Source organism: Vicia villosa, unplaced genomic scaffold (assembly GCF_029867415.1).
Source record: "Vicia villosa cultivar HV-30 ecotype Madison, WI unplaced genomic scaffold, Vvil1.0 ctg.005138F_1_1, whole genome shotgun sequence".
NCBI classification, from domain to species: Eukaryota; Viridiplantae; Streptophyta; class Magnoliopsida; order Fabales; family Fabaceae; genus Vicia; species Vicia villosa.
Window position 1 is genome coordinate 22,611 of NW_026706581.1, and position 72,089 is coordinate 94,699.

At 37.7% G+C, this 72,089-nt stretch overlaps 3 protein-coding genes and 1 non-coding gene across 4 annotated transcripts; 2 read left to right on the forward strand and 2 right to left on the reverse strand.

The window, feature by feature from the left end:
- Positions 1 to 25,919: 25,919 nt before the first annotated feature.
- LOC131642501 (uncharacterized) lies at positions 25,920 to 26,822 on the reverse strand. Its single transcript, XM_058912743.1, has one exon. The coding sequence runs from the start codon at positions 26,820 to 26,822 to the stop codon at positions 25,920 to 25,922; it is 903 nt and encodes a 300-aa protein (XP_058768726.1).
- An 871-nt stretch (positions 26,823 to 27,693) lies between these two features.
- LOC131642505 (small nucleolar RNA R71) lies at positions 27,694 to 27,800 on the forward strand. Its single transcript, XR_009295922.1, has one exon. It is a non-coding gene; the product is annotated as a small nucleolar RNA R71 (small nucleolar RNA).
- Positions 27,801 to 40,785: 12,985 nt separating this feature from the next.
- On the reverse strand, positions 40,786 to 41,643 carry LOC131642503 (uncharacterized). The gene has a single exon (XM_058912744.1). The coding sequence runs from the start codon at positions 41,641 to 41,643 to the stop codon at positions 40,786 to 40,788; it is 858 nt and encodes a 285-aa protein (XP_058768727.1).
- Positions 41,644 to 56,771: 15,128 nt separating this feature from the next.
- Positions 56,772 to 57,926, forward strand: LOC131642504 (uncharacterized). The gene is made up of 2 exons (XM_058912745.1): positions 56,772 to 57,327; positions 57,538 to 57,926. Exons 1-2 carry the CDS (start codon positions 56,772 to 56,774, stop codon positions 57,924 to 57,926), a joined length of 945 nt encoding a protein of 314 aa, XP_058768728.1.
- The last annotated feature ends 14,163 nt before the right edge of the window (positions 57,927 to 72,089 follow it).

A 72,089-nucleotide genomic window follows, 5' to 3' on the forward strand; every position in this document is an offset into this window, starting at 1 on the left:
TTCCATCTTTCACAAATTTCAACTTTTGGTGGAGAGTCGAAGTAACTGCCCCAGCCTCATGGATCCATGGGCGTCCCAATAAGCAACTATATGCAGGGAAAATGTCCATCACTTGAAAAGTAATCTTGAAGACAAACGGTCCAATACCAATAGGCAAATCAACCTCTCCAACCACTGATTTCTTCGATCCATCAAAAGCCTTGACAATCACATTACTAAATCTCATTGGTGTGCCACCATAAGACAGCTTAGACAGAGTGGATTTCGGCATGACATTCAGCAATGAACCAGTATCGATCAACACATTGGACATTGAGTCCTCTTTGCAACTGACAGAGATGTGGAAAGCCAAATTATGATTTCTCCCTTCCTCAGGCAAATCTTCATCACTGAAGCTCAGATTGTTACATGCAGTGATATTACTCACAACCCCATTAAACTGATCCAGCGTCACATCATGATCCACAAAGGATTGATCAAGTATCTTCATCAAAGAATCCCTATGAGCAGGAGAACTTGTCAGCAGCTCCATTATAGAGATCTTGTACGGAGTGCGATGCAACTAATCCATAATCTTATAATCACTCATCTTGATAAGCTTCAAAATCTCATCCATTTCCTTTTCTGAAGACGACCCATCATTAACTTTTGTCGCATCATGATTGCTCACGGGCACTTGAGTAGGATTCCTCTGGACATCCACAACTGTTTGGGGCTGAGTAAAAACTCGTCCGCTTCTAGTCACTCTACTAACATCTGCTATATTCTCAACAGAAGACAGGGGCTTAATCTCAACTTCTTTTCCAGCTTCCAACATGGTGGCATTGTATCTGTATGGCACAGCCTTGTCAGAACTATAAGGTACAGATCCAGGCAAACATATCACAAGAGGTTCTACAGCAGCTTTGCCATAATAACCAATCTCTACACATTTTGAGATTTCAAAGCATGGTTCAATCACATTGACATCATTTTCATCTCTATCCCTCAGAATCTCGATGAGCCTTTGATCTACCATCTCTTGTAAATCTCTTCTCACAATATAACACCCTCGAGGATTAAATGAACAAATCCTACAAGCAACATGATTATGCTCATAATGACTGTATTCACACAGAGTGGCATGCATCTCTACCAATGATCCTCTGATGTGTTCCACACGATAGATCTTATACTTCCCAGGGCACCCATACACCATATTCACAGCAGACGCTTCATGAGTCGGCAATGGATTGTTCTTCACATTAGGGCCAATATCACGGAAAGAAAGCATTCCAGAACGGACCAATCTTTGAACTTCATTCTTCAAAGGCCAGCAATTCTCTAAGTCATGCGCAGGAGCATTCTGATGAAAAGCACAAGTGGCATCAGCTTTGTACCACCAAGGGAGTTTCACTGGAACAGGAGGTGGTGACCTTGGTTGAACCAACTTCTTATGAATTAGAGCAGGATACAGTTCAGTGTACGTCATAGGGATAGGATCGATATTAACTCGAGGATACGGATTCCGCCTTGCTGGTTGTTGACTAACAGGAGCTACAGGCACTGAATTCACAACAGGAGTTACTGACGCCACTTGTTGGGATTGATTTCTGAATCGACTATTCCTCCCATGAGAAACAGCATTAGCATCTGATTCTTTCTTCTTTTGAAATGAAGAACCATACTTCTTCGCACCACCAGACGAATTGTCATTCCGAACCAGACGACCTTCTCGCACAACTTCTTCCAACCTGACACCCATACCCACCATTTCGGTGAAGTCTACAGGAGCACTTGCAATCATCTTCTCATAGTAAAATGGACCAAGAGTCTTAAGGAAAATCTTAGTCATCTCTTTTTCTTCCATCGGAGGAATCACTTGGGTGGCAACCTCACGCCATCTCTGAGCATATTCCTTGAAGGATTCCTTCTCTTTTTGCATCATAGCTCGCAATTGATCCCTATCAGGAGCCATGTCCACATTATACTTGTATTGCTTCACAAACGCCTCAGCTAAGTCATTGAAAGTGCGAATATGAGTGCTATCAAGGCCCATATACCACTTAGAAGCAGCTCCAGTCAAACTGTCTTGGAAATAATGGATCAACAGACGTTGATCATCAGTGTGAGTGGACATCTTCCTTACATACATCACCAGATGTGCATGAGGACAGGAATTTCCTTTATATTTCTCAAATTCAGGCAACTTGAACTTAGCAGGTACTTTCACGTTGGGAACAAGGCAAAGATCATGCACGTTCCTTCCAAACAGTTCTTTCCCACGCAAGGCTTTCATTTCTTTCTGCAATTCTTCAAACTGATCTTGGAAACCATCCATTATGTCTTGAACTTCACTTGGAGCAGCATCATAAATGGGCTCTGGGACAAAAGGACCAGTATGAACAATAGGAGATGTGTTGACCATAACAGGAGTTAACGGACGAGTCATCTCAGGAGCAGACAGATAACCTTCAGGCATGCCCCAGGGATATCCATTAGGCATACGTTGCTGAGTAGCACCAACAGGAACAGCAGGAATTGTTGTAGCAGCAATTTCAGAAATCACAATGGTCTGACCCTGAGCTTGGGCATTGGGAGGAGGAACCTGATTCTGATTCTGAGCAGCCATCAATGTCTCAACCAGAGCAGTGAGACGATCCACACCAGATCTCAAAGTAACAACCTCTTCACGTAGCTCACGATTCTCTTGTTCAAGACCTTCCATCTTCTTCTTGCAGTTAGCTCGAATGTTATACCGGTGAGACAGCTTGATTCTGTATGAAGAGCACTGAATAAGACCTCGGGAATACTCTCGGAAGCAAGACCAAAATGCAGAATGATGCATGAAATGCAATGCAAATGATTTTTATTTTTATTGGTTTTCAAGGAACTTTAAGACATTGATTGTAAACATTAGCAAAAAAACATAAAACATAACAACATTCTTCATTAATAATAGAAAAACTTACAAAAGGATTCAAAGATCCAAAATTACAAAACAAAGGAAAAGCTAAAAACTGGAAGGGAACACTTCTGATGAAGATCCAACTCCTCTCTGCAGCTTCCTACGGAGCTTCTCCAACTCATCTTCATAAAAGGCCTTCAAATGAGCATTCTCGACCATCAGCTTATCAGCAACTTCCTTCCATGCAACTGAATCTTCATGTTGTCTCTTTCGCTTTTCTCCATGTTGTTGAAGCAACTCTTCTTGATGACGGATTTGATCATCCTTTTCCATCAACCAACCATCTTGGATATCAAGCATTTCATCCTTTTCTTTCAAGTGTATCTTCAACTCTTTATTCTCCATTTCCGAAGCATGAAACTTCTTCTCCCAAGCATCTCTTTCCATTCTCATCTTAGCCACGAGCTCTAGATGCTCCTCATTACTTTCAACAGGAGTAGTGAAAGACAAAGGTGGAGTGGTGAGTAGAGAAGGCTCCTCAAGTAAATAAGGCATCTGAAAAGTGTGAGCTCTAGCTTGAACCCAATCAGTATAGTCTTTGAGAGCAACACATTGTTTCGTTCCCAAATGTCTCTTCCTATCAACATGGTTCCAAGCACGCACAAACCAATTTCTCATATCCGAATTTCCATATTGATTAAGATAGAAGATTCCTGACACAAGAATACTAGCGGGTCGCTCCTTCATGGGATAGCAAAATTGACGCCTTGCAAGAATGGGGTTGTAGGTAATTCCTCCTTGTATACCAAGAAGAGGTACATTAGGGAATTTTCCACAATGATCAATAATCTCACCAATGTCATAAGCAGGATTGTACCAATGGATATTCCCATTAGTAAGAGGCATGATCTTCTGAGACCATGAGAGACCATCAGGATTGTTCAAGAAACTCTTAGCTTGAGGTAAGTGCGAAATAAACCACTTATAGAGCAAAGGAGTGCAACAGTTGATAAGTCCACCTTTCTTATCATTCCTATGGTGAATGGAATGATAAGTGTCCCCAAGCAAAGTAGGTACAGGATTCCCAATCATGAAGATCCGAATAGCATTAACATCGACTAAATTGTCAATGTTGGGAAAGAGTATCAAACCATAGATGAGCAAGGCCAAAAATGTCTCAAAAGCAATCATACTTCCTTTACTAGCCAACATAGAAGCCTTTCCAATCAAGAACTTAGAAGTCAACCCCCAAATTCCTCCTTTTTTTGGTCATGTTTGCTTTCACATCTGATATCTTCAACTGAAGGAGTTCTGCTATCTCATCAACCTGAGGCTCTTTCTCCAGACCACTAAACGGTATGTCATTCGTAACCGGCAAACCAATCCAATAAGAATACTCCTCCAAAGTGGGCATAAGTTGGTAATCCGGAAAGGTGAAACAATGATAAACTGGGTCATAAAACTGCACAAGAGTCTCAAGAATCCCTTTTTCCACTTTGTGTTAGAACAAGATTTGTTCTGATCAATTATCTTAGTTTTGATGATAACAATAATATGAATTTTGCTTAAGATAATATGGTACTCTAATCCAATGCAATTTCCTTTTCAGGAAATATATAAAGAGTACGCATAATTCAGCGCTCAGAAGCTTTGTCTTAAAGGGTTTAGCATGCAACATCAGAACATGGTCTGGCAAGACATCAGAAGATGGTCGAAGCAGAATCAGAACATGGGTCTATGGAAGCATCAGAAGAACAAGAGAACAGAAGCACTGAAGTTCTGATGGTATCACGCTCAGAAGCACTTCAAGGTCAGAAGATCAGAAGATGCTATGCACCAAGCTGTTTGACTCTGATGATATTCAAACGTTGTATTCACAAACATCAGATCAGAAGGAAGTACAAGTGGCAAGCTACGCTGACTGACAAAAGGAACGTTAAAAGCTACTAAAGGCTACGTCAGTAGACACAGCGTGAACAAGGCTCGAGGTAGTTGACAAAAGCGTATAACATTAAATGCGATGCTGTACGGAACACGCAAAGCATTAAATGCACTCAACGGTCATCTTCTCCAACGCCTATAAATATGAAGTTCTGATGAGAAGCAAGGTTAACGATTCTGCACCAAAACAACTCATATTAACTTGCTTAAACTCTGTTCAAATTCAAAGCTCAGAATCTTCATCTTCATCAAAGCTCACTACATTGCTGTTGTAATATATTAGTGAGATTAAGCTTAAACGTTAAGAGAAATATCACAGTTTGTGATTATCGCTTTTAAGAAGCATTTGTAATACTCTTAGAATTGATTACATTAAGTTGTAAGGAACTAGAGTGATCGTGTGGATCAGAATACTCTAGGAAGTCTTAGAGGTTATCTAAGCAGGTTGTAACTAGAGTGATCGTGTGGATCAGTATACTCTAGAAAAGTCTTAGAGGGTATCTAAGCAGTTGTTCCTGGAGTGATCAGTGTGTGATCAGAAGACTCTGGAAGACTTAGTTGCTGACTAAGTGGAGAACCATTGTAATCCGTGCGATTAGTGGATTAAATCCTCAGTTGAGGTAAATCATCTCTGCGGAGGTGGACTGGAGTAGTTTAGTTAACAACGAACCAGGATAAAAATAACTGTGCAATTTATTTTTATCTGTCAAGTTTTTAAAGCTACACTTATTCAAACCCCCCCTTTCTAAGTGTTTTTCTATCCTTCACTTTGGTCTTCAAGATAGAGATCAATTTCCCATAACGATTTTTGAAGTTGTCAAGATTAGGAACCAAAGTTGCTAGCTATTTCAATTCCTTTGCGCTTGAATTCCTGAAAGTGTACTTCTTGATGCTTCTCTTTTGATCCATGGTACCTGTGATGTTTACAAAAAATGTCTCTAAGTTCCTTGAAAACCATTTGTGAATGTCATTTTTATGAATGCATGAATGCATGGTTTACGCATCAACCACAATCAAGAGCACACAAGATCACAACAAATCACACAAAATCACACAGTCCAGGTTCTTAGGTTCGACATCACGAGCATGGAGCCATGGGTCTACCCATCCCACAAGGCGTGATCTAAGGAGTTTTGTACCTGCCGATCGGGTTCTACAAAGGTTCCCAGAGTTTTCAATCTTCTATCGGATATTACCGGCACGCACAATTGCTCATGGGCGCCAATAATATGCCTAAAAAGACCTCGTCTGAGCGTAGTATCGCATGACAACAAGCTCAAATTGGTACTTGATCTTGTTTCTGCACTACATCCTAAAAAGGCTTAGATGGGTTAAAAAGGTTCTAGGCCATTCAGCTTCTACGGACACTCACTATTGAAAGTAATAGCGTTATCACGATGGTTCGTAACAACCTCTACTACCTTCCATGAGGCCTCCACTGATTGGGGTTCCACCATATGACGCTCATGGTAAGGATTGCTCCTGACATGCGACTATTGGTCTTACCACCTCCTATCTCAAGTTACTCACCAAAGTTCGAGTTAGAACTTTATCTCATCACAGAGGAACCATTGAGCACCAAAAAAGAAAAAAAGAAAGTAAACACATAAAGCACACAACAATATATACAGATAAAGCACACAGATAAACAAAAATAGGCTTAACACACTTAAAACTGGTTCCCCAGTGAAGTCGCCATTTTTCTGTAGCGGGGAAAATCTGAGATCGAAGCCATAGGATTGACTCGACTCAATATTTCGTTTGAAGTCGCCACCGCGCTTTATTTTTTCAAAGGAAAAGGGAAAAGAACGTAAAACCCAAATTTGTTTTAAAAAACAAAAAGAGAACTCAGGTTCGGGTGTTGATTATACAAGGGGAAGGTTTTAAGCACCCCTCATATCTGTGGTACTCCACAGGAACCTTTTTGAAAATTTGTGTCGTGTGTGCTAAAAAAGGGTTTGTTTTATTTTTAAAATAAGCTCGGCAAAGCGTTAAGCTTTGTGCCTACATACCTCCTCGGTGCAATGGAGAAGTCAGAGCTAATGTAGTTCCGCTTAAAAGGGAAAAAAGTTTTAAAATACGAATAAACACTTTATCGTCGTCGGAGAGAAATACTCAGCCATTGATCTTGAGCATGAGAACAAATGAGTTCTTTGCATCGCAAATGAAAGAAGGGCTCCAACTCGGATAAAATCAACGAGTATGCCACTAGCTCTCTCACAAGGAAAAGATCTCATTATATCAATCAATTTCAAAATCGTGGGGTATAACCACTCGTTTCGACAATTAACAGTGTCTAAGCTTTTGAAAAAGAGGAAAAGGCCACTAAGGGCAAAAGATATTTTAAAGAAAACATTTTGAAAATGATTGCAAACATAAGAAGGTTTTTGAAAAAGGGAGAAGATTTTGAAAATTTAAGAATGGGAGGAGATGAAAAGGCTATCCTATTGCGTAAAATAAAAGCTAAGGAAAGAAACGATCTAACCGAAAAAGAAGCCAACACTTGACATTGTGAGTCAAGGTAGATTTCCCATCCTTTAGACTTATCAATACCAAACCAACACATTATCCCTTGGGGATCCAGATGAACTTATTATCTTAGCACCACTTTGCATTAAGCACATTAAAATTCTGACAAAAATCGGGCAGAGTAACGGCTGTTTTCGGGTAAAATCCTTATATCAATGCCTTGGAATTAACCATCAAGGGCTTTCAAGGAAATATCTGCACACACAAACAGACAACAATCCAATGCCAGACAGACAGAATAACAGCAGAGTAACAACAGAATAAGGGTCCAAAGGCACTAAGTCCATAAGTCCGAATCTCCAAAATGCTAGGGATAGTAACCAATAGTCCGAAAGAGAGACTTATGTGTTTTTTAGATTATTAGTGTTTTAGCATAAAAGTAAAGTATGGTCCAAGTGGACAAAGAGAAAATAGCGGAAACATAAACATAGGTCCAAATGGACAAAGGAAAAATAGCGGAATGTAAATATGATGAAATGATAAAATAAAGCAATAAAGCGAGAAATATAAAGAGCGGTATAATAAGGTGCGGAAATTAAAGTTAGTTGTTAGATGTTAAAGATAACCATCTTGAAACTTGTCAAGTATGTTATCAAAGTTAGTAAGAAAGATCGATGGTGAGTGAAGGATGTTCTCGGATTTAAATTCGATGGACATTTATCAGAAGCTTGATAAAATCATAGCGACTACACGATAAATTTCCATAAGTCTTAAATCAACCGCATACAATTCTTTTCCATATTTGATCTTTTTTATTCGGGACACGAAATATTGCGCTATGTTAAGCAGATCGCCAAGTGATTTATGTAGAAATCACCCTACAACGAGGCTGGTCAAAACTTTATGTGCTAATGCATGCGAGAGAAATGATATGTAGATCATTCTCCGAAAGCAATACCGCACGAAAAGAAAATAGGTAACGATCTAGTCTTTACTAAGAATCCATAAGAATTCTCAAAGTATTAAGACTTTCTTCGATCAAAAGAAAAAAAAGGAGAAGAAGAATAAAATCATAAAAGATAATCAACTCACATTATCATTAATATCATTCATCTAATATTATGGATTTGGTCATTTCAAACCTATCAACATCCTAGATCCAATGATATTAATGAAGTGGAGGAAGAAGAATAAATGCATAAAAGATAATCAACTCACACTATCATTAATATCATTCATCTAATATTATGGATTTGGTCATTTCAAACCTATCAACATCCTAGATCCAATGATATTAATGAAGTGGACGAAGAAGGAAGCCAAAACAAGCATAAAAAAGGCAAAAATCCACATTCTGCCAGCAGGAAATCGATTTCATGCAGGGGGAAATCGATTTCCATAGTGCAGTTTTTCAAATCAAGCGCAGAAACAGAGTGGAAATCGATTTCTGCAAGGAGGAAATCGATTTCCTCTGTTCAATTTTCAAAAAAAACAGCATTAGAAGGTATAAAACTCAACTCAAGCAAACATACAAACACCTTATGATCACATATCCATTGGAGCACGAATTTTCCATCAAATCACTATCAAATAGTACCAATATAGCATCAAAGATGCATCACATACAAGCACAAAAGAATCACATTATGGTAGATGAAAAAGGATGATGAAAATTACCAATTCTTGAACAAAACTTAGATCCACTTCAATAATCACCAACACAAATCTTGATCTCTCAACAATTGAAGAAAAAAGAGTGAAATGAAAGGTGGCTTAGCTCAAAGTTTGTGAGGTTCAAGGTGTGACTCACAAACTTTATGAAAGAACAAAGAGCTTTGGTGAATTTGGTAGGGATGAGAAGAGAAATTGCAAGGGGTTTTTTGGCTCTCAAAGCTTGAGAAATGAGAGAGTAGAGGTCTCTATTTATAGAATTGGAGCAAGAGTAGTGGCAAATTGGTCTTTTTGTGTTTGGTAATTAATTTGTGGTTAATTGGTAATTAAAGTGGCATTTAAATGGTAGAAATGGTAAAATGAGGTTTAAGTGGGTTTAATGAATGGGTTAATTTTGATGAGGTGGAAAATTGGTAAAATGATCAAATAAAAAGGTGCCAAAATGATGTCAAGCTTCCCTCCTTATATTTTTTTGAATTTCGCCTTAAGGAAATCGATTTCCCCAGGAGTGAAATCGATTTCACACTGTTCCAGAAGAGAATTTGGCGCAAAATACACTAGGGAAATCAATTTACCCAGGAGGGAAATCGATTTCATGCTGTCCAGAATGTTATTTTGTTGAAGATTGCTGCAGGGAAATCGATTTACCCAGTAGGGAAATCGATTTCATCAGTCCAAAATATGAAAAATGCCTTGTTTATTGCATGTCTTGGCTTGGTACCTACAAAACAAAAGCCTACAAAGAAACAAAGCAATATTTTTGGTATTTGGGTTAGTACAATATGCATACAAGATACACAATCATTGGTGCTTGATGGTCCCTCTTATTGATGAGGTGAGTGCAACACCACAAACAAAACTTCCAAGTGAAGCTCTTGATTAATGATTGGGGTATGAATGATATAGGATCTTAGGGTCAAAAATTGGGGTATGACACTTTGCATTTTACTATTTCTTAGGAAAATGTCCCTCTTTGCTTCGCCCAAAGCAATAGAGTTTTGTTTTATAGGGTCTTTGTTTCAAGAAATGATTGTCGATAAATAAAAATGTTATTTTGTTCCTTCGTTAGTTTTTCCCTTTTCTTTTTTTGGAAAATGGTAATCCTAAAAAACACCCTTAAAAAACATCAAAACATTCCATTAACTGCATACACCGAGTCTTCCCTTGTTGTCTAAATAAAACTTATCACACATATGCAGATTAATCATAAAACACCCCATTGAAACGTGAGATCGTATGACTTCTCCAAGCTTTGGGTTTCCTGTATTCGAGGCAGAGGAAGAAGAAGACGAAGAAATATCAAAGGAAATTTCACGGTTACTTCAACAAAAGGAAGAGGCCATTCAGCCATACATTGAGCCTCTAGAGATCATTAACCTTGGTTCCGATGGAAACAGAAAAGAGGTTAAGATTGGAGCTTCGCTCAGTTCAGAGATCAGAGAGAGTTTGATACAGCTGCTCAAAGAATTCTCAGATGTCTTCGCTTGGTCTTATCAGGATATGCCAGGGTTGGATACCAGTATAGTGGAGCATTACTTACCATTAAAAGCAGAGTTCCCTCCGGTCAAGCAAAAATTGAGAAGAACTCATCCGGAGATGGCCATGAAAATCAAAGAGGAAGTCCAAAAGCAAATCAACGCTGGTTTCCTCGTCACTTCAGAATACCCTCAGTGGTTACCTAACATTGTTCCCGTTCCTAAGAAATACAGAAAGGTCCGCATGTGCGTCGACTATAGAGATTTGAACAAAGCTAGCCGTAAGGATGATTTTCCTTTACCACATATTGATATGTTGGTGGACAGTACAACAAAATCCAAAATTTTCTCATTCATGGATGGATTTTCAGGATACAACCAAATCAAGATGGCACCTGAAGACATGGAGAAAACGGCTTTCATCACCCCCTGGGGAACGTTTTGCTACTGCGTTATGCCTTTTCGACTAAAGAACGCAGGGGCAACATATCAAAGAGCCATGACTACACTTTTCCACGACATGATGAATAAGGAAGTGGAAGTCTATGTGGATGACAAAGTTATTTCAACGCTTACGGAAGTTTCAGCTTCGCCTGAATCCCAACAAGTGTACCTTTGGTGTCTACTCAGGAAAACTCCTTGGTTTCATCGTCAGCAAACGAGGAATTGAAGTGGATCCAGACAAAGTCAAGGCAATTCAAGAAATGCCTTCGCCCAGAACTGAGAAACAAGTTAGAGGATTTCTTGGACGTCTCAATTACATCTCGAGATTCATATATCTCATGACTGCAACTTGTGCTCCAATTTTCTAACTTCTATGGAAAAATCAAAGTTGCGTCTGGACATACGATTGTCAGAAAGCGTTCGACAGCATTAAGGAATATCTGCTCGAACCGCCCATCTTGTCTCCTCCAGTGGAAGGAAGACCTTTGATAATGTACTTAACCGTCTTAGAAGATTCCATGGGTTGTGTCCTTGGACAGCAAGTCGAGACAAAGAGAAAAGAGCATGCCATCTACTACCTGAGCAAGAAATTCACTGACTATGAATCCCGCTACTCCATGCTCGAGAAGACCTGTTGTGCTTTGGCCTGGGCTGCCAAGCGTCTTCGCCAGTACATGATTCGACATACTACTTGGTTGATCTCCCATATGGATCCAATCAAGTACATCTTTGAGAAGCCTGCCTTAAATGGGAGAATTGCCCGTTGGCAGATGTTGTTATCAGAATATGACATTGAATATCAAGCACAGAAAGCCGTGAAAGGAAGCATTCTAGCTTAGCACCTGGCTCACCTTCCACTCAATGGTCATGAATCAACTAGTTTTGACTTTTCGGACGAGGACGTCATGTACCTCAAGATGAAAGATTACGACGAGCCACTACTAGACGAAGGACCTGAGATAGGATCCCAGTGGGGCTTAATCTTTGACGGAACTGTCAACTCTTATGGACGAGGAATTGGGGCAATCATTGTTACCCCTCGAGGTACCCATATTCCATTTACCACCAGATTAACTTTCAAATGCACAAACAATGAGACCGAATATGAAGCTTGCATCATGGGTCTCGAAGAAGCTGTGGATCTAAGATTCAAACACTTGGATGTATACGGAGATTCTGCTTTGGTCATCAATCAAATCAAAGGAGAATGGGAAACACGCCAATCAGGGCTATTCCCTTACAAAGACTATGCGAGAAGATTATTACCATTCTTCGAGAGGGTAGATTTTCATGATATTCCTCGTGAAGAAAATAACTTGGCTGATGCATTAGCCACACTCTCTTCCATGATTAGGATAAATCATTGGAATGACATTCCTCAGATCAATGTCATGCGCCTAGATAGGCCCGCTCATGTTTTCACAATATCAAAAACTTTCTTCAAAGGCAAGAGTACCCTCTAGGGCCATCAAAGAAAGATAGAAAAACTTTGAGAAAGTTATCCGGCAGATTCTTCCTGGATGAAGATGGTTCTGCTCAGATGCGTTGACAGAAAAGAAGCAGAAACACTCATGAGAGAAATACATGAAGGTTCCTTTGGTACTCACACCAATGGACACACCATGACAAGGAAAATACTGAGAGCAGGATATTATTGGCTGACAATGGAGTCAGATTGCTACCAGTATGCAAAGAGGTGTCAGAAATGTCAAATCTACGCCGATAAAATTCACGTGCCACCATCTCTTCTCAACATACTCTCTTCCCCTTGTCCTTTCTCCATGTGGGGAATCGACATGATCGGGATGATCAAGCCAAAAGCATCCAACGGACATCGCTTCATCTTGGTAGATATAGACTATTTCACCAAGTGGGTTGAAGCAGCTTCATATGCAAATGTCACAAGACAAGTTGTCGTCAGATTTATCAAGAATCACATTATCTGTCGCTACGGCGTTCCTAGAAGGATAATCACTGACAATGGGTCAAATTTGAATAACAAAATGATGAAGGAACTTTGTGAAGAATTCAAGATTGAACATCACAACTCATCTCCTTACAGACCAAAGATGAATGGGGCTGTAGAAGCGGCTAACCAAAACATCAAGAAAATCATTCAGAAAACGGTTGTCACTTACAAATATTGGCATGAAATGCTCCCGTTTTCTCTTCACGGTTACCGTACATCTGTACGTACTTCCATTGGAGCAACTCCTTTCTCCCTTGTATATGGCATGGAGGCAGTCCTACCCATAGAGGTTGAGATCCCATCAATGAGAGTCTTGATGGAGGCAAAATTAACAGAAGCCGAGTGGTGTCAAAGCAGATTCGATGAGTTGAACTTAGTCGAAGAAAAGCGCATGACAGCTTTGTGCCACGGACAGTTATATCAACAAAGAATGAAGAAAGCTTTCGACAAAAAGGTTCGACCTTGCACAATCAAAGAAGGCGAGATTCAATCTTTTCTCACAGATTCGAGAGGAAAATGGACTCCCAATTATGACGGCCCATATGTGGTCAAGAGAGCTTTCTCGGGAGGAGTCTTAATACTCACGACTATGGATGGAGAAGAATTCACTCGTCCTGTGAACATCGACGCAGTCAAGAAATACTCCACCTAAATAATTAAAAGAACGGCTCGCTAAGTTAAAAACTCGCAAAGAACGACTTAGGCAAAAAAGGAGCGTCTCGGTGAATTGAAAACCCGAAAGGGCGATTCATTCAAAAGTTAGAGACATAAAAAATATATATTCAATCCCGGTAGACTTAAAACCCGAAAGGGGTAGTTTATGCAAAAGTTAGGGATATATGGCAATTAACTGTGTTCAGGACAAACTTGATCACCAGAAAATCCATAGCGGAGTATTCATCATCAGTAGGTCATCTTCTACGAAGCACAAATACAGCGCAACTCAGAGTGGAAGGTAAAGATAACGGTCGTCACGTTTCAACATAGTCCTTTTCCAAAAAATTACCAATTTCCAACTTTGTAAATACTCCATGGAATCAAGCATTTGGCTGATTACCATTCCATAAATAATAATTTGAGCCTTATGCCTTTTCTTTGCTATCGAGTCTCATTCAGTTTCTTAAAATGCATTTTTAGGGTCTGACAGTCATTTTCTTGAAACAAATGTTTTCATAAAATAAAATGAATTTACTTGCAAAATAAAGGTGAAATTTCTTTCTAAGGTTTACAAACGATAGGAAGAATACAAACAGTTGCTCCGAGAACGGTTGAGACTCCGGGAACCAAAAAATTCCCATGAGGTCGCTTTGCGAACATCTCCTGATAACGGATCTTCACTTCAAATCATTTCACTCACTTCTAACAGCGGACGACCAGTAACCCGTTATCCCCAATGGAGTGCAAATTCACTAGAAGAAGACATCTTCTGATCAATAAAATTCAAGTCGTATCACAGGATTTCACATCCGCGACAATTCTATTCACATTCACTTTACATTTTATAATCTTCATAACATTCATACATTCTTTACGGATCATATCACATGACTGCACAGTTAGCATAGTCTAGTTAGGCTTTAATCCTATTATTGCTCGAGTCACTTTGACATCTACTCAAGTTTCCCCTGCGAGCCGTGTAAGAACACTCTTCTTCATGATGACGGTTCATACACCAGGATCCCCCAGCAAGTCGACAAGCAGTAATCTCCCTCAAAGAGATAGTTTGTTCACTACTGTTGTTATTCTCGAGCAAGGTCGACAAATGGTAGTCTTCCTCATGAAGATAGTTTGTCCACTTTTGGGATTCACCAACCAGGATTCTCCAACAGGTCGATAGTTGGCAATCTTCTCCAGAAGATAATTTGTCCACTTTCGAATTTCCTTATTTAAAGTCAGCAAATGGCAGTCTCTTTCAGCAGAAGACAGTTTGCTCACTTTCTCCCGAGCGGAGATAACAGATGGCAGTCTTCTTCACGAAGACAGTTTGTTTAAGGATTCCTTATTTAAAGTCATCAAATGGTCGTCTATTTCAGCAGAAGACAGTTTGCTCACTTTCTCCCAAGCGGATATAACAGATGGCAGTCTTCTTCACGAAGACAGTTCGTTTAAGGATTTCTTATTTAAAGTCAGCAAATGGCCGTCTCTTTCAGCAGAAGACAGTTTGCTCACTTTCTCCCAAGCGGAGATAACGGATGGCAGTCATCTTCACAAAGATAGTTCATTTTAGGATTCCTTATTTAAAGTCAGCAAATGGCAGTCTCTCTCAGCAGAAGACAGTTTGCTCACTTTCTCCCAAGCGGAGATAACGGATGGCAGTCTTCTTCACGAAGATAGTTCGTTTAAGGATTCCTTATTTAAAGTCAGCAAATGGCAGTCTCTTTCAGTAGAAGACAGTTTGCTCACTTTCTACCAAGTGGAGATAACGGATGGCAGTCTTCTTCACGAAGACAGTTCGTTTAAGGATTCCTTATTTAAAGTCAACAAATGGCAGTCTCTTTCAGCAGAAGACAGTTTGCTCACTTTCTCCCAAGCGGAGATAACGGATGGCAGTCTTCTTCACGAAGACAGTTCGTTTAATGATTCCTTATTTAAAGTCAGCAAATGGCAGTCTCTTTCAGTAGAAGACAGTTTGCTCACTTTCTCCCAAGCGGAGATAACGGATGGCAGTCTTCTTCACGAAGACAATTCGTTTTAGGATTCCTTATTTAAAGTCAGCAAATGGCAGTCTCTTTCAGCAGAAGACAGTTTGCTCACTTTCTCTCAAGCGGAGATAACGGATGGCAGTCTTCTTCACGAAGACAGTTCGTTTAAGGATTCCATATTTAAAGTCAGCAAATGGCAGTCTCTTTCAGTAGAAGATAATTTGCTCACTTTTTTCCTAAGCCGGGTCAAAGAATGGCAGTCTCTTTCACAGAAGACAGTTTATTCCGCTAAAGGATCCCACAGCAGGGTTGACAAATGGTAGTCTCTTTCAGCAGAAGACAGTTTGTTCCCCTAGAGATTGACAAATGGCAGTCTTTCCTAGGAAAGACAGTTTGTCTGTTTAATACCCAAGGAATCGACAAATGGCAGTTTCTTTGCAAGAAACAGTTTGTCTGCTTCTGAGATGTTTCATCCCCATTAGGGTCGACAAATGGCAGTTTTCCTCCTAGGAAAATAGTTTGTTAATTTCCCAGCGGAGTCAATTAATGGCAGTCTTCTTCAAAAAGATAGTTCAGATTCCTCAGCAGAATCGACAAATGGCAGTTTTCCTACTAGAAAGCAGTTTGTTAATTCCCCCAGCATAAGTCGATGAATGGCAGTTTTCGTCCCAAAAACAGTTCGTCCACTTTCAAGCAAAGTCATTAGCCCCTCAAAAGGATGCACGATCATATGGAATCCCTTCGAAGACGTCACATTGAAGAAAAGTATGATAAAGTTTCTTATCATCCATCAAATGGCATCTCTCCAACGGACGCTGGTGAGAAGTTTGATGAGGAAACAAACCCTTGGAGATTTTTCTCTTTATCTGAGATATCGTCCAAAATCACAACTAAGACCAGTTTCGCAATCGGACATCCGAAACAAGGGGAGTGGTTTACCTTTTTCTAAGTATCAACACTTAGTCAAAGAAGATGGGTTGCGCATTCTATATTGCCATCCATTCACCAGAATTCGCATAAGCACATTTCTACAAGAGTTTGTCTCCCTATCCCCCGCAGAATGCGACAACGGGATCAAGTCATGCACAAGGATTTTATTATCAATGCAACATCTCAAGGACGCCCAAAATTCAGGCATTCTTTGGTATTTAAGTCTCTTTCACACCGGAGAGATCAAGATGTCAATCTTCCTCCCTCCAAATGAAAGAAACTTAAAAAGGGGCATCTGTCATACCCTAATTTTGACCCCCTTGAGATGTCATACCTCCAAATACCTTATCAAACTTAAGATAGGTATTTAGAGCAGTCACTTGTTTGTCTGATACCCCCATCGAGGATGCTCGAGGACAAAGGAGTTCAGGCAAAGGATCAATCAATATGAGATTAAACTCTAATACAATCATAAGACTCAAATGATTCATTCATTCACCTTTGATTGATTAAACACCAGACACCTAGACTCAGGTTTGCTCAGTTAGGGCTTTGAACCCATCAAGGACTAAAATCAGGGACCACATTTGGGAAACCCTAGAAAGCCCTAGGGCATCACTCAAAGGCTTCAATCATCTTCAAATTATCCATATGAAAATATCCATAAGGCATTACACTTCAATTCAAGATCTACAGTCATCAATTTCATTTGGTAGACAATTAGGGTTTTTGACCTAATTCACCAAGATAGTAGACTTTTAATCAGGACATGGATCCAAAACTCAAAACATGACTCAAGAAATTCTATTACCTCAATATAATCCATTCACATCATTCATGTGAGAAGGAGAGTTTGATTCATCACAAAAGTCCAAGATTTCACTTCATCTGGAAAAAGTCAACTATGCAAGATCACCTTTGACTTTTAGGATTTCTGGTCAAACCAGGACTTTTAAAGATTAATATCATCAATATATAAAGTCATTTGGCAAAAGAAATTCAAGAAGATTCATCATGGATCAAAAAGTCAGGAATTAGGGTTTTTAAGGGTATTTTGGGAACTCAAAATTTTGCTTACACACTCAAAAAACTACCAAAATGAAAGTTGTAGATCTTGAAAAATAAAACAACATCTTACAATGCAAATTTTTTCAAGAAATCAATCATTTAAGAGATTTGGGATTTTGAAGTTTTAGGTCATAAAAACTTAGAAAAAATTCTAAGTGTTTTTAACCTAGTTTTCTTCAAATTTTGGGCCTGTTTTTCATAATTTTCCCAAGAGATTTTGAAGAAACTCCAAACTAATGAATTGAAGTACATGTTAAGGGCTTTCCAAATTGTGCTCAACCTTCTCCAAATTCATTTTGAGCTAGGAGTTATGCTTGTTCAAAGTTGGCCTCATGAAGAGAAATTATAGGTCATGTACAATTTGAAACTTTGCAAATTTGTGCAAATGGCTCTACTAATTGATGCTACATGACCTATAATACATCATTAGAGATACCATACATCCATTTCCACCATGGCATGAGGATTGAAGAATATTCCCAAAAACAAGAACATGTGATTATGTAATGATTGCATTTTGAGAATTTATGGCAAATGGATGAATCATCAAAGGAATCTTCTCACTAACCAATTGGAACACTCCTTTGCATCAGAAATGTTCCCCAAGACCAGATAAGATCAATGGATAGGGAGCTATCTCGATTTTACCATCATTGCATTTTGGAGATTCTTTGAATTTCTTCATGGCCAAGAAACCAAAACTACCTCACTAAGCAAGCTCACTCTCCTCAATCTGTACAGAGATCTTTGCCTATAAATACAAGTTCATTCCTCAGTATTAGACACACAAAAGCAACCATAACTTCTTTCTTTCTCCATTTCTCCCGCTTGCTTATAGTTTTCAAAAGTTCTTTGGCAAGAAGAATCGCATTCTTCAAACCAAGGCTCTTCTTTTGAAAGTAAGCATTCCAACATCTTAAGGAGGTTCATTGGAGTTGATCCAAGCATCTGGATCACTTCTGTAAGTGGGAGAACACCATTGTTGCTTCCATCTTGAGGCTCGTGCAGTTGGAGGTCCATAGAGCAATTCAGAAGGTATCAAGCTAGTCCAAGCATCCAGACACATTCCTTAGGTTGTAGTGAAGCTATCCAGATGCCTGCAGCACATCTGTAACCACAGAATCACCAACCTCCATGATCACTTGAAGCTCAAATAGAAGGTGTCGAGTAGAGAATTTCCAAGGCATTCAATTCATAATAAGCATTCAGATAGCATCATTGAGTCACCAGGAAGCTTTTAGGATCATCCATACAAACCCAGGGGTTCTCCATCAAGCTCACGACCTCCATTTTCAGAGGTAAGTTTCTCAGCTCCCTCTCTTTAATTTGTGTACTCTTTTTGTTAAAACTCGATACCATTTCATTCAGCATCATCAGAGGATTAAAAACCCTCTATCATCAGTCATTTATACTTCAACATAGCCATTTAATTTAATTTTCAAATTTTAGGGTTCTTCATGTATTTTAGATAATTCAGTAGATGTAGTTAATATAAATTCATATTAGTTACATATTTGAAATCGTGAGAGAAATTAGAACAAGTTTGGTGTTTACATCATTTGATTTGGTTGAGAAACGAGAGAGTTGGAATTTTAAATTCATGGAAGCTTGAGGTTGAAGACGAAGATGGTGGTGGCGCGCAAAATTCAAATCCAGGGTTAAAGTTTATTTTATTTTGAATGGTAGTTGTTTTATAAACGACTACATCGTTATAGCCCAGTGGTAAAGAGAGTTTGTGAGAAGCGCGTGCCCAAGGTCTGGGGTTCGAATCCCCCTCGCCTCAGACCTTTTGATTTTATTTTCTTTTTTCGTTCTATGCACTTATACAACATATGTATAGCATTGAAGTCACCACTATGACACCAAGGGCGCGTTGGCTGGTTGGTGTGTGTTTCGAGTACTGGTTCCAGGGGCGTGGGTTCAAACCATGGTGAGGCCAAAACAAATTTTTTTCCATCAAATCTTCTTCATTTTCTTTACAACTTCACACAACAAATTAACCAATCAAATTAAATCATTTCTTTTTTATTTTTTATACACTTAACATATCTATTTTATGAAGAATAAAAAAAATCACAAAAATATTATTTATTTGATATATTTTTATTAGGTTTAAAATAACATATTTTTAAGTATTTTAAAATACTTTAAAGATAGTTTTCTCTTGATTTTCAAAACCTAATCTCTTGTAAATATTTTTGTGATAAAACCCTAATCATGTAGGTCTTAATTAGGTATAGACTTTGTCTTAACTCTAATTAAGTTGACATTTTGTCAATTTTCAAAACTGTTTTCAAACTTTAATTAAACAGACGACCAAGGTTTTCAGACAACAAAACCTTGTGTCATTTCAAATCTTTCAACTGTTTCTCATAAACAGTAAATAAAAATCTTTGGGCCTCTAATAGAGTGTAAGTCCCAACACCTTTTTCTTTTCTTAGTTTGTTTTCAAAAACTGTATTTACAAAATCTTCTTTCTGTTTTTAAAACATTCTTCTGGTATTTGAAGGGCATTATTCCCGGTGAAACTCTTCATATACCTATGTGACCTATGTCCATCTTCACTTCTTCTGTTTTCAAAAACCTTTAACTGTTTATAATGAATATTCAATTGTTATCAATAAACAACAAAATTGCTGGTGAGGCTTTGTATATACTTCATCAAAGGCCTCCACTCCATCCAGGTTAGGCTTTATAGCTTTCAATTTAAAGTCTTTATTTAAATTACTGTCAAATATAAGCTGTGTATATATTTGTTTAGAACTACGTCTGAGTAAAACCTTAGGACAATTAAACTATATATATATTATAGGACTATGGCCTAGGATTGAGAATGTCTTCCCGGTGAAGGCTCTTTCCTAATTAGAGATCTTTAAGTTCAAACCCTCAAGATGAATTATTCCCGGTGAAACATCTTGAAAAAGCCTTAGAACCCAAAATAGGATACATCCACCCAAGAGGAATTATTCCCGGTGAAACCTCTTACCCATTTTCTTAGAGCCAAAATAAGTTCAAAACTACATATCTTTCTCTTGTCCTATAACAAGGACCCTCGATGACCCTCGAATAGCCTCCTCTTGGGCTTTGTACAAGAACCCAAAGGCTTCTTAAAAGCATTCTCAGCTTCCTCTTGAGCTTGTATACAAGGACCCATCAGGTTTCTTATAAACATAGGAACAGGTCTTTAGTCACCTTTTAGCCTATCCTGGTGAGTTTCTTCCATTCTTTAAACCAGACTTTAAACAAGCTAAGAATGTCTCAATCTCATATTGAGTACACCTTTTGGAATGAGAGACATGGACAGTCTCTGTCACCCTTATCTTCATTAATCTTCCTTAGCAGAGTCTAGGATCCATAGTTATCTATCCTTAGTCAGTGTCAGCCTTAATCTTGGGCTTTAAACAAGAAGTCTCAACTAGACAATCTTTCTGCCATAAAAACCACTAGAAAGGGTCAGCCTCCATTCATTCCTTCATTTTTAACAAAAACCCCTGGAAAGGGTCAGCCTTCAAAATCACTCCTTTAAATCCAAATTCCCTGGAAAGGGTTAGCTTCCAAAAATTAAACTTTCAAAAGATAAAACTCTCCAGCAGAGTAAAACCCCTAAAAAGTCAGCCACAACCTTGGGCTTTGTACAAGGCAGATAATAGAGTCTCCCCAGTCAGTCCTTCATCATCAAGTAGCCACAACCCTGGGCTTTGTACAAGGCAGATAAACCACATTTCCTGTGTCAAAGATTCCTAACCTCTAGGATCTTTTCCCCAAAGAGTCATCCATATTCAGTTTCTTTAAGAGTCCGTCACAACCTTGGGCTTTGTACAAGGCAGAAAATAATGACTTCCCCAGCTAAGAGTCAGCCACAACCTTGGGCTTCATACAAGGCACAAAATAGAGTCTCCCTAACTAGAGTCAGCCTCAGACTTGCAAACATTCCCTAATTTGGATGAGAATCCTTCTTTCATTTAAGAGACACGTGACTGGCATACTTGCAAACATGCAAGTAAGGTCCCTCTCTTAATGAAATGAATTCAGCTTTTCTGTCACTCTTTTAAAATGTTTGTGGTGGAATAGTAGAAATACCTCTCTGTAGAGATGATTTCATGTCTCTTTACTGTAAACAGAGATTTAATTCAAGCTTCAACCTTGAGCTTCAAGCAAGGCACCAAAAATAATTAATTTCCCTAATTAGTTCTCTGAACTACAAAAAGCTCTGACTTCCATTAGGGATATGTAGGCACGAGGTTCACAAGGAATCTCAGCGAGCTAATAAAAAACCAAAAATAGTCAGTCTGTCTTCTTTTTCAATTCAATCCAATTCCTTCTCTTAACACAAAGGAGAAACTTTCCCAATAATCAACAACAAACACAAACACATAGACACAGAGAAGGTTCCCATAGAGTACTACGGATATGTAGGGTGCTTAAACTCTTCCCTATGTATAACCGACCTCCCGGACTCCAAAATTTATAGTCTAGGTGAATCCCCACACTTAGAAAACTCCTAGGGTTTATTTGAGATCTTTTTCCCCTTTCCTCCTCGTAGGATAATTAAAAAGTTCGTGTGATATCGTAGGAAGAACTGAAACAAAATTCATCCCGCCACGGGCGCATTCTCCTTCCAAATTCCGCGTGAAGGGTCTAGCGTGCTGTCCTCCCAAGTGAAATGGGGAGGTAAACAAAACGACACCACAACGCTGTCGGAGAAACTCCTTTTGGGTGACAGTGAATAAATCAAGGCCACTAGGAAAACCTAAAAGGTTAGCATACTCGCTATGGGTATAGCGGTAATCAATACCAAACAACCTAAACCGGATCAAGCCACGGTTAAATCCTAAACCATGGTTAGGCAGATAGTTCAAAGAACTTAGGAACTTGAGGGTAAGTCTACGGTAAGTACTAAACCTCCTCCTAATGGGGGAAGCATCCCAACCTATCTAGTGCAGCGAGTATAAGACACTCTCTCTAATGCCTAAGGCATTCATAGCACGGTCATCAGCATAAATAGTGGGAGTCATCTCTCTATCAACTAAGCTCTCAAACCTCCTTATCTGACCTCTTCCCTTAAAAGTGATACTCATATAATCTACTATTGCCATAATGAGAGTTAGTCACTAGTTAAAAAAGGTAAACTAGCCTGAAATTTGAGTAAATCATAGAAATAACCAGTTAGCAATGGCCAAATTCCTTTGAGTAAAATAAAAAGGAAAAAAATAAGAAAAACAAAATAAAATAGAAATAAGAAAAATTATGAAATTAAAATAAAAACTTTAAATAATAAAATAACGTAAAAAATTTAAAATTAAAGATAAAGAAAAACATAAAAACAGTGGGTTGTCTCCCACGAAGCGCTTTGTTTAATGTCGCAAGTTCGACACAATTTTAGTAAGCAATTAGTCGTTTGATTCAGTCAGTGGTTGTAAAAGCTTCAGACTAGCGGAGTAATCTTTGTTTTCAATGCAATGGTAGTGTTTCAAACGTTGCCCATTTACGATAAATGGGTTACTAGACTTACTTTTAATTTCTACGGCGCCACTTGGAAAAACCTTAGTGACTTCGAAAGGACCAGACCACCTAGAACATAGTTTTTCGAGAAAAAGTTTAAGTCGAGAATTAAATAAGAGTACTACGTCTTCTTTGTTGAATTCTTTCCTATAAATTCGCTTATCGTGCCATTTTTTTGATCTCTCTTTGTAGATCTTAGCATTCTCGTAAGCGTCTAGTCTAAGTTCTTCTAGTTCGTTGATATTGAGGATTCTCTTTTCTCCGGCAGCAGAGTAGTTTAAATTTAGAGTCTTGATAGCCCAATAAGCTTTTTGCTCAAGTTCCACCGGAAGATGACAGGATTTTCCATAGACTAATTTGAAAGGTGTCATTCCTATCAGTGTTTTAGAAGTTGTCCTATATGCCCATAATGCTTTGTGTAACTTAGAAGACCAATCTTTCCTAGATGTAGCAACAGTTTTCTCAAGTATTTGCTTAATTTCCCTATTTGAGACTTCGACTTGGCCACTCGTTTGTGGGTGGTAAGGTGTTGCTACAGTGTTTAACTCGATATTTCACTAAGAGTTTCTCTAAGATTTTAAAAATGAAGTTGGTCTGTCACTGATGACGAGTCTCGGTACACCGAATCTTGGAAAGATTATTATCTTGAAAAGCTTGATTACAACTCATGTTGTTGGAGAGGCTATAGCCTTGATCCATTTAGAGACGTAATCGATAACTACGAGTATGTATTTATTACCAAAAGAAGATGGAAAAGGTCCTATGAAGTCGATTCTCCAAACATTGAAAACTTCTACTTCCATAATGCTTTTCTGAGGCATTTCATCGCGTCGGGAGATGTTTCAAGTGCATTGGCAGCAGTCACAGTTTAAAACAGAGATGTGCACATCTTTCCATAGATTAAGCCAATAAAAGCCATATTGTAGGATTTTAGCACAAGTTTTAGATGTACTTGAATGACCTCCATAAGAGGCAGCATGGCAGTGATCAATTATGCTTTCGATTTCCTCTTCGGGCACGTAACGACGGAAGATTCCACCAGATCCCCTTTTAAAAAGGAGAGGTACATCCCATTAGTAGTGCTTAAGGCCATGGAAAAACTTTTTCTTTTGTTGGTATGTTAAATCAGGTGGAAGGACACTAGTAGCTAGGTAATTTACAAAATCAGCATACCATGGTGCAGTAGAGTGAGCTAATGCCACTTCTACTAAATTGTTGGCTTGATAATGTTCGATCTCATTGGTGTCCAATTGAGCTATAAGCTTTTCGTATGGGAAATAGTCATTGATTGGTACTTGTTCGGTTTTCAGATTTTCAAGTCTAGAAAGGTGATCGGCTACGACATTTTCGGTTCCCTTTTTGTCTTTGATTTCTAAATCAAATTCTTGAAGAAATAGAATCCATCTCAATAATCTAGGCTTAGCATCTTTCTTAGTTAGAAGGTATCTAATAGCGCCATGATTAGTGTAGATGATAATTTTGGCTCCCACCAAGTAGGAACGGAATTTGCCTAACGCAAACACAACTGCTAAAAGTTCCTTTTCTGTTGTGGCATAATTCATTTGGGCTTCGTCTAGGGTTCTACTCGCATAGTATATGACATGGAGTTTTTTATCTTTTCGTTGTCCTAAGACGACACCTACAGCATAATCACTCGCGTCGCACATTATCTCAAAGGGTTCACTCCAATCTGGAGGTTGCATAATTGGTGCGGAGATTAATGCTTGTTTAAGTGTATGAAACACTTCAGAACATTTGTCATCAAAGATGAATGCCACATCTTTCATCAGCAGTTCAGTCAATGGCTTAGTTATTTTAGAGAAATCTTTGATGAAACGTCGGTAAAAACTAGCATGTCCTAGAAAGCTTCTTATTTCTCTTACAATTTTAGGTGGCTAAATATTTTCTATAACTTCTATTTTTGCCTTATCCACTTCAATTCCTCTGTCGGACACAACGTGTCCAATCACAATCCCTTGTCGGACCATGAAGTGGCATTTCTCCCAGTTGAGTACTAGATTGACGCTCACGCATCATTTGAGTACCATTTCAAGATTTTCTAAACATCCTTCAAAATTTCCTCCACAGATAGAGAAGTCATCCATAAAGACTTCCATTATACCATCCAAGAAATCAGCAAAGATTTCCATCATACATCTCTGGAAGGTTGTAGGTGCATTGCAAAGTCCAAAAGGCATTCGTCTATAAGAAAATGTACCATAAGGACATATAAATGTGGTCTTCTCTTGGTCATCGGGATGGATAGGAATTTGGAAAAATCCAGAGTACCCATCTAGATAACAGAAATGGGAGTGTTTGGCCAAGCGCTCGAGCATTTGATCTATGAAAGGTAAAGGGAAATGATCTTTGCGAGTGGCTTTGTTCAACTTCCTATAGTCGATGCACATTTTCCATCCAGTTTCAGTACGTTGTGCTACAGATTCTCCTTTTGCGTTAGTGACTACGAGGACTCCTCCTTTCTTTGGTACTACATGAACAGGACTAACCCATTTACTATCGGATATAGGGTATATGATTCCGGCTTCTAACAACTTTTGAATTTCCTTTTTAACTACATCGCTTAGAATGGGGTTGATTCATATCTGATGCTCTCTAGAGGTTTTGCAATCTTCCTCGAGCATAATGCGGTGCATATAGAGAGAAGGACTTAGTCCTTTCAGATCAGAAATGTTATAGCCTAAAGCGGTTGGATACTTTCTTAGGATAGTGAGTAGCTTTTCGGTTTCGGTTCGTCATAAATCATAATTGACTATGACAGGTCGTTTAAGTTCGTCGTCTAGGAATTCATACCTTAGATCACTCGGTAATGTTTTAAGTTCTACAACAGGTATAGAATCAGGAGTCAGTGCAAGACATTCACTTAAGTGGTTGTCTTGGTATTCCCCTCGCCAGTTATCGTCTTAGAAAATAGGCGGTATCGGAATTCTTAAGACTTCAGTATCCTTTGGTGGTTTTGACTTTATTTCCTTCACACATTCATCGATGATGTCAATAAAACAACATGTGTCTACTATACCAGGGGCTTTAAGGAATTGAGAAAGAATGAATTCAATTTTCTCTTCTTCGACTTCAAAAGTCAATTTACCTCGTTTCACATCGATGATGGCACCAGCAGAGGCTAAGAAAGGTCTTCCTAATATGATTGGAATGTTAGAGTCTTCTTGGATATCCATTATGATAAAACTTGTGAGAATGTAAAATTGGCCTATCCTAACATGAATGTTTTCTAGCATACCTACAGGGTATTTCATAGAGCGATCAGCTAATTGTAAAGACATTCTAGTTGGTCTTAGTTCGCCTAATTGAAGTTTTTCACAGATTGAAAGGGGCGTCAAAATTACGCTAGCTCCTAAATCGCATAGTGCTTTGTCTAAGACCAATTTTCCAATTACACAAGGTATGGAGAAACTACCAGGGTCTTTCAGCTTAGGTTGCATATTGTTTTGGATAATAGCGCTACATTCTGCAGTAAGCATCACTGTTTCATTGTCCTTAAGTTTCTTTTTATTAAATAGTATATCTTTAAGAAATTTGGCATAAGATGGCATTTGTGTTATGGCTTCTGTAAATGGTATTTTTATGTTTAATTGCTTCAGAAGTTCTACAAATTTCTTAAATTGTCCTTCAGTTTTAGACTTAGCTAATCTTTGAGGAAATGGAATAGGTGGCTTATATAGTGGTGGAGGTACATATGGTTTTTCCTTTTTAGCTTCATCTCCAGCTACGATTTCTGGCTCAGTAGGTTTATCCGATTCATCATTACTTTTTGCCTTTTCGGTTTCATTCTCCTTTCGTTGGGACATCGATTTAGTTAGGATCCTTGGATCTATTGGTCCATCTAATTCAGTCCCACTTCGTAATGTAATGGCATTAGCATGACCCTTCGGGTTAGGTTGTGGTTGACTAGGAAATACTCCAGCTGGAGCGGCAATTGTTGCTTGTTGTTGGGCTACTTGGGAAATTTGAGTTTCTAGCATTTTGTTGTGTGTAGCTAAGGCATCTACTTTGGTTGCTAATTGTTTCACTAATTCAGATGTGTGTACATTTTGGCTCATGAACTCCTTATTTTGTTATGTTTGAGTAGCAACAAAGTTCTCCATCAATATCTCTAGGTTGGACTTACGAGGTGCTTGAGGAGCGACTTGAGGTACACTTTGGTTTGGTTTTTGAAAACCAGGAGGTGCTTGAGGTGCGGATAACGCATTGTTATTCTTATAGGAGAAATTTGGATGATTCTTCCAACCTGGGTTATAGGTCTTAGAATAAGGGTTTCCTTGAGCGTAGTTCATTTGGTCAGGAGGAATTCCAACTAGCAATTGGCATTCGGAAACGATATGTCCAAGTACTCCACATATCTCGCAGTTTGAAGTTACGGTAGCCACGATGGCCGCGGGAGTCATAGATAGATTTTTAATCTTTTGAGTTAGGGCGTCTACTTTAGCATTGACATGGTCTATGCCACTGACTTCGTATATGCTTACTTTAGCCTGAGGTTTCTCCACAGAGGCTCGTTCTCCTCCCCATTGATAATGGTTTTGCCCCTTGTTTTCAATGAGTTGATAAGCTTCATTATAGGGTTTGTCCATTAATGCACCACCAACGGCAGCGTCTAAAGATAATTTGGTGTTATAGAGGAGACCACCATAGAAGGTGTGAATGATTAACCATGGTTCGAGTCCATGATGTGGGCAGAGTCTAAGCATATCCTTGTATCTCTCCCAAGCTTTGAAGAGTAATTCGTTGTCTTTTTGAGTAAAACTGTTGATTTAGCCTCTCAGCATTGCAGTTTTACTAGGTGGAAAATATCTTACCTAGAAGACTTTTTTCAGTTCGTTCCATGTAGTTATGGAATTCGAAGGTAAGGATTGGAGCCAAGCTCTTTCTCTATCTCTTAGAGAGAAGGGAAAAAGACGTAATCGAATTGCTTCGGGACTAACGTTGTTATCCTTGACAGTGTCGGCGTATTGCACGAACACGGATAAATGGAGATTTGGATCATCCATAGAGCTTCCAGAAAATTGATTTTCTTGCACTCCTTGCAAAAATGAAGGTTTAAGCTCGAAGTTGTATTCCTCGATGGCAGGTGAAGCAATACTCGAGTGCGGTTCAGCTCGAGAAGGGGCAGCGTAATCCTTAAGAGGACGATTAACTAGTTCAGCCATGTCTAGTTTTGGAGTTGGTTCTTCAGGAGTGGGAATCAACTCTTCGAGAATTGGGATCGGGTCTACTTCGGGAAGTTCGTGGATTCGACGTCTTACGTTAACAAAACGTTTGATTTTGTTGTATTAATTCCTCTCCTTGTAAACGAGTATTTGGCATACAAACGTTCAAAGAAAGGGAAAGTGTTTCCTTAGTCTATACGGTGCAACAGCGCAGTTACGATATTGACTAAATTAGTCCCCAGCAACGGCACCAAAAACTTGATCGCGACTTAGTATGTCTATAGATTCGTGACTGCAAGTACACAGTCGTATCGCGTAGCTTTAAAGATTATCGAACCCAAAGGACTAAAAATCAACCTACCGTTATCTAATGTCGCGGTGTAAATCTAAGGCTAATGATTTTCGGTTAACGAAATACGGGGAGCGAAGTAATTTAATAAAGTCTAAAATTAATTATGGGGAAACACCTGTATGTAAGTATCTAACTTCAGGTATTCATTAATTTATTGGCACTGTTTCGAAATGTCACAAGACTTCTTTCAGTGAAAACTATCGGTTTAAAAATCTTAGTCTCACACTCTCGTGTTTATTGATTCCAACTATATAATTAGTCCTAAATGATCGCTCTCAATGTGTCATAAATAATCCTAAAAATACTTTTTGAAAACAAATTGTGTTCAGTTAATTTTAAAGTGCTCTCGCTGTATTCAAAATTAACATTTCATTCTTACTGTCCAGTTAAAATTTCAAACTGTCGTTTTATTAATTTTAAACTCTATATTGTCTTTTACTCTCGTAATAAAACAATTTTAATGTTAACTTTAAGATTCGAACCAGGAAAAAGAGTTGATTTGTAAAATAAATTTGTGCCAATTCGTTACCGAATTCTTTCGGTTTAAGATTACATACTGTTGCACCCCAAAATTTGCCCATATATTTATTCCTAATTGGCTTCCACATTCCATTCATGTGCATATTTCATATAGGTCATGATCCAATGCATGCATTAATATCATTGTTATTGTTCAAAAGTTGACAAGAAAAAGGCTTCTATTGTGAAATTCTGGATTGAAAGAACAACATTTGGGGTTTCATCTGATTGATATACCTTCACCAGTATCCTCAGGAAATCAGGATTTCATAATCTTCAATTCAAGGCATTGAGTGGAGGGTATAAGTTCCAAGTTCATCTGGTCTCCCTATATTAGGATTTTTGATCAAAGTCAACGCAGTTGACTTTTTGGTCAACATTTAATCGGGAGCTGATTATATGGCATGAGGTGTTATGAGATTTCATATGAAAATACTCAGTTGATTTCATTAGCTGGTTATTGATTGGAGTGCAATTAGAAGTTCATTGATCAAGGATTTCATCTAGATCAAAAAGTCAACAGTTGACTTTTCGGGATTTTGGTCAAAAGTAAGGTGAAAATTGGTCAAAGAAAATATCATGGAAATGATTAAAATCAATGATTAACCAATACTTACTAAAAATGGATGTTAGTTGAAATGTGAATTGCTAAAAAGGGAAGGGTTGTGGACTTAGAGAATTTTTAGTGAATTTGGAAATGGTTGTGTAGCCGACTTCAAGCTCATGTTGCATATGGATTGAGGCATGATTTCAGAATAAGTCCAAGAGTAAAAGTGTGCATCTCGTGGTATACTATATTTTTGTAGTTGGAAGTTTCTTGATTCGAGCCTTGGATCGAAAGATATGAATCCAGGAAAATCATGGTTCAATGCTGGAGAATCTCCAATACTCAAAAATTCTGGAAAAAAGATTGAGAATAGTCAAGCAGTTGACTTTGATCTCACTTTTCACATGGTTGCAGGCATTATCTCAGATCAGGGATAGCTACGATGTTGTTCATCCCATGGCACACTAAAACTTTGCAGTTAGAAGTTTCTTCGATAAAGGTGTGGATCAAAAGATACACGCATGGCAAGTTAGTGATCCATCAAGAAATGCTGCTAGGCGCATAGTGAAATTCTGGATGAATCATGACGTGGCCGGACAGCTGACTTTGAGCTCGTTTTCGGTACAGGCGCAAGCATTATTTCCGATCGAGGTCAACTGCAAAGTTTCTTATTTCGTGGTAGTCTAGGACTTTGTAGGAATAAGTTTCGTCAAAAAATGTTTGGATGCAAAGATACAAAGCCTGAAAGTTGGTGTTCCGAAAGATTCGCTGCGCCTAACGATTGGCAGAATTCAAAGCAGTCTTACGAGTGCCCGAGTGTGTAACTTTGAGGTTAATTTTCGTATCGATCCAGGTTCCGATTTAAGACGAGTTCAACTGCAAAGTTGTTCTCTTCACTTCTGGTTACAACCTTGTAAAAAGAATCGAGTTCAAACGGAGCTCGAATCAAGAGATAAAGAAGAGAGAAGTCGATGTCTCGTTAGGCGCGGTGGGTTTTACATTCTGCTAAAAGTTTTATGAATCAATCCAGGAGCCTGACTTTGGAAGGAGATATACGACGTTCTAGCCATTTTCTCGAGACAAGTTCAACAACAAGGTCGTTCATCTCATTGCAACGTGTAACTTCGTAGAAGGAATCGACTCCAAGAATTGCGTGAATCCGGAGATATAAAAGGCGGAAGTTGAATTCATCCTTGTCCAAATTAACGAAACATGATAAAGTTTCTTAGTGTTGTCAGTTTGATGATGTGAAGTCGAGGAGATTTTAACGGAAGTTCCGGGCGCGATCTCAATGCTTTTCTAATATGGGGAATGTAATATGTCGCGTCAGCTCTATCGTGATACCAAGAGTGTGTCATATCACATATGCTTCATTGTTGAAGAAGCTATACGCATGATAGGTGAGCAACTCGAACGGCATTGTGTATTCAGATTCGCACAATGTGAGGGACTGAAAACAATATGCTGCAGTACTAACAGTGTGCCACGGTTTTGACTTATTGCACCATTTAGCTAAACAAGAGCTGAACAAAAATACAAGCAATTCAACATTATACTACAAGTGTCATGCAAAAGAAACCACATGTAAAGTGCTGTAGCATTGTTACCGAAAGAGGAAAGGAAATACTGTGTGCATGAAAAGCAAGGGGAGCCATGCTACTAAAATAACCAAACTCTTTGCTCATTAAGTTTGAAAAAGAAAATGCTAAGCTGCAGCCTCACCATGATAACACTCCGTATACCATACATCTCCATATAAAACAGAAACTCTCTACTTTCATTCGAACACGCCTCATTTTTTCTTTTTCAGTTTCACAAACCTCTTCTCTCTCTCACCATTCTCTCCATACTCTCGTCACTCTTCTCTCTTCCCCCATCCTCACTCTCTCTCTAACCTCCATAGAAAAGTGTAACAAACTTTTCATCCACAACCGATTTGTAACAACCTTGCTCTCCAACCTCCACTATCATCTATAACCTTCAATCTCCATTATCATCCACCACCTTCAACCACCACAAACCACCTGCCACCTGCAAACTCAGATCAAGTTTCATGCTCTCTCTATCACTTCAAACAAGTCAGAACAAGTGCTGAGGCTTAACATCATCATCACCTTCAAGATCCGGATTCACAAAGTAGAAAGTTGAAATTCTCCGAAGACTCGCTCAAGATTCGCTTCAGGTGAGTTTTCGTTTAACTTGCAGAATAGAAGCATATGCTAAAGTTAATATCATCATGTTTGCAATGTATGTGATGCAACTTACACGTGAATTTTGAACTTGTTCTGTTTTCCTTGATATAGTGATTGTTTGAATGCAATGATGATATGTTTGAGTGATATGTGTTGTAAGAGTCATGTTGCTGTGCTTAGCCTGTATTTTAATGGAGTTTTTGTTAGTTAGGGTTTTAAAAATCATGATCGGTTTGCATGTTAGAAGAAGAATCAGATAAAGATAATTCCATATTCGGATTCTACGTCGAATTTCGAATGGGAAAGTGTTCGGTTTTTGAATTTCGGGGAAAATATGATGAGCCTCCGCCGTGAGGGTGGCCGGAGAAGACGACCGGAGTTCCGGCTCCGGCGTCTGCGTCTTCTTTTGTTTTTTTAGTTTACTGGCATACGTGGCAGGCCTTCATTTGTCTACTTTCCCATTCTTTTGTGACTTTGTTTTATTCTAATGATTGGAAAGTGACGTGTTGGGCTCTAATTGGCTGAAATGGTATTTTGTCTTTATGTGACTTAAGTGATTACTTGACCCATTGATATTAGTCCACCATATTTTCATGTCACGTTTCCACAATAAATCACCTGCTGAGCCATTGATAAAATGAAATAGAAAATAGAATAAAAGATGGCTTGTGGAACGTTGGGCCCTATGCTACATGGGCCTTGCCATCTTTCTGAACCACACCCATGCTTCACTAACACACCACCATGTTCTGGACTGGGCCTGAGCGCCCTTGTTATTCCCACTCCCCTGTTTCGGCCCAGATTACTTTTAACACAACTTTAGTCCATTTTGAAATTGCTAATTCACCCCCCTGCTGGTAATAAAAAAACAGATAAAAATAGTTATTTTTTTTTCTGATTTTTGCCTAAATAAAAATTGATAAAAAATAGTTTCTTGACTAATTGGAATTTTAGGAAATACTTAGTTTCTTTTAGATTTTTAATTGGTGATTTTTTCGAGTTTTGGTTGGTTCATACATAGATAATAATTAGTACTTTTAGTTTTAATAGCTTTGAAGTAATAAAAGAATACAAAAATTGTTTGTGAATATTTTCATTTTTAGTTTAGATTTCAATTCTTTTTTTTTATAATATTTTTCAATACTTTGTAAAATACCAAAAACGCCCCTAGTTGGTAAAGTTGATTTTAGTCAACTTAAACAACTTTCTTCTTAGTTAGTTCCCCTTAGATGTTAGTTTAGTCTTAATTAGGATTAGTCTTGTAAATGACAATTAGAGTAGAAAATAGGTTAGTTCCCCTTTCTCATTTCTTTTTTCTTTTCAACCTTCAAAAATCTAATGAATACCGACGAGGATCATACCGCTACTATTTTTTTCATAGTAGGAAAGAAATGATTGGGGCGTAGGCCCCGGTGTATTTCTTTTCTACTTAGCGGGAGAGAAATGATTGAGGCGTAGGCCTCGGTGTATTTCTTAACCGCTATTTAGAGAAACGATTGTGGTGTAGACCTCGATGTGTATTCTCTAAATATTCAAAAAAAACTCTTTTTTGGTATGATCTAAGTCACAAATAAATCCCCTTAAAAAACACCAATCAAAAATACTCAAAAAATGCTTAATAAGGGCTCAGACTTAAAACAAAGTAAGGAAGTGATGCAAAGCCTTGTAGAGGGTTTTGTCATCATGGAATTACAATAAAAGACACAAACCCAAGTTCATTCTGCTGCTAAGAACAAGTTAAATCCTTTCCAAAAATAGGCGTGTGTCGCACCCCATTTTTGACCCACATATTTCGTTTGCATTATATCGTCGTATCGTTGCATATTTGAAAATTTAGACTTTTATTAAAGTCAACAAAAATATATTGCATTTCACATCTTTATATATATTTTTATTCTAGTTACCATTGTTTCGGAGTTTTGTTTAGACTCTCCATAGTTTTTTTTTATTCTTTTTTGTATCATTATTACTTTGAAAAAAAAAAAGAGATGTCAAAAATGTGTGTTTTATCTCTTTAGGTTTTATTAGTTTTAGATCATTTAGATTATTTATTGTTATTAGTACTTTTTCTTTTCATTTTAGTTTGTTATTAAAATAACTAAAAGAAAGTTTAAGTCCTTTATTTTCTTATGAATAGTTTAAGCCCAAGTTAGGCCCATTTTTACATTTTTTATTTACAAAAAAATAAGAGAAAAAAATAGTCCAAAGCATGCTTCTGGTACAACCTGCATTCTTGCACATCGGTCCAAAATTTCTGCTCCAAATTCAGTCACAACGGTCCAAAGTTGCTGCACCTCATTGCTGTCCAAAACTTGCTGCTACAAGCCATACAGAACAAGCCAAATATTTCATCAAGGTTGCCATAACAAACCTGCATTTTGCAAAACACAAAAATAGTATACCATAAAAGTTCAAAAATCTCCCAATTTCCCCCCTCAAATTCTCATCAAAACCCTAATTTCCTCCCTATATAAACAACCCTTAATTCACACAAATAGGGAGGAACGAAAATCTATCTCAAAACTCTGCTCAAATATCACTCCAACATCCTCAAACCTCAGCCTCAAAGCTTCAACCACTCACCCAATACTCAGCAACCATAACTCACGCCCTGCAACCTAAACATATTACACCTTCCACATAACCCTCATTCACGGCCAACATAGAAGAACAGATTTGTGAACCTCATCTGCACATAAACCTCTGAACCGCAATAACACACCAACCCAGAAAACACACCATACACCCGCTACACCTTCAACAATACTCAGCAAACACACAGAAGACGCATAGATTCAGAAGCGAAAAAGAAGGTATACAAACAAAAAGAGGTTCATAGAGAAAAAAAGCTGAGAAGATCAAGAACATACCTGGGTTTGAATCTTCTTTTCGTTCACCTTTGATTTAATGTCGTTTTTTCCTCTTCTGGTCCCATGAATATGTTTGTAAATTATCTCAGAAAATCATTGTTGAATTGCTTTAGGGTTCTTGCTTTTGAACATGTTGTTTGTTTGATTGAGACATAGGCGAGAGATAACCGAGAAAAACCCGAGATTGATGTTGTTTGCACAGAGAGATTGAGATAGATCGTGAGAGACGCGAGAGATTCGTTGTTGTTGTTTTTACGGCGAGAGAGAAAGAGCAATTGAGAGGTCACTGTTTTTATGCCATTGTTGTTGTAGTTCACTTGAGAGAGATTACCGTGAGGGTTTAAGATAGAAGAAGTTAGGTGGGAGAGATTAGATTGAGAAGGAGACTGAGCGTGAGTTCCAAGAGAGGGAGGCGGAATCCTCTTCAGAGTTTTAGGATTCTTCTTTATAAGTGATGTTGGGCTTTAGCTGCTTAAGGACCCAAATCATTTTACTATGTATACACCCTCAGCGCAGACACACCCGCTTTCTTACTAGGCAGGTAGTTAAATAAATTTGGGCATGTATCCTGTTGAGCCCAACTGAATTACATTTGCACCCCTTGTTGTTGGTTCTTAATGTGTTTGTGGGCCTTCTTCTTTGAGCCCAATGGCCTTCTATTTAAATCTCTCTTGAGTGTTATTTGTTTAAATTGTTTTAGTTTCTTGTTTTATTATTTATTTGTTCTATTTGTTCAAAAAATGTTATAAAAATATTTAAAAAAAACATGTCTTTTAAGTAGATTTCTTTTTATTTTCTTATTATTAAAAATACCAAAAACATTAAATTAATCTCAAATAAAAAAAAATCAATAAACCTTGGTCCAACGCCAAGTCGTCAAATAATTTCTCGATCAAACGTCGAGTTTCTTCTTTTAAATTTTCTTTAAACCAGACCGAAAGATCGAGTGACAAGAAGTGTACACCTCTTGAATACCTTGATCTTTTGAATTAAAATACATTAATCAAATCAAAGTGATCAAGTGACAAGAAGTGAACACCTCTTGAATACCTTGATCTTTTGAATTAAAATACATTAATCAAATCAAAATGATCAAGTGACAAGAAGTGAACACCTCTTGAATTCCTTGATCTTTTGAATTAAAATACATTAATCAAATCAAAATGATCAAGTGACAAGAAGTGAACACCTTTTGAATACATTGATCTTTTGAATTAAAATACATTAATCAAATCAAAGTGATCAAGTGACAAGAAGTGAACACCTGTTGAATACCTTGATCCTATGAATCAAAACACATTAATCAAACCGAAAGATCGAGTGAAAAGAAGTGAACACCTCTTGAATACCTTGATCCTCTGAATTAAAACACATTAATAAACAAGGACAACAAGTGACAATGGGGCTCGCTCCTGTTGAATACCTTGGGTAAAGACGCGCTAGGTTAACACCTATGATCAATCCTTTACTAAACGTCCACAAATATCTCCTTACCATTTTAAAACTCCTTTCATAAACGAGACACTTTGTCAAGTTCGAATGCGAACATACTTTCACATGTGAAGATCGAATATCTTCCACTTGAATGCGATGATGGCCAAAATTTCGTCTTACTCTTGATTTAGTCATCCATTCTTGTAGTGATCTCATATCCATGTGCGCGTAGTATTGTTTCCATTTAAAGCGATCGAGTACTTCTCGCTAAAATCAACCAACAAACTATCGTGGTTCTTCGCCCGAACTACGATTGCTCTGACTTTCCCATTGCACTAGGGAATACGTATGCACAAGATACAAACGTCTTGGCGAGCATAATAATAAAAAATCTTTTCTTTTTCTTCATAACAATAAAAACCCTAAAAATTCTTTCTTTTACCTTTTCTCGATTAATAAGCTAAAGAACACAAACATCACGCTAACACTCAAACACGAAACTAACTAAATGGGTCCCATCGAGTACGATGGAGGTGAGGGGTGCCAATACCTTCCCCTTGCTTAACCGACTCCCGAACCCTAATTTGGTTGCGATGACCATCTTATCCTTTTCTTTTCTCTTTGTGGGTTTTATCAATATTTTCCCTTTCCTTCTTGGAATAAATAAATTTCGGTGGCGACTCTGTTGTACTTCGAGCGCGCGAAAATGCTCGAGTATATTTTTACCGCTACAGCGTGTAAGTCCCCAAAGGTCGAGCATCGTGGATTATGACCTTAACCTCTGTTCAACTAAAAAACACAAAACAAATGGAAACTTTTGAGCCGAACTACGGTAGCTCTGATTCCTGGTAAGGGATACGTACGCATTGGGTCGCGGGGCCTAAGCGAGCACACTTGTAAATAATTCCTTATTTTCCCCATATTTCTTTTGCATTCATTCGCATTTAGGTTTAGACATTAGACACCCTTTAGATAGAAACAAACATAGGTGGATACCATCGAGTACGATGGGCGTGAGGGGTGCTAACACCTTCCCCTTGCATAACCGACTCCCGTACCTTGTTCTCTGGTCGAAAGACCTTGTCCTTATTTCGAGTTAGGTTTCCTAGTATTCCTTTCCCTTTTGGGATAAATATATTAGTGGCGACTCTGATCCATTTTTCGCAGTAGCGTCACATACCGGTATTAATATGTTTAGCCATACATGATATTAATAACAAATCCAGAATAATAATGATAATCATCATAAACTCAAGCATGTTATCAGATACGTAAGTTAATGGAAAAAGCATGTAAATAAAAACCTGGAAATTAAAATGAAGATTGAAATGTGCTTTGAGTATCAAATGTAAATCCTCCACAGACCGGTAGGCTTTTGCTTTTTATCTCTCGGAAAACAAACCAATTGCAGAAGAAATAAATGAACTGAATAGTAAACCTAAAACTAATTCTGGAAGTTTTTTTTCTTACAAAAGCAAACTTAACACATTTCATTTATCAAACATCATTCAATACAAGGAGGTATCATATTAAAGAAACTACGCCTAGTCCAAGAATTGGCCGCCTTAGCTAACGTATGGGCAACCGAATTCGCTTGGCGCTTAATGAACTTAACCTCAAAGTTCGGAAAACAACATAACAAATTCTGAATAGACTTAATGATAAAACTAAATTCAGAGGATCTGACATGCTTAGTATGGATAGAATTGACAATAACCTGGCAATCACTTTCAAAGATAACATGAGAAAATTGGGAGGAGATAGCATGCTGGATAGCTTCCTTTAGAGCAATGGCTTCGGCTTCAAAAACAGACAAAAGTCCCTCATCCCACGAAGCACCTACACTGATGAATCTTCCCAAATGATCCCTAAAGCACCACCCTCTATCAGTAGATCCACGAACATTATTAAAACCTGCATCAACATTGCACTTCACCCGATTAACCATAGGTGGAATCCAAACAACCGAATTATTATTATTATTATCGCACACCACAGACTCCTCTTTGGCTTGAAACCAATCATACCAATTGTGATAGGATTGTAAGCCAATTCTTATCGCGTCTTCTCGACTATCCTGCCACACCACATTATTCCTACTTCTCCAAAGAGCCTCAAGCATGACCGCAAATCTTCCTGCATCCCTACGGTCCTCACGACTACAGATGTCAAAAATAATTGACTTAGCATCATGAAAAGAATGTAAACGAGTGTCAATTAAAGAAGACAAACCTGCTGCCCGCCAACTTTGACCCGTAGAAATACAACCAAAAAAATGTGCCACTCATCCTCTTCCTCTAATTCACACCAAGGGCAAAGAGAAGGACAAAGTACATGGTGTTGTTGCAACTTTGTACGAGTTGGAAGGCAACCTCTACAAATTCGCCATAAAAGATGCTTCGCTCTAGAAGGAGCAGATATGCTCCACAAATTCTTCTAATTACCCTCCACCCCAAGATACCGAGTACTACTTTGCATCTCTCTCCAAATCCTATAACCCGATTTCACACTATATTCACCATTTTGCTCCTCTTGCCAAACCAGCCTATCCTCCTTGACCTCCTCCACCAAAGGTACTTTAAGAATAGATTCAGCCCCCACATGATCAAAAAGATTAGTCACCTTCCCCACATCCCATTGTTTGACGTTGGGGAGAAAGAGATCCTTAACATAGAGTTCATGCACATCTTGATTTTGTGGCCCTCTAACCCACCGAATCCCTTTCTCCCGAAGCCATGGTTCATGCATAACCTTAATACTATTTCCATCCCCTATACTCCACCTACTCCCAACCTTTAACACCTCCTTAGCTTTCCACAAACTACGCCAAACAAAACTCGGATTGTTGCCAACCTTTGAATCTAGATAAGATGAGTGAGGAAAGTACCTTGCTTTGAAGATTCTAGATACAAGAGAATTGGGTTTCGCCAAAAAATTCCAAACTTGTTTTGCCACCATAGCCATATTGAAAGCTTTGAAATCCCTAAATCCCAAACCTTTCTTCTTCAACATAGTCATTCTCTCCCAAGTCAGCCACCTTATACCTTTATTATTACGACCTCCCCCCCACCAAAACGAGTTAAGCATTTTTTCAATATCATTCACCACCCCATCCAGAATCAAGTAGATACTCATAATATAAGCCGGAATCGACTGAAGCACTGCTTTAATCATAACCTATTTCCCCGCTTTAGACAAAGACCTACCACTCCAAGAATTGATTCTTCTCCATATTCGGTCCTTAATAAAAGAGAACACCGCCTTCTTACTTCTACCAATCATTGACGGTAGACCCAAATATGTCCCTGTTCCTATAACACGTCTCACCCCCATCACTTTGGCTATATCCTCTTGGGCTGGCCCACTCAGGTTACGACTGAAAAACACTTCGGATTTAGAAAGGTTAATCACTTGACCCGTCGTCTCAGCATAAATTTTAAGAATCTCCATAAGGTTAGACACCTCCATAAGATTTTCCCTGCAAAATAGAAAACAATCGTCAGCAAAAAGCAAGTGAGACACACTCGGTGCCCCTGCATATATGTGCTCCGTGAAGATCTCCGCGTAAAACGGCTCTTTTAATGAGAGCAGAAAGGCCTTCGGAAATAAGAATAAACAGATAAGGTGATAAAGGATCGCCTTGTCTCAATCCCCTTCCAGGAAAAATGGGTCCGACTCTATCCGAATTAACGAGCACCAAATAATGCACCAAAGTTACTCACATCAACAACCAATGAATCCATCTCTCATTAAACCCCATGCGCAACATAATCTCTCTCAGAAATCCCCAGTCGACTCTATCTTAAGCTTTACTAATATCAACCTTTAGCGCCAGATTAGCCATGTTACCACTCGTCTTTCTTTTCAACGCATGAATAATTTCAGTAGCTACCATAGCGTTGTCAAGAATGGACCTCCCTTCAATGAAATAAGATTGCTCCTCCGAAACACACTTATCTAATACCACCTTCAACGGATTGGCAAGTAACTTGGAAATTAACTTGTAAACAACATTACAAAGAGAGATGGGCCTGAGATCCTTCATATCCTTAGGATTAGCACATTTAGGTATAAGACATATGTTAGTCTCATTAAGTTCAAGTGGGAAGAAACCCATGGCCATCCGCGTAGTCACTGCATGAAAGATATCATCACCACACAAATACCAAAAGTGATGATAGAATGTCGGGTTAAACCCGTCGGGACCCGGAGACTTTTCCGGGTGCATCTGAGTAAGATCTTCATATAATTCTGCTTTGGTAATATGAGAGATCAACTTGCTATTGTCATCCTGAGAAATAACCGGCTGAACACAATTCAAGACCGGCTCATACAGCCCCTGCTTAGCAATAAACAGTTCTTCAAAATACAACTTTGCGATACGACTTAGATCCTCTTGATCTTTTACCAAGGCCCCTGTATCATCCATAAGCGAATCTATTCTCTTGAATCTCTTCCGAACAGTAGCTGACCTATGGAAAAACTTAGTATTCGAGTCGCCATATTGTAGCCAATGCATTTTAGCTCTTTGTTTCCAAAAAATCTCCTCCTGAATCAAAATTTTATTATACTCCCTTTGTGCCTCAATAAATCTAGCTACTGCCCCTTCGTCATTAGTCGATCTCGCCACTTCCATGGCTGCCATATAAAGTGACAGAGTGTAGCGCTGTTCTTTTCCATTCACCTTATTCTAGCTAGCTAACTCCTTCGCACAGTTACTTATTCGGTTCAGCACCCCATTGTTATTAGCAGCATGCCAACCTCTCTTTACCACATCTTCCAGTTCATCATTTTTTAGCCAAGCGTTCTCGAATTTGAAAGAATACTTCCTCAGTTGATTCCGATTAATCGGGTCGCAGTGCAAAAGAATGGGACTATGGTCTGAATGCGAGGCCAGTAGATTAAGGAGCTTAGCTTCCGGAAAAATATCCAACCAATCTTGCGTCACGAGAGCTCGATCTAATCGTTCTTCGATGACATGATCAGAGCCTCGACTTTTAATCCATGTAAAAGGGTGACCTTCCAACGGCATATCTAACAAATTACAATCTGTAACAGCTTCCCGAAAACCTGCGCATAACCAGTTGGAATGTTGGTGGATACCGATTTTATCATGTTGTGAAAGCAAGTCATTAAAATCACCAATGACACACCACGACTCATGCGACAAATCTCTAAGCTCACGAAGCATATTCCATGCCTCTCTTCTATGGTTTCTCTCCGGATAGCCATAGTAACAAGTAAGCCGCCATACTCCTTTCATCTCATCCTCAACCAATATATTCACATAATTCCTAGAGAAATTGACAATTCTGCAATTAGCAGAGTCCCTCCACAACACCGCCAAACCACCGCTTCTTCCGACGACATCAACCGATAAACAAGAGTCAAATTTCAACATAACAAGGATACTTTCAAGTTTCTGCTTCTTCGATAATGTTTCCGACAGAAATAAAACATCAGGACGATGTTTTTGAGCTAGCTGTCGCAAATTCAGAATTGCACGCGGGTTGCTCAGGCCCCGAAAATTCCAGCTGAGAATCTTCATTTGTCCCGACAGTCCTGGCTGCCAGGACCTTCCGATAAAAAAGACTGGGACGGTTGAACATTTTCTGTGCTACTGCTGGATACTTGCTCTCTGCGTCTTTTTCGTTCCAACTGATTTTCGCCATAGTCGCCGTCAATACCTTCAGGCTAGGATGGTTGGAAGGCAACGTTCAAATGTGGGATAACAACTTTAGGAGTGTGAGATGGGTGTTGACTAACTTGGTTACTGGTGGTAATTTTTGGAGCAGTAATTTTTGGTTTAAATTTATGGGGTCTGGTGTTCAAGTTACTGGTTTTCTGAATTTATGGACTACTAGCACTGTGAGGCTTATTCACGACTTTGGGCTGGGAAAAAACAATTGGTTTTGCTGAGAAGTATCTTGTTTTTGCATGGTGGGATAATATGGGCTTGTGATTGGTTGGTTCAACATTGGTGGGCCGTTAGAGTTTTGTTCCAAACGTGGGGGAGGGTTAGACAACCATTGAACCGTGACGTCACCAGCATTAGGATTTGGGGGAACATTGCTATTAAATATGCATGATTGTCTTGCCTGCCTGTCTCCAAAGATTCCTTCCGCAAACACAAAGGAATTATTGCGCATCGGATCTGTTTTCTCCATATTACTAATTTGCATTGATGGGTTGATGTGACGCTTTAATGCAGAATCTGTGTAATCATGTGCCATGTTTATTGATCCTTCACCAATAGCCATCTCCTTGTGGGTCCCTACCTGCGTAGCATGAGTGTCTGACGCGACATCCTGGGAGTACTATTCACGCGCCACACTATCCTGTCCAACAGACTGCTTTGCACCCATATTCTCTTCTTTCAGCCACTTGGAATTTGATGCACTATTGAATCTTCTATTTTCCACCCTTATCTCATTTGACCATCCTCTAAAACCATCGTCCTCTTGCATTGCGAATCAAACTTCACACTTTTGTTCCGAGTGTCCCAAAATTCCACAAACAAAACAAAAAAGTCCTAGGTTTTCATACTTAAACATAACGGTACACCCTCCACCTTTGTTTTTGACTCTCGTATTCTTCTTTAATGGTTGTCGGACATCCACTTTCACTCTCAGTCGTATATACTTCCTTTAGAAGCTTGAGTTGTTATTCTTATCGTATTCCACAAATGTGCCAATATAATTAGCAATGGCTTTGCCCACTTTCTCCAACATGAGGCCTGCAGGGAGATTATGAATCTGCACCCAAAATTCAACATGAAACAACGGAATATTTTCGATTTGGATACCTATCTGGACTCTCTCAATGATCAGCAAGTGACTTCCAAATGTCCACGGTCCTCCTTTCAGCGCTGCCTCCATATCAAGCTTATGAGAAAATTGAAACAAAAACAAACCTTCCATGGCCTTCTTTATGATGACCCCCTTGACCGAACGCCACATATCCGCCACTCTCTTCTTCATGGACATAATATGGATTGGTTTGTCTCATAAGAATCTTCCTACTTGGCACAACCGAAGATCACCCGCCTCCGTTCCTTCATCCTCCACATTGAAACAAAACCCTCCTTCGTCGTCATCATCTTGCAAAGATAGATCGTTGATGTTAGTACCCGCCATTCTGTGATAGAACGGAACCAATAATCACTAGGAAAAGATAGAGATCAAAGCTTCTCAGTGGGAGAAGAATGAACAAACTAAAGGGCTTTTGACTTCTGGTGTAGAAATCAAAAGCTGAAACAGGAATGAAAATTGAAAAGAAAACTGGAAAATAAAATGCTTAATCAGTATTCTCGGTAAAAACAGCGAACGACGAGAACCTCATAATGTTTCTTGCGGTTCCTTTTATATCTGTAGGTTGTAGTTTTCTGGAGAGGAAATTTAGGAGAAAATGGGAGTGATTTCAATTGAGTTGCTGAAGAATCGGTTTAAGCTGCTAAAGAATTAGAGAGACGTTGGAGCTGGTACTGAAGTATGACTGGATCGTGGGAAAACTTCTGAAGGGACGGACGCCCCCTTTCGTTTTCTTTTTCTTTTTTTTTCTTTAATTGGCTTGGGGCGGGGGGACCACCAGGGGAGGGACGAACGTCCCTTTCTTCTCTTCTTCATTTTCATCGTATGCACGTGGGGTGGGTGCCCTTGCTAGAGGGTGGACGGCCCCACTTCCTTTCTTTATTTTTATTTTTTATTTTTTTCTTCACTTCTTTTCTTTAATAAATAATGGGTCTCCAATCGGGCTTTTGCATTTCTTCATTTCTTCACCGAATAATTCTTCGAAAATACTTTATTTCTTCTTCTTTTTAATCGAAATCGAGAAAAATAAATACCTGAAATAAAACGAGAATACCAGCATAATACTAAAATAAAACAATATAATTAATATAAAATAAAGACCTAATTTATGTTAATTGAATCAAATATACGATATATTTTCATGTTATCATTCACCAAGGCATTCATACAGATATCCAAGAATCATTTGGTTTAAATCCAATCTCCTGCCCGAGTTAAGCTGATTCGCCATAGCAAGATATCTTTTCTCCACCTGCGATCTCGAACAGAAGACGCATGGAGAACCAAAGCGCCGGGAAAGCAATGTGCTCTTCATCAAAAACATCATGAATACTGAGCTGTCTTCGTTTGTTGAAGGGATCCTCCCCTTTCGCTATCTTGGCGTACCCCTTTCTTGTAAGAAGCTGGCCATGAATCACTATTTGCATCTTATTGGGAAAATTGTTTCTAGAAACAAACACTGGGCTACTCATTTGTTAAGTTTCGTTGCCCGCCTTCAGCTTATCAAGAGCATAATGTTTGCTTCCACTAATTACTAGATGTCTTGTTTTCCTTTGCTATGGTGATCAAGAAAATCGAGGCTATTTATCGCTCTTTCCTTTGGACTGGTAAGAATAATATTAGAAAAAAAAGCTCTGTTGCTTGGCAGAAAGTGTGCAGACCTAAGAAGCAAGGAGGCCTTGGTGTCATTGATCTTTCTATTTAGGACATGATTGCTTTATTGAAACTGTTATAGAATCTTTGTAATAAAAAATATAGTTTATGGGTTAGATGGATCCACATATATTATTCCAACAATCAAAACATTATGGAGGATGATACGAAGAAGAGTGGTACGTGGATCAGGAAACATATTCTTCTACTACGAGAGACGATCAACAATATTCAGCAGCTTTGGAATATCATATGCATTCAAGGGAAATTCAAGATGAAGACTATCTACAACCATATGGTTAAATTTACTTCTTGTGATTGGCATCATCTTATGATGAATAATCCGGCGAAACCTCGTGTTGTATTGGTTATGTGGTTGGTGTGCCAAAAGAAACTAGCAACAAAATAAAGGCTGCATAGATTTGGTATGTTAAATTCTTCTTTCTGTTTTTTTTCCCCGAATATAGGAACGATTGACCATCTTTTCTACGAATGTACTGAGTTGAAATCTATTTGGATTGTTGTCCTTGATTGGCTTCACTTTAGCCATGTGCCTAAGAATTGGAAAGGGGAATTAGTTTGGATTCTTGACCAAAGTAAAGGGAAGGGCTGGAAAGCTGCCCTCTTGAAGCTAGCTGCTATCGAAACTATTTACAGTGGTTTGAGATTTTGGAATGGATGTTGTTTTGGTAATTTTGTCGATAAGGAAATTATTATTCAACAAATTATTTATACTATTGTGTATAGGGGTGGTTAACACTAGGCTTAGGAAACACATTGTTGCGTTTATGATGTAATGTTGTGTTGAGCTTTTGTTTCTTTGTGGGCTGGATCGGTTGCGATCGCCGTGTACTTCACCAATTTTTTTGAATATATTCTCATTTTGTTAAAAAATAATGAGACGCTAGTTCACTGAAAGTCATAGTCCCGATGACACTAATATCTACCATTAAAACAAAAAATTATTAAGATATCAACTAATAGTGGTCCAAAGAAAGTCAACGGCGCTAGAGCATAAAAACAAAGGACTCATTGGATTCAAAATAATCGATCCGTGCTACTTTCCACAAATTAGGTTGTTGGACATGTGACTCCATACACAAGGGGGGTGGGGGAGGTGTGGATTGTATAGATTTAAAAATATTTGGTTGAAAACAAAATTATTGTTAAAACTATTTGAAAATATTTTGTAAAATAAATAAGTAAATAAGCAGAGGGAAACCAAAGGAAAGATAATAAAGAAAAGAGATGAGGGACATTGAGAAACACCAGAGATTTATACAGTTTCAGCCCAATATGACCTACTCATATACTCAAGAATTATTCTTGAGAGTATCTAATAGACTTGAGAGCTTTTAGAAGGATATGCCCATGAACCTACTTATACAAGAAAATGAAGTTTTATGTCTAACTTCCAGCCAAACAACAAAACAAGGTTTTAAGTGATTATCCTCCAAACAAAATAGATATTTTCAACGGGCTGATCTCGAGCAAAGATGAAGTTTTTAGCTGAGCACAAACTGAGTTGAGATTTTTCATAAGCTAATCTCAAACCAATTGAGCTTTTACCAGGATGAACAAAGGAACTAAGTGAGATTTTACACATGCTAATTTCGAGCCAATAAAGCTTTTTAACTAAGTTGAACTTAAGACCCCCATCATAGGTTCCGAGCTCACGAAAATGAACCGAAGTCAAACACCATGATGCATGACTCGACAACATGCACTTAAACACATGCACATATGACCCCCTTTTCTGACCGAGCACCACACCAATAATACCGAAAGAATAATCAAAATAGGCACCATATCCACAGACAACAACATTTAGTCACAATAATATCATTATTACAATTATAGTATGCACATGATCAGCCGTCAACATATTTGATGACAACACATAAGATCACAAGTCAATACTCATGCTTGAATGACATCATCATCATCAACATTTACACATTTCATTAATCATGAATTAATTCATAAAATCGATTAAAACCATGCTTAATCATCAAGTCACCTTAATACAACATTCAACAGTGGCAAATAGTAGGCCAACACACTATCATGCCTAAAATTTGCATGTCCTTCGTATGTTTTCTAGTGCCACATTATTTAAATAAATGAAATGACACCTTTGTAGGAAAGCATGTGTAAGGAGTTGAAAGCGTGATGACCTGGGCTCGAATCCCTTCTTTCACCTTTTTAGTGCATTTTTCTCTTTTTATTTGTTTTTAACGTTAATTTTATTTTGCATTATATTCAAAATCAAAAAAAGAAATTGAATTTTTTAAATCATTTTTTATTAATTTTTGTATTTTTAATTTATGCAATTTAAAAAATATTTAAATTTTTTTAAATGCATGTTTTTTCTATTATTTTCTTAATTTGATTTGGTTAGTTAATTTGATTTACTTCCAATTTAGTTTTCAATTAGTTTGATTTTTATTTAAAAAGATGAAAATATTTCTTTTTAAAAAATGCATTTTTTTCTATAGTTTTTTAATTTGATTAACTTCCAATTTAGTTTTCAAATAGTTAGATTTTATTTGATTTTTATTTAAAAATAAAAGAAATCTTTTTTTGTTAAATTTAAAAATGCATCTTTTTTATATTTTTTCTAAATTTGATTTGACTAGTTAATTTGATTTACTTCAAAAAAAATTTCAATTATTTTGATTTCATTTAATTTATATTAAAATATAAAAATAGAGTCTCTCTTGATCTGTCATCCCTGTTTTTAATTGGTCAGTTTTTTGTCATTATTTCTTTTGATTGGTCGTGCCTTCTCATAGTAAGTTCTGATTGGTCCAAGTGTGTCACATTGCTGATTAAGAAAAAAATAAATAATATCTTATATGATTCTCTCATTCATATATTATTTTATTTTATTCCTTTCCTTTTTTGTCTTTTTACTTAATTTTCTACATATATAAATAGACATCTTTTCAAAACTTTTTTCATCATCCACAGTTTACAAATTCAGAATCCTAAAAATTGTTGCTCTTCATACTGAAGAACAACAACAACAAAACTTAAAGTTTCAAGCTTTGCATTCATTTCATCGTCAATCCAAGTAAAAAACTTTGCAATGAAGGAGAAAAGGGAAGAGTGCACATAAAAGGGAAATAAAAGAAGGGATGATGCAACTTATAGTGGTTAGAATTTATTCTTGTTTGAGTTGTGGTTCAATTTATTCTTGTTTGAGTTTTAGTTCAATTTCTTGTTTTTTATTTGTTTTGTGTAAGGTTTATATTCTCTGTTCGTGATATTCATGTTTTTTATAGTCACCTTTTTGTTATAAAAAACATTTTCTCTAATCGTAAAAACCATTTTTTAACCTTAACCTTTTTTTTTTATAAATTTTTTTCTCTAACCTTAAAAATTATTTTTGAACCTTAACCTTATTATTATTACTAGCGTTCAAACGGAAACTCCCGTGCCCGTTTGCCCGCTTTTTTAATGCGCACAACGTCAAAATATAAATTGATATTTTTTTGTAAACTTTGTGATATGCATTCTCATGTTGGTCTCTCATATTTTTTTATCGCGCCCACCTAAAAATTATAAAAAATATCCCTCTCCCTCCCTCCAGATTCCTAATAAAAAATATACATAAAATATAAAAAACACTTCCTCCATATTGTGAGAAGGACCGTCTTTGAGGGTGAGCAGTGTGGATTATCGCACATGATCCAAAATTTGTCCCATTTAAACTATAATTAAATATGTCCTCATAAATCTTTTTCTCATGCACACCTAAAGATTATAAAAAATATCGCTATCCCTCCTTCCAGATACCTAATAAAAAATATACATAAAAAATAAAAATAAAAATCCTCTAAATTGTGAGCAGGACCGTCTTTGAGAGTGAATACTGTAGATTATCGCACGTGATCCAAAATTTGTCACATTTAAACTATAATTAAATATGTCCTCATAAAGTATTGTGACAAATAAATCATGTTTAAACATTGACCTCTAGTGTCCAAAGTAGGATAGTAGTTCGCCCGAAATACCCCCTTAAGTTGTCTGTCTGGAATATGCATAAGTTATCATCTAATGGCAACTCTACACAAATTAATTTTACGTTAGTTCGTATTTTATGTATTTATGTTACACCATTTTTTGAGATACATATCATATCATGCTTATTTTTTTAGGAGAGTTAAATATGATTTCTAACAATTGTAATTTCATGAGAAAATGGAGGATAGCCGAAAAGTCTTTAAATGTCTACCAAAATAACATGCCATGATAATTTATGAAGGATCGTAATCTCTCGTTATTAGTTTTTGAAATTTAGGGTTAACGACTCTCCCGGATACTATATGAAGTTTATGTATAATCCTTTAGTTCCGAATCCTACTCACCTTGCTAGAATGGTGAGTAAGAGTTGACTCTGCCCAAAGCTAGAATGAAGGTTGAATGGTGTAGACATAAGCTAGATGGGTTCCTATGTTCAGATGGGCACTCCCGTACCCGTCTTTCCACTTTTTTATTTTGCTAACGTGTATATTGTTTAAGACTCTTTTTTTTTCAAGTAAAAGCAAAAAATAATCTCTCTCTCAAATTTACATCTCTTTCACCACAACCAAAGATCTCAAGGAATATATCATTGAATTGAATTAAAAAGGCAAAAAAATAATATGGTCAAATAACATTATTGCTTTTAATTAACATGAGCAACATTTTATGGTTTACTTTGAAAAATTAATGTAAATTTTTTTGGATGCAAGATTAAGAAACACATTTATCTGTATATTCCGTACTTTTCAATTATAGGAAAAAATATTTACATAAAAAATGATAAATCAATTTGACATTAGAAAAAATTATTAAATGAATGACAAATAGAGAAGAACCAGGTATAGGTATAGATTACTGAAAGGTTTATTTCTCTTACACTGTCTTCCCTTCCTTTCTTTTTCATTCCCTATCTTTTTGTACCTTTCCTCCCCCACTACCCTTTCTTGATGGCTAAGAATAATGTGAAAATTTCTTAGTAAAATCCTAATTACATACCAAAATATAGGTAAAATAAAATTAAACACAGTTGACACACATATTATTTCTTGCTATATAAAGTGGTACTAAAATAAAAATTAAACTGTCAAAGGAAACAATCTCTTTAACAATAACAATATGCCAAATTCTAATAGTACTCAAAATATTTTCTCTGTCTTTGATGTTTACTCTGCCCTCTCTCTAGAAGGGGGTAGGGTTTGAAGTTATTTCTTTTCAGATGGCCGCTGATTGGGGTCGGTCGGGCGGAGAGTGGGAGGTGGCCAAGAGAAGGATATTCAGGGCTTCGGTCCCTCGGTGGGATGTGTTTCCTTGGGGCGGCGGAGTTGCGAGCAACAGGATTTCTTTGCTTACTTCAATCTACTTCTCTAGGTTTCCGTACTCGTACACGGTGAAAGCTTTCTTCGACTTATTTGCGTGCTTAGGGAAGGTGGTGGAGGTGGCCATTTCACCTAGGAAGAATCGTTTTGGAAGGAAATTCAGGTTTGTTAGGTTTGAGGAAGTAGAGGATGGGAGATTGTTAGCTATTCGATATGATAATGTGATGATATTGGGGAAAAAAATTCACGCGAATCTTCCAAGATTCGAGCGTCCTCGGGTGGGAAAAAAGATCAACCGAGGGCTGAAGTAGAATCAAGGTATTGGTGGTCAGCATCAGAAGGTTGTGTCGAAAAGACAAGGGGTGAGAGCTGGGAAAGGCAGTGATTTTAGAAAATCTTATGCATAAGTGTTGAACGACGGGGAAGGGGGTAGTGGTGAGGAAGCTCTACGGCCAATTCTCAGTTACTCTTCAAACGCAGAAGATAGAAGTAGGTTGGAAAAGGCATATATGGGGTTTGTAACAATTCCAGGTTCGACCTATAATGTTCAGACTCACTTTGAAATGGAGGGTTACTTTCAGGTTAAAGTGACTCCTATGGGGGGAAATATGTGCTTGTTGGAAGAGGTGGAGGAGGGTGTTATAGAAGATTTAATAGGGGATGGTAAAACATGGTAGGAGCAATGGTTCAAAGTTATAAGGAGGTGGAATGAACAGGATATCGACGATGGCAAAGTCATTTGGGTTAACGTCTACGATGTTCCAATTCATGCTTGGAACGTTAATTTTTTTATTGCTTTAGCAAATTCGATGGGGAGATTTATTTGTATGGATGAATCTACGGCAGAAGGATCTAACTATGATACGGCGAGATTGATGGTGAGGGTTAAGCTGGCTCATGTGTTAGAAAAGAAGATGGAGGTTCACATAGATGGGAATAATTTTGTGCTCACCCTGAAGGAAGACGTTAATGGCTCGATGCGCATTAATCCAGGTACCCGAAAATCTCTTAGTTCTGAGTCTGATTCTTTGGAATCAGAAGATGAGTTGTTGGTTAACATGTTAGATGGGGAGAATGATATAGATAGTGTAGAAGATTATTTATGCTATACTGCTAAATTTGTTACTAACACTAAATCCTCAAAAGATAGAACCGTGTCTTCTATTCCACTCAGTGACAAAGGAGGGATGGTTAAAGGAGTGTTGGTGTGAGGGATAAAGGCGAGGTGAATTCTGATGTAGTGTGGATTAGGAAGAAGGGCCAAGAGGTTGAGGCTTTTTGTTTTCCTTTGAATTCAGAATTTGTTTGTCATGATAACTACGAACAAGGGAAGAATTTCTCCAATCAATTGTCCTTCGATAATACTGTGAAGAAGGTCCAGGGTCCGTGTATGTTTAAAACAGTAGAGGCGGGTAAAACCAGTAAGGATGGTCTGTTTGACGCGGTAGTGAAAAAATGTTATGGGCTTAATGTGGTGAATTCAGGGTCTCTGCCAGTTGATATTGTTGGTGATTCCCTTGCTGTCCCAAGTATGCTGGCACCTGGGGGTAGTGTAGCAATACAAAAGAAGATTAGATACAAAAACTTGCGGCATATTGGCTTATAGAGGAGAATGGAAGACTTGCACAACAAGGGGAAAGTTCGGAGAATTAGAAGAAAAGTCAAGAAGACTAAGAGGAAAGGTACAAATGTGTCGCAGATGTATGTTCTGAATTCATATTCGGTTCGTTCCTTCGGTATAGAAGGGTCAAACTTATATGGGAAGCACAAGGAGGAATCAGACATTCGAAGGTGCAATAATAGACAATGGCGATTTCTGGATGGTGAGGGGGGTAAACTTTGGTCGGCCATTGTTGCGTTGGGGGTGGTTGATCCGCTGTCGCACGCGGGTCAAAAACGAGTTAATTTGTAAAACTGTAGTAACAACGGTAACGGTAACTCGAGTATCGTCTCTCAAGGATTCTTGAATTATTAATTGAAATCGAAATTGGGGGGGGGGGGGTTGGTTTGGTGGTCGAATTACAGAAAAAGTGCTTAAAATAAATGATTCTGAAAATAAGCTGTTTTTGTAAAAGTGATTATGAAATAAGTCAATCTACCGATCCGGTTCCTACTAATCATCGACTATTATAATTTCACTATCCTAAGCGGATTCCGTTCTCGTTCGATTATAATATGATCAACAAGCGCAACAATATTATACCAATTATATTTCCCGTTTGCCGAATTAAGCATTCGGTTAAGCGATAAGCGGGTTAACGATTAAGCATACGATAAACACGCAGATAAATTGGAAAACATAATCAATCGAACCAAACAATATATATTATGAATATCAAATTAAGCAAAAGATAAACAACATATATAATTGAAGGAAGTTTTATTGCAAAATTATAATAATCTCATAGTTTTTGGAACCTGAATACGGAAGATTGACTCGAAGGGATTAGTTCGCCATGGATCAATTCGTACAAGCTTTTCAAAATTCGTGAATGGTGATGTCTATGCTACAGTCCGCGGCTGCCTAACCTAAGGGGGAAAGAGAATGACCCGTTTTACAATCCAACTGGGTCAAACATACGACCCAGGCCCAAAACCAATTAACCCGAAACTTAACTAAAGCTAGTGCTGCAACTTCAACGCATTTTCTGGCCCTGCTACAGTCCGATTCTGACTTCGACTCCAACATAAGAATTGTAGCTCTTTCTCTTAGCTTTCCGGCGATTATTAGAACGCCTCAATCGGACTCCTGAAACTCCAGATATGATCGTTTCCGTGCAGACTGTTATTGCTGAAAAATTAATACGAAAAACAAATAAGTGCAAAAATAAAATAAAATATAAAAACATATTAAAACATAAAAATAAATAAAACAAACCGAAGAAATGCTTGAGTACAAACATGGAAGAACGTGCATTAAAATGCACTGATCAAATTCCCCCACACTTGAACTTTTGCACTCCGAGCAAAATGAAAGGAAAGCAGAAAAACATCAACAGTTACTCATCCTAGGCTACAGATCTTCTTCGGGTGAGTTTGCATCGACAGGTACTAATCTTGCACACTAAGGACATCGTAAGAACACTAACCACAAATATGCAGACATAAGGCTCCTAAATACACAAACCAATTCAAATCATATTATTATACCATAGCCTAACTTACTCATCCTTTTTGCTCTTTTTCATTCAGGCGCAATCACATTAAGCCCGTTATCTCCACACACTTATAGCAGGACAACCGGTTAGTGACTCTGATCCTTTTGCACGGGGTTCCGGTACTTGCGTGGCATAACCCTTTGCTTACTCAGATGTAGTTGCGGGGGATCGGACCGTAATCCTTCCTACCAAGTTCAGCACCAGAAACCGCTGAACCAACTAACAAAGAGTTTTGAAAACTTTTTTTTTTTAAAGATTACACAACCGTTGGGTTAAGTGACCGGGTGAGGATCACCAAACTTAGAAGGTGTATTACCTTTTTCTTTTCTCTTTTTTTTCTTTTCGGAACATTCACTTATATTCATTGGCTTCCTGCGTAAAGTGTGTGAGAGATGGTGCCGACTGCTGAAATAAACTACTCAAGAGCTGTCAAAGAATGTGAAATTAAGGCTAAAACATAATAACAAATTCAAATCAATTTCCGTATGCAGGAGACTTACGGTGTTAGAACGATACCAATCTTGTGAATTTTTCCCAAGTCTCCGCAAACTCGACTCAAATCAGTCTATAGCTTAAAACTTTCAAAACGATGCATATTTATTTATTTATTTATTTTTAAACTGAAAACAAAACAAGAAAACAAAAGAAAATAAAACAAAGAACAAAAGCAAAGAAAATAAATGATTCCCTCCCCCACACTTAAAACAAGCATTGTCCTCAATGAAAAGAACTCAAATATAAAGTAAAAGTGAGAGAAAGGAAAGAACACACCCGAGTATTCAAGGAGGATATGTGATCGCATAAACAGCCTTTGCTAGTGAAGCCTCTTTTACAATCTCTCCTTCCAAAGTAGGGCTCTCATGGAATAGCCTAATACGGTGTACATTGACCTTGAAATTTATTTTAGTGCCTTCTCCTTTTATTCCAGGATCAAAGAACAATCTCCGAAAAGTAAAAGTGTCGAATCCGCACGTGAAAGTGATGTCATTTATCACAACATCAAAGATCAATGGTTGAAAGGGTTGCCTCACTAATTTTTCTTCATCTGAAAGTGAGATCTTATGCTCATTACATGATGGAATAATATCAAAAATGTCAATCAAAGTCCATCCAATTTCATTTCTATGTTTCTTCAATGATTTCTCTTCATTCTCAAATTCAGTCTTTGATGAATAATTTAAATCTTCAGGAAGTAGTTCAGACTCTAAAGAAGGTGGTTGTTCAACGGATGGTGTGTTTTGGGCAGCCGAGATTTCAAGTTCAACTGCATAAAAAACTTCATCAACAACTTCACCTATAGGAAAAATGTCACCCTGCAAGGCATCATTAATCTCAGCACAAACAACACACACGTTAGTGTCAGTACAATCAGAACATGAGTAAACATCATCAAAATCAGACAGTGATGGAAAATCAGATGAAAGCAAATCATTACGAGTATCATCAACATTTTCAGAAAGCGACTCAATTTGAAAAATAGAATGCTCTTCCAAGGATTGTTGGTTTGATCCTTGAGCTTGCTGCATGGCATTCATCAAAGTGGAAAGCTGTCCAATTTGTGTTTGCAAAGTCTGAAGAGTAGAATCTATTTGTTGTTGATACTGGAGATTATTTATAGGCATTTGCTTAACAAGGTCCTCTAGTGAAGGTCCAGAAGATGCAGAAGTTGTAACTTGGGGAGGGAAGAATCTTTCTAAGAACACTTTTTTGAGATCATTCCAGCTTGTAACAGAGTTCGGCTCAAGGTAGTATAACCAATCTTTTGCAGCACCTTGAAGTGAGAACGGGAAGACTCTCAGCTTGATATGGTCTTCTGTTATTCCTTTAGGTCTCAATAATGTAGAACAAACAATCTGGAATTCCTTTAGATGCTTATGTGGATCCTCACCTGTAAGACCACTAAACCTTGGCAACAAGTGTATTAAACCAGATTTCGATTCAAAGGGAACAACAACATCAGCATATTCAATACATAAACCATTATAATTAACATCAAGCGCAGCTAGCTGCCTTAGTGTTCTTTGATCAACCATATTATCAAAATCAAGTTCAGAAGCAAAATCAATTAAGCAATGCAACAACAAATGCGAAAATGCCAACAATGTCCCATAACAGCCATAAACAAATAGAATGAAGGAACACAATTAAAATAAGTTCAGAAAAATATAAAAACACAAAATTTAATCTAATTAGATGAAATAATAATTTTGAGATTTTTTTTGGATTTTTTCGACTCTATGAAAACAGTAAAAAAATCATTAAAAATAGAAAAACGATGAATTTGACAATTTTGGCTCGAATTACCTTACTCTTCTAGAGTAAGGGAGTATTAATCGCACGATTTTTCTACTTCCAGTAAGCAAAAACTGATTATCGATCGGACTCAATTTCTTCAAAAACTGAATTTTTCGACTCTAAACGCGAATTGGCCAAAACCGTGAAGAAACTACGGCCTAAACGTGAGAACACTAAACCTATGACTCTATTATCAGTTAATAACAACAAGGATCCCCGGCAACGGCGCCAATTTGATCCGCTGTCGCACGCGGGTCAAAAACGAGTTAATTTGTAAAACTGTAGTAACAACGGTAACGGTAACTCGAGTATCGTCTCTCAAGGATTCTTGAATTATTAATTGAAATCGAAATTGGGGGGGGGTTGGTTTGGTGGTCGAATTACAAAAAAAGTGCTTAAAATAAATGATTCTGAAAATAAGCTGTTTTTGTAAAAGTGATTATGAAATAAGTCAATCTACCGATCCGGTTCCTACTAATCATCGACTATTATAATTTCACTATCCTAAGCGGATTCCGTTCTCGTTCGATTATAATATGATCAACAAGCGCAACAATATTATACCAATTATATTTCCCGTTTGCCGAATTAAGCATTCGGTTAAGCGATAAGCGGGTTAACGATTAAGCATACGATAAACACGCAGATAAATTGGAAAACATAATCAATCGAACCAAACAATATATATTATGAATATCAAATTAAGCAAAAGATAAACAACATATATAATTGAAGGAAGTTTTATTGCAAAATTATAATAATCTCATAGTTTTTGGAACCTGAATACGGAAGATTGACTCGAAGGGATTAGTTCGCCATGGATCAATTCGTACAAGCTTTTCAAAATTCGTGAATGGTGATGTCTATGCTACAGTCCGCGGCTGCCTAACCTAAGGGGGAAAGAGAATGACCCGTTTTACAATCCAACTGGGTCAAACATACGACCCAGGCCCAAAACCAATTAACCCGAAACTTAACTAAAGCTAGTGCTGCAACTTCAACGCATTTTCTGGCCCTGCTACAGTCCGATTCTGACTTCGACTCCAACATAAGAATTGTAGCTCTTTCTCTTAGCTTTCCGGCGATTATTAGAACGCCTCAATCAGACTCCTGGAACTCCAGATATGATCGTTTCCGTGCAGACTGTTATTGCTGAAAAATTAATACGAAAAACAAATAAGTGCAAAAATAAAATAAAATATAAAAACATATTAAAACATAAAAATAAATAAAACAAACCGAAGAAATGCTTGAGTACAAACATGGAAGAACGTGCATTAAAATGCACTGATCAGTGGTGGACTCAGAGGGGAGAGAAAAGCTGTTAAGTAGAATAGAGAACCTGGAGAAAGGAGGTGATCGTAAAATGGAGGGTATGAAGGAGTCATCCAACTGTTTGAAATGATAATCGGATCCATGAATATTAGAGGAGGGGGTATCTCTTTGAAAAGAAGGAGAGTGAGTTCTATTATTAAGAAGGGGAAAGTGGATATACTCATGATTCAAGAAACAAAAATTAAATACTTTAAGGATTTTATTGCCAAGAGTTTTTTGAATGGATCAGATATTGGTTTTTCTTTTTCTAATTCCAATGGCGCGTCGGGTGGTTTGCTAACTCTTTGGAAGGCTGAAAAATTGGAGGTTGTGAATAGCTTTAAAGGAGAAGGGTTTCTAGGTATCAAAGTTAAGTGGGAGAATCTTTGGTATTATGTTATAAATGTCTACTCTTCTTGTGATTTGGATAAGAAGAAAATGTTGTGGGACAATTTGTTGAGATTGAATGAGATCTTCAAGGACGGTGAGTGGATTATCGGAGGGGATTTCAACGCCATTAAAAATGATAAAGAAAGGAGGGGGAGGGCGTCCGTAATTAATCAAAATGAAGCGAGACTTTTTGCAGAATTCATTCACAACTCTTCCTTGGTGGATATTCCGTGTAAGGGAAAGAAGTTCACATGGTATAGTGGTGATGGTAAGTCAATGAGTAGAATTGATTGATTTCTTTTATCGGAGGAGGTGGTGGATAGATGGGGAGTAGTTGGTCAATTTATTGGAGAGAGAGATATTTCAGATCATTGGCCAATTTGGTTGGTGGCGGATAAAATTAATTGCGGTCCTAAATTGTTCAAATTCAATAATGAATGGTTCTCTTTGAATTCCTTTTATCCCTTTGTTGAAAAAGAATGGAATAATTTGGAGGTGGGAGGGAGAGGGGATTTTGTCTTGAAAGAGAAGTTGAAACTTCTTAAAGCCAAATTAAAGTGGTGGAATGTAGAGGTGTTTGGGAGTTATGATATGAGAGTGGAAGAAGATGTGAGGAATATAAACATTTATGATGAGATATTGGAGTCGCGTGATGAGGAAGTGATCAAGGATGTGACTAGTAAAAGGAGGGATGCTTCTAGTAGATTTTGGAGGGATTTGCAAATTAAAGAGGACATGCTTCTTCAAAAATCTAGGTTGAAGTGGTTAAAGGAGGGAGATTCTAATAGTGGTTTTTTCCACAAGGTTATTGAGGAACGAAGGAGGATTAATCACATTGGTCCAATTCTTTCTTCGAGAGGTATGTAAGAGTCGGTGGGAGAGGTTAAGGAGGAGGTGTTTAGGCACTTTAATGATAAATTTAAGGAGGTAGAGATGGATAGACCGTTGTTGGACGGGATTCCTTTCAAAAACATTAGCGATTCGGATTCGGCGGTTCTTGAAAGCCCTTTTTGAGAAGAACCGCCGAATCCGAATCGCTAATACATCGATTGTGCGAGAAATGTAAACTACGCTATTTACATGAATTTGACAACATATACACTTATCTATGAATTTAAATTGCAATAAGATAAAGGGAAAATATTTTTGGATTTTTGGATGGTTGATTTTAATTAAAATTAATGCATAATTAATTTAATTAAAAGGTTAAGTATTAGAAATAAAATTTAAAACTAAAAAAAATTAAGCCTAAAAATATGTCCAAATTGTTTGTTAATTAATTTTAAAATAAAATTAAATTTTTTGTGATTTTTGAAATTGTTTTGGAGATTATTAAGTGAATTAATATATAATTATGCAAGTAATTATACACATAAATTAAACTTAAAGAAAAAATATTCTAATTATGTACAAAATTAGTTCATGATATATAAACTTAATTTAATAAAAAGAAAATATTTTATTCTGATTTTTTGATTGGTTGAAAATAATTAAAAAGCAATATTTGAATATATATTAATTAATTAAACCAAATAAATTATTTTTTGAAGAAAGATAAAATATTTTTGTGTCATAAAATAAATTAAAGTTTTATTAACCTAAAATTGAAATTAAAATAATTTTCTGATTTTTAAAACTATTTTTAAATAATTTTAGAAGTTATATTAAAAAAGAAATTAAAAATATTAAAGGAAAGATCCTGTGTGGTAAGGAGCTAAGGCTCCAGGGTGTGCATGCGTGTTTGTGAACATTGGATGTGTTTTTAGTGGAGATCAATGGATCAGATTGGAGAGAACATGGTAAGCTTGTGTGGGCTACACGCGTGTGATCCTCCAGAGTTTGTATAAGTCAAGCTGGGACCCATACGCACGCCTGGACCAATAAGAAGCGGAGAGAGGAAAGTTGAATATTGACGAGCCAATCAGCTTGAGGCGCGTGGAGGTCAACTAGTCCAAGGGACTATTCATCATCGTCCCAAAACCTTTGGCCACGGTTTTTCATGGGTTTTTGGCAACGGTTTTTTTTCAAATCTTCTTTCTTTTAAAACCTGAAAAAACATGAGAATAGATCAACAAGAACAACCCAGATCCACTAAATGGCATGCTGGGAGTTCATTGGTGGTGTTAGTTTATCTTGAAACGGCCTGGTTCAAGAGGTTCGAAGTAACCATCAAAACTTGGTCAAAATGGTGGAACCTCTTTCAGGCACCTAATCTTACATGTTCCACGTTAGACATGTTATATTTTACCTTACAAACACATTAGAATTGTTAGTTCTCATTAAAACTAAGTACACATACAAAAACGAAAATCACATATGTATGAACATGAAGAACAATATACATGTGTTCTGGGTATTGTGGGACTTGATTAAGGTCTCATTCTTACTCTTTGGAGTCCCGTGAGGAGATTAGAATGATTAGAATTGCTTGAATGAGGCTGGAATTTGAAATTCGAATTTGCAAGTTTCTTTGATTTTTTTTGGAATATGGAGTGAGTTTGTGCTATACTCTTAGGATTATTTTGTGTGTGTCCTTGATGCTAAAGCATCCAAGTCATTTATAAGCAAATTTAAGTGTTGAAAACTTAAGCAACCAAGCTCTTGAGTGTCTTTGAATTTTTGAGTTTTTTATTAATAAAAACTTTGAAAATCTTGGCCATGGCTTCAATTTTCTTCACCCCTCTTGCCATAGGTCTTCTGTACCTCTATGCTTCAGAATTTGGATCAAACTTGGTGACTCAAGCTAAAGACAAAGCATTGGATCATTATCTTGGATCATTTCTTTTTTAATTTAACTTTAAATGAAGTAAAATTAAATCAAAAAAGAAATAAAAATGTCATGGACCTAATGTTGGTCGTGGGTGGCCTTAGACACTATTAGGAACATGTTTGGATCACAAATTCTTGAGCCCTTTTGGAAAAAAAACAATTTTGATCAATGTTGGTTTCATGCATTTTCCCAAAAAATGACCAACTTCAACAAGGCATAATTCCCTCAATTTTGATCATATAAAGGAGTTCTTGTACTTTTTAGAAACCTCAAGATGTCCTCTACAAGCCACTTTGGAAGCTTTTTTGCATTTTGAGAATTTATCTTGATGTTATGGGCTTTGACAAAAAACTGCTTCTTGTTGACTTTGAAAATGACCTGTAATGTCTTAGCTCATATTTTCCAAATGGTAAATCCAATGACCATGGGACCAATTTCATTTGAAAGATAATTGAATTTCCTTCAAAATAAGCTTTGGTTGGAATTTTTCGGATGAACGAGGAAAGAGTTATGGCTGGTCAAAGTTCAGTTGACTTTTTAGGAGAAAACCCTAATTTTGAAACATAGAGTTTTGTCGATTTCTGAACTTTTCTTGATGAATTATGATCAACTGTCATACCCCAATTTTTGACCCTAAGATCATATATCATTCATATCCCAATCATTAATCAAGAGCTTCACTTGGAAGTTTTGTTTGTGGTGTTGCACTCACCTCATCAATAAGAGGGACCGTCAAGCACCAATGATTGTTTATCTTGTATGCATATTATACTAACCCAAATACCAAAAATATTGCTTTGTTTCTTTGTAGGCTTTTGTTTTGTAGGTACCAAGCCAAGACATGCAATAAACAAGGCATTTTCCACATTTTGGATTGATGAAATCGATTTCCCTCTCGGGTAAATCGATTTCCCTACAGCAATTTTCAACAAAATCACATTCTGGACAACATGAAATCGATTTCCCTCCTGGGTAAATCGATTTCCCTAGTGTATTTTGCGCCAAATTCTCTTCTGGAACAGAGTGAAATCGATTTCACTCCTGGGGGAAATCGATTTCCTTAAGGCGAAATTCAAAAAAATAGAGAGGGAAGCTTGATTTGATTTTGGCACCTATTTTCTTTGACCATTTTTGCCATTTTACCAATTTTCCACCTCACCAAAATAATTCCCTTCATTAATTCCATTTTAACCTCATTTTACCATTTTTTACCATTTAAATGCCACTTTAATTACCAATTAAACACAAGTTAATTAACCAAGAGCAAATGACCAAATTGCCACTACTCTTGCTCTCATCCTATAAATAGAGGCCACTACTCTCTCATTTCTCAAGCTTGGAGAGCCAAAAAATTGCTTGGAAATTCATTTCTCACCCTTTCCAAAACCCTCACCCAAAGTTCATTTTCATAAGATTAGTGAGATTCACATTGAATCTTGTTAATTTTGAACTAAACCTCCTACATTTCTCTCTTTTGTTTGGTTGTTCATCTCCAAATTTGAAGGATCTATACACTTTGTGCTTGCTCTTGAAGCTACTCCAAGACTTTTGTTCAAGAATTGGTAATTTGCTAGATCCATGATGTAGATCTTTATTGCTTGTGTTCAATGCATCTTTGATGCTATATTGATGATATTTGCTGGTTTTGTGATGGAAATTTCGTGCTCAAGTTGATGTGTGATCATAAGGTGTTTGTATATTTGTTCAAATCAAGTTTCATGCCTTTAAATGATGTTTTTGCTGAAATTTACACTGATGAAATCGATTTCCTGCTGAACGTAACTTGTTTTTTTTGAAAACTGCACTATGGAAATCGATTTCCCCCCTGCATGAAATCGATTTCCTGCTGGCAGAATGTGGTTTTTTGCCTTTTTTATGCTTATTTTGGCTTCCTTCTTCCTCCATTTCATTAATATCATTGGATCTAGGATGTTGATAGGTTTGAAAGGACCAAATCCATAATATTAGATGAATGATATTAATGATAGTGTGAGTTGATTATCTTTTGTGAATTTTATCCTTCTTCCTCCATTTCATTAATATCATTGGATCTAGGATGTTGATAGGTTTGAAATAACCAAATCCATAATATTAGATGAATGATATTAATGATAGTGTGAGTTGATTTTACTTTATGCATTTTATCTTCTTCTTCTCCTTTTTTCTTTTGATCGATGAAAGTCTTAACACTTTGAGAATTCTTATGGATTCTTAGTAAAGACTAGATCGTTACCTATTTTCTTTTCGTGCGGTATTGCTTTCGGAGAATGATCTACATATCATTTCTCTCGCATGCATTAGCACATAAAGTTTTGACCGGCCTCGTTGTAGGGTGATTTCTACATAAATCACTTGGCGATCTGCTTAACATAGCGCAATATTTCGTGTCCCGAATAAAAAAGATCAAATATGGAAGAGAATTGTATGCGGTTGATTTAAGACTTATGGAGGTTTATCGTGTAGTCGCTATGATTTTATCAAGCTTCTGATAAATTTCCATTGAATTTAAATCCAAGAACATCCTTCACTCACCATCGATCTTCATTACTAACTTTGATAACATACTTGACAAGTTTCAAGATGGTTATCTTTAACATCTAACAACTAACTTTAATTTCCGCACTTTACCATACTGTTCTTTATATTTCTCGCTTTATCGCTTTATTTTATCATTTCATCATATTTACATTCCGCTATTTTTCCTTTGTCCATTTGGACATATGTTTATGTTTCCGCTATTTTCTTTTTGTCCACTTGGACCATACTTTACTTTTATGCTAAAAACACTAATAATCAACAAAAATCTAAAAAACTCTTAAGGCTCTTTTGGACTATTGGTTACTATCCTGAGCATTTTGGAGACTCGGACTTATGGACTTAGGACCTCTGGACTCTCATTCTGTTATTACTCTGTGATTGTTCTGTCTGTCTGGCATTGGATTGTTGTCTGTTTATGTGTGCAGGTATTTCCTTGAAAGCCCTTGATGGTTAATTCCAAGGCATTGAGATAAGGATTTTACCCGAAAACAGCCGTTACTCTGCCCGATTTTTGTCAGAATTTTAATGTGCTTAATGCAAAGTGGTGCTAAGACAATAAGTTCATCTGGATCCCCAAGTGATAATGTTGGTTTAGTATTGATATTCCAAAGGAAGGGAAATCTACCTTGACTCACAATGTCAAGTGTTGGCTTCTTATTTCGGTTAGACCGTTCTTTTCCTTAGCTTTTATTTTACGCAATAGGATAGCCTCTTCATCTCCTCCCATTCTTAAATTTTCAAAATCTTCTCCCTTTTTCCAAAACATTCTTATGTTTGCAAACCTTTTCAAAACCTTTTTCTTAAAAAATATCTTTTGCCCTTAGTGGCTTTTTCTTCAAAAGTTTAGACACTGTTAATTGTCGGAACGAGTGGTTATACCCCACGATTTTGAAATTGATTGATATAATGAGATCTTTTCCGCGTGAGAGAGCTAGTGGCATACTCGTCGATTTTATCCGAGTTGGAGCCCTTCTTTCATTTGCGAAGCAAAGAACTCATTTGTTCTCATGCTCAAGATCAATGGCTGAGTATTTCTCTCCGACGACGATAAAGTGTTTATTCGTTTTTAAAACGTTTTTCCCTTTAAGCGGAACTACATTAGCTCTGACTTCTCCATTGCACCGAGGAGGTATGTAGGCACAAAGCTTAACGCTTTGCCGAGCTTATTTTAAAAATAAAACAAACCCGTTTTTTAGCACACACGACACAGATTTTCAAAAAGGTTCCTGTGGAGTACCGCAGATATGAGGGGTGCTTAAAACCTTCCCCTTGTATAATCAACACCCGAACCTGAGTTCTCTTTCTTGTTTTAAAAAAAACAAAACTTTGGGTTTTACGTTCTTTTCCCTTTTCCTTTGAAAAAATAAAGCGCGGTGGCGATTTCAAACGAAATATTGATTCGAGTCAATCCCATGGCTTCGATATCAGATTTTCCCCGCTACAGAAAAAATGGCGACTTCACTGGGGAACCGGTTTTAAGTGTGTTAAGCCTATTTTTGTTTATCTGTGTGTTTTTATTTGTATATAATGTTGTGTGCTTTGTTTGTTTATCTTCTTTTTTTTTTCTTTTTGGTGCTCGATGGTTCCTCTGTGATGAGATAAAGTTCTAACCCGGACTTTGGTGAGTAAATTGAGATAGGAGGTGGTAAGACCAATAGTCGCATGTCAGGAGCAATCCTTACCATGAGCATCATATGGTGGAACCCCAATCAGTGAAGGCCTCATGGAAGGTAGTAGAGGTTGTTACAAACCATCGTGATAACGCTATTACTTTCAATAGTGAGTGTCCGTAGAAGCTGAATGGCCTAGAACCTTTTTAACCCATCTAAGCCTTTTTAGGATGTAGTGCAGAAACAAGATCAAGTACCAATTTGAGCTTGTTGTCATGTGATACTACGCTCAGACGAGGTCTTTTTAGGCATATTATTGGCGCCCATGAGCAATTGTGCGTGCCAGTAATATCCGATAGAAGATTGAAAACTCTGGGAACCTTTGTAGAACCCGATTGGCAGGTACAAAACTCCTTAGAACACACCTTGTGGGATGGGTAGACCCATGGCTCCATGCTCGTGACGTCGAACCTAAGAACCTGGATTGTGTGATTTTGTGTGATTTGATGTGATCTTGTGTGCTCTTGATTGTGGTTGATGCATAAACCATGCATTCATGCATTCATAAAAAATGACATTCACAAATGGTTTTCAAGGAACTTAGAGACTTTCTTTGTAAACATCACAGGTACCATGGATCAAAAGAGAAGCATCAAGAAGTACACTTTCAGGAATTCAAGTGCAAAGGAATTGAAAGAGCTAGCAACTTTGGTTCCTAATATTGACAACTTCAAAAAACCGTTATGGGAAATTGATCTCTATTCTGAAGACCAAAATGGAGAAGTATGATCAGATCCGTCGTCAAGAGGAGTTGCTTCAACAACATGGAGAAAAGCGAAAGAGACAACAAGAAGATTCAGTTGCATGGAAGGAAGTTGCTGATAAGTTGATGGTCGAGAATGCTCATTTGAAGGCCTTTTATGAAGATGAGTTGGAGAAGCTCCGTAGGAAGCTGGAGAGAGGAGTTGGATCTTCGTCAGAAGTGTTCCCTTCTAGTTTCTAGCTTTTCCTTTGTTTTGTAATTTTGGATCTTTGAATCTTTTTGTAAGCTTTTCCATTTCTAATGAAAGAATACTGTTATGTTTTATGTTGTTTTTGTTCATGTTTACAATCAATGTCTTAAAGTTCCTTGAAAACCAATAATAATAAAAATCATTTGCATTGCATTTCATGCATCATTCTGCATTTTGGTCTTGCTTCCGAGAGTATTCCCGAGGTCTTACTCAGTGTTCTTCATAACAGAATCAAGCTGTCTCACCGGTATAACACTCGAGCTAACTGCAAGAAGAAGATGGAAGGTCTTGAACAAGAGAATCGTGAGCTACGTGAAGAGGTTGTTACTTTGAGATCTGGTGTGGATCGTCTCACTGCTCTAGTTGAGACATTGATGGCTACTCAGAATCAGAATCAGAATCAGGTTCCTCCTCCCAATGCCCAAGCTCAGGGTCAGACCACTGTGATTTCTGAAATTGCTGCTACAACAATTCCTGCTGTTCCTGTTGGTGCTACTCAGCAACGTATGCCTAATGGATATCCCTGGGGTATGTCTGTTCCTGAGATGACTCGTCCGTTGACTCCTGTTATGGTCAACACATCTCCTATTGTTCATACTGGTCCTTTTGTCCCAGAGCCCATTTATGATGCTGCTCCAAGTGAAATTCATGACAGAATGGATGGTTTCCAAGATCAGTTTGAAGAATTGCAGAAAGAAATGAAAGCCCTGCGTGGGAAAGAACTGTTTGGAAAGAATGTGCATGATCTTTGCATTGTTCCCAATGTGAAAGTACCTGCTAAGTTCAAGTTGCCTGAATTTGAGAAGTATAAAGGAAATTCCTGCCCTCAGGCACATCTGGTGATGTATGTAAGGAAGATGTCCACTCACACTGATGATCAACGTCTGTTGATCCATTATTTCCAAGACAGTTTGACTGGAGCTGCTTCTAAGTGGTATATGGGCCTTGATAGCACTCATATTCGCACTTTTAATGACTTAGCTGAAGCGTTTGTGAAACAATACAAATATAATGTGGACATGGCTCCTGATAGGGATCAATTGCGAGCTATGATGCAGAAAGAGAAGGAATCTTTCAAGGAATATGCTCAGAGATGAATCTTTTGACAAAATATGGATGTTGACAAAAAACTTCATTTTGACTGTCTGTTGACTTTTCGGTCAAACTGGTCGTCTGTTGACTATTTGAGCTGTTGACTGTGCGTCCGAGCGAATCGAAGTTTGAAAATTTGTCTGGTGGTACTTTGAGACATATGGAGATCCATGAAATCCATTTTGAGGTCTCAAAAACTTGTTCTCCTGAAAAAAAACAAAAAACCCTAGTTAGGGACTGTTTGTGTAGGAGACAGTTAGGCGTACCTGATTTTTGTGCACTGTTGAGTCTCTGCTGATCATGTGATTATCAGAAGACTTCTAGAACAAAAATCTTGGAAATTTGAAATGCAAAAGATTGATTTGACTGATAGTACAAACACGGAGAATCATGCTGTCAGCGGGTTTGACTGTTAATTGGCTGTCTGGGTATTAACGTAACAGTTAAAGTGAAAACTTAACAGTTAAAGTTAATTTGTTTTTGTTTTTGTTGTGTTAATGGTGAAAAATTATTTACATGAGTTGTTAGAAAAACACAAACATAATAAATAAATAAAATATACTGTACGCGAATGAAATTACCGATAATAAAATTGAAAAGGATTTAATGCACAAAAATAAATATTTAACTAGCAATAAACACACATAGTATTATCTCAATAATTAAACGACGGTACAACAGATAGTACAATATTTAATACTGACAGTACAAATATTACATAAAAATATAGCGAACAGTACGACAATATAATGAACGGTACGTTATCTGAAAGCGAAAGATACGACAAACTTTAAGTATGACGATTAAAAACCCATGCTATAAACAACAATATATAGATGTACGGGAGTGAAAGCATCCTAGGTCCGCATTTTTCAGGACTATGTAGACAGAAAAAGGACATGATTACCACAAAAATAGTGATGACCATAAGAAAAAACGTATCCATCCACTTTGCCATTTTTGCCGGGGAGGAAGAGAAAATAATTAGGAGATAGTATGATAGAAATTTGGGAGATGAGTGAAATTTGATGTGAGAATTTATGGAAAAAATGAGGGGTATATATAGAGTGAAAAGAAGGATGGAGACGTTGGGGAATGAAGTGGTACCGTATAAAAAGGAAAGTTTTTGAATGATAGTAGGTTTTGTAAAAAATACATGGTAGGGTTTGAAAAGAAAGATGTATAGAATAAAGTTAGGATTTGATTTGAAAGAAAGAGATTTGAAAAGAAAGAAAGAGATTTGAAAACAATAATATAGTACAAAAATTAGTGGGAAACAAAACCAATAATAATTTAATTGTTACCAGTACAGTTTGAATCCCCGGATTCTGCACTTGCAAAATTTAATTCTGTACCAATCGGGTCAGTATTATTTATCTGAAAATAAATCTCAAATAAACAACATGTGAAGTGATAAACAGTATTTGGCGTTTGTCTAAGAATAAATTCAACAGCGAACCAAAATACCGTATAAAGATATTCTGAAAAAACTGAGTATTCATAAAATCAGGATATTTATGAAATAAAATCCAAGATTATATAAAACTCACAATTTTTAGACATAAGTCCGTTGCCTTCTCTTTGAAAAAAGATGCAGGCAAATTTTGGGGTATAACAGTTGCCCATATTCAATCTTCTTAAACCTGAAGAGACCGACTGGAATCTGAAGGTAGAAGATGATTGAATATTTAGATGCCCTGAAATTTGCACTTACCTCCACCAAAAGTGATGCTAGAATTTGCATTGAATGCGGTCTGAGAAATGTCGTTGGCGGATCAAAACATTACTTGAGATGGGCTTTCAGATGCCATCTAGCGAATGTATTGATGGTTTGTTCATCAGAATGAATCCATTGATTATTTCTTGATGAAGGATTTGAACCTCTGCGTTGACCGTTACGGAACCGTCCGAGGTTACCGCTTTAAATCTTGGAGGTTGATCGTTACAGAACTTTCCAAAGTTTCCGCTTTAGATTTTGAATGTTGATCGTTACAGAACCGTCTGAGGTGTCCGCTTTTAGATCTTGAAGATTGATTGCTTTAAGGAACCGTCTGAGGTATCAACTTAGATCTGAAGGTAGATCATTAAGGAACCGCCTAAGGTATCGACTTAGATCTGAAGGTAGATCATTAAGGAACCGCCCAAGGTATCGACTTAGATCTGAAGGTAGATCATTAAGGAACCGTCCAAGGTATCGACTTAGATCTGAAGGTAGATCATTAAGGAACCGTCCAAGGTATCGACTTAGATCTGAAGGTAGATCATTAAGGAACCGTCCAAGGTATCGACTTAGATCTGAAGGATTTGAAGTTGTTTATTCGACTGTGGTATAGCCTGGAAATGTCAGAATGAGTCACCATTAGACCGTATCTGCTTTGCTTGTTTAGAGTTGATAAGTTGTTTGGAAAGAGAGAACTCTTCAGATTGAATCTTTTGTTCTGAGAGGAGTGCTTGTCTGGACAAAACCCAGGAGAATATTGCATGTGATTGAGAATAACTTGCTGAGGATATTCGTCCACCTGAAAAAAACCAAGTTAGTGACATGCAATGTCATGATGCATGTAATGTATATATTGAGATTTCTCAAACTAAATGAGATCCGTGCATGTTATGTATGCGTTTGTCATGAAAAATTATATGCTATGTATGAATATGCATGTGACGAATGATGTATGGACATGACTTATGCAATTTAGAGCGTATCAAACTTTTGGTTGGGAAAATATATCCCTGCTTGTTATTTCGGAAACGATGGCATTATGACCGTTGATGATCTTTGGTATCTTGTTCGAGTATACTCAGCTGGGGAACTTCCTTACGGACCAGGATGCTCTGTTGAGGGATCTTTGACTACCACTTGGGGATGAAGGTAACTTGAAGGTTCTGATTTTGATGCACCCTGACTGGGAATAAGAGAGATATGTAATCCTCTGATGCACTATTTGATCAAGCATTGGTGTGGAGGATCACACCTTTTAGGGATAGTGATCTTGAACAACCCTGCTGGGGAATAAGGAGTAGTCGTCCGATGTAATATCTATCCAAGCTTGGAGATAAGGCTTCTCGAATCATATTGTTGGAGAGGGAAATCTCATCGAGGATTTTGTTGAGAAACGTATCTCTGTTGGGGAAGCGTTTCTTTTGATGCCCGTACTCAATGTCGGTGATAAAATACTCCGTCGGGGAATTAATTGGGCCTTGCTTATCCGGGGATAACTCCTTGAAGATTGCTCTGTGGGGGAAATTCCCATGTTGCTGGTTTCGGGATGATGTCCAGATGATTGGGACATTACCTGAATGCTATTCCTGTTTTTCTTATAAACATCAATCATATTCAAATGCATATGTTCATTCAAAATTATCATTGGGACGTTTACGCGTTCAAAATAGAAAAAGTGAAAATATTGATTTTGAGCATGAACTGTATTGATTTGAAAGAGAGCCATAATAGGCTAATTAGTACAAGGAGACAAAAAATCCTAGTAGTAGGAAATTGTCATAAAACTTTGAAAAGCACTTATAAAGGGAAATAACTATGTGAAAACAATCCAGTCAAGTTTCAACTCTGCTATTGCCAATCTGTCTTTGAGTATCTCATCCCTCACTTGTTGGAAGAAAATGATTGGACTGATTGGTGCCTTTGATGTGTTGAACCTTGAAGGTGAGTAGGTAGCCAAACGGGACATAGTCGTACGCTTTATTCCCTAATTTTTGCCTAGGCTGCCTTTTCAGGTTTTCAGCCTACCGGGATAATTATATTTTTTTTAGTCTCTAATTTTTGCCTGGATCGCCCTTTCAGTTTTTCAATCCACCGAGACGCTCATTTTTGCCTAAGTCGCCCTTTCAGGTTTTCAACTTAGCGAGCTTTTCTTTAAGCGAAGTATTTTTTGACTATGTCCGCATTTACAGGGTGTGGGAAATCCTCGCCATCCATAGTGGTAAGCAACATGGCTCCGCCGGAGAATACCTTCTTGATTACAAATGGTCCCTAATAAGTGGGAGTCCACTTGCCCCTGGGGTCGCCCTGTGGTAAGATGATGCGTTTTACAACCAAATCACCGATTTGATATGCCTGACTTTTGACTTTCTTGTTGAAGGCTTTGATCATACGTTTCTGGTATAACTGACCATGACAAATAGCCACAAGCCTCTTCTCATCAATCAAGTTTATCTGGTTCAATCGAGTCTGAATCCAATCGTCTTCGTCTAGATCGGCTTCTTTCATAATCCTTAGAGAAGGAATCTGAATTTCAATTGGAAAAACTGCCTCCATACCATAGACTAAGGAAAATAGAGTTGCCCCTGTTGAAGTACGCGTTGATGTGCGATAACCATGAAGAGCAAAAGGTAACATCTCATGCCAATCTTTGTAGGTTACTGTCATCTTCTGTATGATCTTCTTGATGTTCTTGTTGGCAGCTTCCACCGCGCCATTCATCTTTGGTCGATATGGGGATGAATTATGATGTTTGATCTGGAACTGCGTGCAGAGTTCGGTAATCATCCTGTTGTTTAAATTTGTGCCATTGTCTGTGATGATCCTTTCAGGGATGCCATACCGACAAATGAGATTGTGCTTGATAAACCGGGCCACAACATTCTTGGTGACTGAAGCAAACGAGGCTGCCTCTACCCATTTTGTGAAGTAGTCAATAGCGACTAGGATAAAACGATATCCGTTGGAAGTAGTAGGCTTGATTTCTCCAATCATATCAATACCTCACATTGCAAAAGGCCAAGGAGCCGTCAGAACGTTTAATGGGATTGGAGGTATATGCACTTTGTCGGCATATATCTGGCATTTGTGAGAAGTTTTGGAGTGATGGTGGCAGTCTGTCTCCATGGTAGACCAATAATAACCTGCTCTTAAGATCTTTTTAGCCATTGTATGTCCACTTGAATGAGTACCAAAGGCACCATCGTGTATGTCTTCCATAATCTGTTCCGCTTCCTTCTTGTTCACACAATGAAGCAGAGTCGAGTCATGGTTGCGCTTGTACAGGATTCCATTACTTAGAAATAATTTGGCAGCAAATCTTCTTAGAAACTTTCTGTCATTAATGGATGCCCCTTCAGGATACTCATGGGCTTCGAGATATCTTTTTACTTCATGGAACCATGGTTTTTCTTCCACTCCTTCGGTATCAATCTCATTGCAATAGGCTGGTTCATCCTGTCTGTAAAGTGGTGATCATTGGCGCCTCATTGTCCCACCTGACTTTGAACATAGATGACATGGTATCTAGAGCATCAGCCAGTTGATTTTCTTCTCGCAGGATATGTTCAAAAGTGATTTCTTCAAAGTAAGGAATCAAACTCAGCACATATTCTTTGTAAGGAATTAGATTCGGGTGCTTCGTGTCCCATTCCCCTTTAACTTGATAAATTACAATTGCCGAGTCTCCGTAGACCTCCAGGAACTTGATTCTCAGATCGATTGCAGCTTTGAGACCCAGAATACATGCTTCATACTCGGCTATATTGTTAGTGCAGTTGAAACATAATCTGGCAGTGAATTGTGTATGTCCTCCTGCAGGAGAAATGATCACAGCTCCAATGCCATTGCCAAGCGCATCAGAGGCTCCATCAAAAACCATAGTCCATCGGGATCCTGGCTCGGGTCCTTCCTCCGGTCCAGGTTGTTCGTAGTCAGTAACTAGCATAATATCTTCATCTGGGAAATCAAAGTTCAATGCTTGATAATCATCCACTACTTGATGAGCCAGATGATCAGCTACCACACTTCCTTTGATTGCCTTTTGCGAAGTGTACTGGATGTCATACTCTGTTAAGATCATTTGCCATCTTGCTATTCTTCCTGAGAGAGCAGGTTTTTCGAACACATATTTGATAGGATCCATTTTGGAGATCAGCAAAGTGGTATGGTTTAGCATATAATGTCTTAGTCGGCGAGCTGCCCATGCCAAGGCACAGCAAGTTTTCTCGAGCAGTGAGTATCTTGTTTAACAATCGGTAAACTTTTTGCTAAGATAGTAAATTGCATGCT

Coding starts and splice junctions, on each gene's coding strand:
- LOC131642504 (XM_058912745.1), top strand. CDS start 56,772: ATGAATATTAGAGGAGGGGGTATCTCTTTGAAAAGAAGGAGAGTGAGT. Junction 57,328..57,537: donor CACATGGTATAGTGGTGATG/GTAAGTCAATGA, acceptor TTGTTGAAAAAG/AATGGAATAATTTGGAGGTG.
- LOC131642501 (XM_058912743.1), bottom strand. CDS start 26,822: ATGTCCCAACGAAAGGAGAATGAAACCGAAAAGGCAAAAAGTAATGAT.
- LOC131642503 (XM_058912744.1), bottom strand. CDS start 41,643: ATGAAGATTCTCAGCTGGAATTTTCGGGGCCTGAGCAACCCGCGTGCA.